Below are 60,948 nucleotides of genomic sequence, written 5' to 3' on the forward strand. Positions count from 1 at the left end.
TCACCAATCCATTCATGCTACATTTCCTAAAAGATTTTAGTTCCTAAACAAAGTTACAAATTAACGTTCAATGGAAAGAGCATAGCCTGGTGACTTAACCACTAGATCAAACTCATTCTCAAAGCTTCATATCCTTCCAATATTCTCATCACTTAATCTTCATCACTATAGCTCAAGATTTACAGGGGGAGTCGCAGGAATGTTGGTAGACCTCCCCAGAGGCTTTGTTTTAATTAAGCAGAGCTTCGAAGGGTCGATGGGTCCCATAAATATTTCTGCCATCTCCGACTTCAGTGCGTGTCTGCAAAAGCAGGAAAAGAAGAAGGTGTCCATCTCTGCTAATTGTCTTATCTTTATGGATCTCTTTAAGCAGACGGAATGAGTGCAAGCGGACGATTATTGGATTGCAAGTATTTTTGATTTCCTGACTTCTACTTTCTAAAAAAGAGAATTTTTTTTTCCTTTGTTCTAATTGACTCTAAAATGGCGCCTGAACGGGAGTGAAAATGACGAATGGAATTTTAAACAGTCTGTGCAACTAAGAAGATAAGAAATGTTATGTGTGGATTTTAATGAAGTGAACTGAGCTCTCCTATACTTAAAGGGAAAGAGAAGTTTCTAGACTTATATTTTGTGAATTTTAAAACTGAAATGGCTACTAAACCACCTAAGACTGGGGCAGAAGGGTTCTGAACCAGCTTTAGAAGATCTGATTAAAGAGCAAGGAAAGTGTCTGAAGAAAGGTTTAAGGAGATTATGGATAATAATGAGAAAATAAGAGAAGAAATAAAGAGAATAATAAAAAATAAGAGAAGATATCTTAATGGCTTTTCAAGGTTTGGCAAAAGACTGGAGGTGGTGGAGGAGGAGGTGCAAGAAATTGTTCAGTCAAATCAACAAATAGAAAATAGAATGGGGAATGCAAATCAAATTGGATAAAATGAAGATCAAGTGGTGGTGATGCAGTATAGAATGATGGAAGGAGCTCTGAGAATTAGAGGTTTGAATGAAGACAAAGGGAAGATTTAAAAATTTTATCAGAAGCTCTGGCTGAATTTATTGAACTTGATCCACAAGAGGTTGCTTATCAAATTGACAAAATTTATAGAGTTAATTCTTGGATTGCTAGGCAAAAGAAACTTCCTAGAGACATGTGGTTTATTTTTGAAAAGAACAGTGAGGAATCAAATTTTGCAAGTTGCTTTTCAGAAAAACTTGAAAATAGGGAACAGGAGTTGAAGGTTTTGAAAGAGATCCTCCCAAGATGTTAAGGGATAGAAAAGACTTTACATTTTTACACAAGAACTTAAGAAATACCAGATTCAATTTAGATGGGAGGTTCCAGTTGGCTTGACAGTGTATTATCAGGAAGAAGATATCGTATTGACACAGTGCTTAAGGCCAAAGATTTTCTTTCTACAGTGCTGAAATTTGAAATAGAAATAATAGAAAAAGAATTCAAGAGACTCAAATGGGTGTGGAAGCTGAGGTGATTCCAGTGATGTTACCATCAGAGGAACAACCACAAGAACAAAGACTGACGAGGGAGCCCTTAAGCGTAAAGAAAAGGAGCAACAAACTCAAAGTAAAGTTCAGGACTCTGCTACAGAAGCGGTGGAGGAGCACGGCCGAAGATACGGGAGGACGATCTTCAGTTGATTGCCCAAAGGCTTCAGCAGCCCAGTAATGGCAAATAAAATCTTGACTTGGAATGTCAATGGTTTGAACTCAGCTCAGAAGAGAAGAAAATATTTCATTATTTGAAACAATTTAAAATGATGTTATTTGCTTACAAGAAACGCATATTAAATTATCAGATCAAAAGTACCTAATAAACTCAAAGTTAGGTAAACATTTTGTTGCTTCAGCTTTGGAGAAAAACATGGCATAGTGGTTTATTTGAGAAAAGATATACCAGCCAAGTTAATAGAGGCAGATATTTATGGAAGATATATTGCTATTGAACTTACAATAGAAACAAAAGGACTCTCTTGCTTGGTATATATGCACCCAACCAGCAACAAGAAAAATTTTATAGAATGTTATATGATAAGTTGATCTATGGGATTATAAATCGTATTATATTGGGAGATTGGAATGGAGTAATAGATACACGAAAGGACAAGAGAATTTCTTCCAAGAAGATACCTGCACATGCAAAGCTGCCTAAATCCTTTTTGATATGATAGAAGATTTTGAGTTAAGAGATGTATGGAGACTGGAATTTGGAGGAAAGAGACTATACTTTTTTCTCTGATAGGCATCAATCCTTCTCACGTATTGATTTTATTTTAATTTCTAATGATTTGCTTTTTAGGGTGAAGAAAACTAAGATATTTCCAAGATGTTTGTCTGATCATAGTCCTGTTTGGATGGAATTGCAATATGGAAAAGAGGGTAGAAGAACTTGGAGATTAAATGAAAATTTGTTTAGATATCAGGATAATGTAAATCAATGTAAAAAGCAGATGAAAGAATTTTTTGATTATAATTTGAATAATGAAACATCGATAGAAATGGTTTGGGACTGCAGTAAAGCTTTTATGAGAGGTGTATTAATATATCTTAATAATAGACAGAGAAATAAGCAACAAAGACAGCGTAGGTATTTAGAAGAGGAAATCTATAAGAAACAACAATTATTAATACATAACCCACATGATCAAAAACTTAAAGATGCAATAAAGTTACTACAGAATCAATTTAATATGATAATGGCTGATCAGGTGGCAACAAATATACAATATGCCAAACATAATACTTTTGTAACGCAAATAGACCTGGTAGGTGGTTAGCATACACTTTAAGGAAAAGACAAAAACAACGTACTATAGAAAAAATAGAATACAAAGGTAAAGAGAGATATCAACAGGATAAAATTAAAAAAGCTTTTTTAGAATATTATACAAATTTATATCTTAAAGATAATATATTGAATAGGGATATTGATAAGTATTTGAAGGAATATAAGGTTAAAAATTTAACTTTAGAACAAACGGATGAATTGAATCGGCCTATAACCTCGGAAGAAATTATTTTGGTAATTAAACAATTAAAAATGGGGAAAACTCCTGGTACGGATGGGCTTACAGTTAGTTATTATAGGAATTTACAGGATGAGATGTTAGGTCCACTTAAGGAATTATTTAATCAGATACAACTAGGAGGGGAATTCTCATGGAGAACCTCTTTATTTCATTGATACCAAAAGAGGAACAGGATTGTTCTAAACCTGGGAATTATAGGCCAATCTCACTTTTAAATAATGATTATAAGATTTTGTTAAAATAATAGCTAATAGATTAATGTTGATTCTGCAGCGAAGAATTCATAATGATCAATCTGGATTTATAAAAGGGAGACAGATGAGGAATAATGTTAGGCAGATTGTTAATTTACTGGAGTACTTAGAAAAGAAAAATTTTATTCCAGCAGCATTTATTTTTCTCGATGCAGAGAAAGCTTTTGATCGATTGCATTGGGATTTTTTATTTAAATTAATAGAAAAGATGCAATTTGGAGATGGTTTTTTAAGAATAATTAGGGCAATTTATGGAGAGCAAACAGCACAGATTATAATCAATGGTAGCTTAACAGAACCTTTTAAGATTGCGAAAGGAACAAGACAGGGATGTCCTTTATCACCATTATTGTTTATTTTAACTCTAGAACCATTATTGGATAAAATACGAAGTAAAGGAGATAGAGGAATTAGAGTTAGACAGTATGAATATAAGTTAAGAGCTTTTGCAGATGATTTGGTGATTACTTTAACAAACCCTATAAATTCTAGTAAATCTTTGTTGGAAATAATTGATCAATATGGGAATGTCTCAGGGTTTAAGGTAAATCAGAAAAAGACAAAAGTGATAATAAAAAATATGGCCAGACAACAGAAAGAAAAACTGGAGGAAGTAACAGGATTTGAAATTGTAAAGAAGGTTAAGTATTTAGGGGTTTATATTACGTCATCAAATGTGAAATTGTATAAGAATAACTATGAGGTTTTATGGCAAAAAGTTCAGAAGGAGTTGATTGTTTGGAAAAAATTGCAATTATCTTTGCTGGGGAGAATTGCTGCTATTAAAATGAATGTTTTACCTAGATTTTTATTCCTCTTTCAGATGATACCAATAATTAAGAAAGATAAGAATCTTGAGGAATGGCAGAAGGGAATTAACAAATTTATATGGGAAGGTAAAAAAGCTAGGGTTAAAATGAAAATAATTCAAGATTCTCGGAAAGGGAGGTTTAAAATGCCTAATTTTAAATTATATTATGAAGCAGCTGCTCTCTCTGCAATAAGTGATTGGTTTAATTTAACAGAGGACAGAATTTTGAATATAGAAGGTTATGATTTGTTATATGGATGGCATGCATATTTAATTTATGACAAAAAGGTGGACAAGGCCTTTAAAAATCATGTGCTAAGAAATGCCCTTCTGCGTGTTTGGAAAAAATACTCTTATAAACTAAATTATAAGGTTCCTATATGGGCATGTCCTAGACATACAGTAGAAAATATAAACATAGAACAGAAGCAGGAAATGATTACATATAAAGATCTTTTGTATACTGAAAGAGGTAATTTGCAGTTAAAATCTCTGCAAGTATTAAGAGAGGAAGGGAAAAATTATACTTGGTTTCAATATGAGCAATTACATGCTAGATGGAAGGGAGATCAAAAAATTGGTATAGAACAGAACGAGGGAAATTTGGTAAAGCAAATTAGAAATCAGACTCAGGAGCATATAAAGAGATTGTATAATGTGTTACTTGAAATAGATTCTGAAAGGGACTTGGTAAAGGACTGTATGATAAAGTGGGCACAAAATTTTCAGGAGCCAATATTATTGGAAACGTGGGAAAAAATTTGGGTTAGAAATGTTAAATTCACGCAGGCACAGAATCTGAGGAAAATTTTTATAAAATGTTTTATAGATGGCATCTAGATCCTAAAAAATTATCGTGTATGTATCCAGAAATGCAAGCAAAATGTTGGAGATGTAATTGTGATGACGCTACATATTTTCACATTTGGTGGACTTGTAAGGACATAAAGGCCTTTTGGATAAAAATTTGGTGGATTTTACAAAATGTTCTGAAAAGAAGATAAAGTTCCTGCCGCAATTTTTCTTGTTGGGAATTATTACGGATTGTACAGTAATTGAGACTAAATTGATTTTAAATCTAATAACTGCAGCAAGATTACTAATAGGACAATATTGGAAGAAAAAGAAGTACCAACAATACAAGAATGGATATTGAAAGTTGCCAATTTGGCTGAGATGGCGAAGATATCAGCCTTTTGAAAGACAATACGCAAGAAAGATACTTAAAGGAATGGAAAAATGGATTGACTATATTCAACGTAGATATCAGACTAAGAGTTATCAGACTGTTTTGAATGATTATGATGTATTATTTTGATTGCTTTTGGGGGAAGTTAGGAATTGATGATTGTAGGGGTATAATTAAGTTGGGACGTAAACTTTTTAGCATATTTTTGTTTTACTTTTAACTATACCTTGTGCTCGTTCCGGGAAGTCGGGGGGGGGAGGGGGGTTGCGAAGGAGGGGAGGGGGGGAAAGGGGGGGAAAAAATTTTGTAAAACTTTTTGAATAAAAAAAAAAAAAAAAAAAGATTTACAGGGGGAGTATGTTAAACTAAATACTTTTTGATTGTTCACACATTTACACAAACCCACAGTTCCAATCTCTGTTTATTTTGTGATCCTAGAAAGCCATTTTAGCCTAGTGGTTAAAACATCAGGCTAGAAATCTAGAGACTATAAATTCTAGTTCTGCTTTAGCCACAAAGCCAACTTGGGGCAGTCATTTTCCTTAAACCCTAGGATGGAGGCAATGGCAAACCCCTTCTGAAAAACCTTGCCAAGAAAACCACAGGGGCCTGTCCAGGCAATCCCTGAAAAAACACACACGATTGAACAGAAGGGGGAGAAAGCTAATTGCAGTTCATTCATAAATCATGCTTAAGCAAGGACCCAGAATCTTCCTTATCTAAGTTGAGTCACTAAGATCAAATAGGTTACTGAAGGAACCAAGTGGAATACTTCTCTGCCACCTCCTGCTTCTTAACGAAACTACAGTCAGGTTAGAAAGATCAGGTATGTTAATCCATGCTTTTGTCTCACCAAAAAAGAATGAGACTTAAATACCAAGGTAAGCATATGAATTCCACGATCATCAACAACAATCAAGACATTAGTGTGCATTCTCACTTATTTAGGAATTTAAGAACCATTGCACAAAACAATGCATTCTTAATTTGCTAATTAGCTCTTTTGGTTGGCATGGAAGAGAATGGGCTGCAAATTATGCCTCCAGCCTCTGTCCAATACTGGAAAGGTTGCCCTAGTAGCCAAGCCATTAACTTTCAACTGAAGACTTTGTAGAGAGTTAGTTTAAGGCTAAGGCTAAGGCATCAGGCATCAGGCATCAGGCAAAAAATCAGGAGGCTGTGAGTTCTAGTTTCACCTTAGACATAAAACCAGCTGGGTGACCTTGAGCCAGTCACCCTTTTTCAACCCTAGGAAGGAGACAATGGCAAACCATTTTTGAAAAGCCTTGCTAAGAAAATTGCAAGGACTTGTCCAGGAAGTTACCAGGAGTCACTCTGATCCAAAGACACACACACACAGAGCAGCCTCTGCTCCTCCAAACTGGCAATTTGGGGAGAACAGCAATAGCCTATTTATGAAGTTGTAAACTTTTATGAAATAGATAAAAGGCAAAAAATGTGTTTAAACTGCTTTGTGAATTATTCTCCTTGTGTTTCACAACTAAAGATATTGGCAGTCTGTACTTAAGACAGTCTGTACTTAAGATTTATAAGAAGGAAAAGCTTCTGGGGAAAAAAACTTTTATAAGCAACTGATATTAACCTGAGCTTGCCAGTAGTGCTCCATATATCTCTGCAAACTACCGCTCACACCTCAGTGTCTTCCAGCTAATTCTTAATATCTAGTATTGGTTAACTAATTAATTAATTGGTTGTGGATGTTCAAAGACCAGATCTTATTAAATGCCAATGAAATCTGGATTCCACATCCTGGGTTGCTTTGATCATCCCTTCCCACTCCTTGTAACATTGAAAGGCTGTAATCATTTATTAGGATTTGTTTTAAAAATTTTAAAGTGGAAAAGGGATGGAGGGAAAATTCAATGTTTTATAGCATCATAATGGACTTTGCAGAGCTGAACAGAACAAATAAGAAACACTGGGAGAAAGTTGGTAGTTCACACATCTGAGAGTTAGAGGCCTGGGTCTGTGTGTGTGTTAAGAAATCCCAGGATTAACTGAGTTAGATCAGATCAAAAGGATCAGGTATCTAGGGATGGCATGGAGCTGGTCATTACATCTTGAGACTCCCCAACTGGAGAACATTACTAAAATAATAATCAACCAGCATCAGTTCTCTGCTGTTCATTGAGATAGATGAAGTGGCAGTTATTGCAATGAATAGATAGATAAAATAACCTTTATTGTCATTTTTTACTGTTAACATACTAGCACACATTAAAAACAAAATTCTGTTGCCTGCTCTCAAAAGAAAGTATGTATACACATACACATATACATATGTTTTATACATACATATGTGCATGTTTGTATATGCGTTGATATATACTTTCTTTGGAATATATAAGGACTCTGCTCAGGCATCACTTACATGCTATATCCTGAATAGAAGGAAGTGAACTACCAACAATCTTTCCTGCCATCCTCACCACTCTCTGCACTGCCTTCTTGTTCTCAAGCAGTCATGCCTCCAAACCAGACGACTAATGCCATATGACAGGATGCTCATGCCTCTCACTCTCAGATTTGTGAACTACCACACATTCTTATTTGCTCTGTTCACCTCTCCAAAGTCCATTATGATGCTATAAAATATGGAATTTCCCCTGCATCCCTTTTCCATTTTAAAGTTTTTTAAATAACTCCTAATACATTATTACAGCTTTTCAAGGATGTTACAAAGAGTGGGAAGGGATAATCAAAGCAACCCATGGCTGTTCCATTAATTACCATGAAACCCAAAAAGATTGATTTATATTTTGTATTTCTAGACCACCCTTCTTTCATCAAGATGCAAGCTTTGATCTTGAAAGCAATGAATTCCACCAGCTCATACCACCACATTCTGAGTGGTTCAGGGCTGTGAATATATATGTGTGTGAATTTCCATATGAGAATGATGCACATGGAACCTGTTCATGCTATTCCTCTGGGCTTCTGTAATATATATAGAAGCCCATGGGTTCAGTTATCAGTGGTCTAGAAACACCCAACTATTGTAGCGTGAACCAACTTATCAGGGGAAGGAGTTACTTCAAGACAGCCATTCTGCTTTCTGCACCCAAGGTTAGGTTTGAGCATATATGTTTTGAAGAATGAGTGTAGGACCCTATGAAAAACGTGACAAGGACACTCTCTGTAAAAAGTGGAAACCCAGTCATGTTTCTAAAGTGGATTTGCACATGCTGTCTAAGGAATGGGTGCTTTTGCAAGCCATTGTGTTCCCTTCCTTTTAAAGCAGTGAAGGAACCTGCTGATCTGCTCCTTTCACTTTTACCTGCCAGCAGGTTAGTATCTCCCACTTCATGCCCGCCTTGGCTCTGGGGAACTTTTACCTGCAACCTTCCAGGGAATCCTTCATGAATCACCTGCATCTTTTGGCCCTCCCCAATACATAAAGGTGCAGAGTTTGTCACTTTGGTACCTCATTCCCACCCAGGAATATCTGCAGGATGTCAAAAGAGTGAAGGATGTGGATTGGTCCTCCTCTGCAGACGGCTGCGGGGAGGGGGGGGGAAAGTTGAGGTGGGGCCCGCAATCCACAACGAGGAATAGGGGACGGGGGGGGGGGTCTGGAACCTCACAGTCACCGCTATCACCCCTTTCTAAATACAAGCCCAGTTCTGTTATCCCTCTTAGATTATTATTATTATTTATCTTTATTCATTACACATACTATTCAATCAAATGAACGTTATTGAATTATTATTATTATTATTATTATTATTATTATTATTATTATTATTATTATTATTATTATTATTATTATTATTATTATTATTATTATTATTATTATTTAGATCAAGAGAACCGCGGAACTTACCTCGAGCCACGAGGCTGAGGATGGAGTCGGATTCTTTCAAAGCCGAGGCTTCGGCAGTGGACTGACCCAGGTGGTTGCCGGCAAGCAGGGAACGGTAGAGGTGCAGCATATACACCGGGTACGCGGCTCTGGGGTGCTGGAGGCGGACAGGGGCTGCGGCGGAGGGCTCTTCGGCTCGCTGCGGGGAGAAGCCGGTAACGGCAGGTTGGAAGCTGACCAACAGGTTGAGGAACGCCAGAGTCCAATAAGCCCGCTTCAGGATGGACGTGAATCTGGAAGACATCTCCGGAGCGGGCTTCGCAGGAGCAGAAGAATTTCGCTTTCTTTTCCCTTTCCCTTTCCTATCTTCTCTTCTGCAAAGCTTCTCTCTCTTTTTCCGTCCTTTTCCGGAGCAACTCCGAGCAACTTCTTCTCCTTCTCTCTCCAGCCTTCGTTCTCTTAATAGCCCGCCGAGAAACTGGGCAGTTTTTATACCTGGACTGCCTAATCTTGCCAGCCTTTGATGTCAACAAACTGTCCGAATTTCGACGTCCTCCACACGTTCCCTATTCTCATGCAATTCTCCACCCTGAGCTGCGCCCCCCCCCCCACCGCGCCCCGCACCACCACGGGGAAGGGGTGACGAAAACCAGCAATTAATTATCCTCCGCCTTCCCATACATCACCCCAAGCGGGATGCGAGCGATGTGATTCTTTCACAGATGCTTGAAAAGAGCCAGATCTCTGATGGGTGCTCTTCAGCCGCCCCGCCTCCTCCGCTTCTTTCTGATTATCAGGGTGGGTCCTCTCGGTTTTTTGATCTTTTGTTGCCAGAATCGGAAAACCCAGATATCAATGGGAACTGAGCCGCTTGTGCGGCCTTTTAATCTTAGGAAAGATGAAAGTTGATACGATCGAAATCCTGCCCAGGGGGGAGAGTTCATTTCATTTTATCAATTTTGTATTCCAAATGTATGTAGTTATCTAGTTCTGTATGGACTCTTGGTATGCACATTTGTGCGTGTCTATATTCATTCACTTCGGGAGGGTGCCAAACTTAAAAGCCTAACCTTCACATATTTATTTCTAAGGAAGCCTTTGTGTTGCACTTTTGTAGTAAAAACAACAAAGAGTTTTCTGATAGTTTAGGGATTAAACGATTTATTATCTCAGATGTCTCCCTTTCATCTGACAAAAGTGATGATTAGCCTTTAAGATTAATCAAGACTTTTCTTTTTCTCACCTTCAGAGAAGGTGGCTGCACACTTCTGCTTCCAAAGGCTCCTTCTAATTTATTGCAACATCGAAGAGTTTTTTTAAAGCACAAAAATTATATTTGCTTATCTTGCCATTTATGCCTATGCTTCTGAGGAGCTGCAGACAGCAGACTGTTATGCAGTTGAATATTGCTAATTAAATTGCAGGTCTTTGAAGTACTGGAAGAATCATTTTGCTCTATTGAATCTGGAAAATGCTACCTTTAAAACACACACAGACACATTTTCTAAATGCCAATATTGTGGAATATTGTGACACAATATTGTGTCAGACCAAATTGAGGGCTCAGACCAAACTGAATGAACCCATAACATCCGAGTTCTTTCTCTGAATGCATGTCTGAGACTGTGTATTTGTTGATTTATTTACCTGTATTTATTTCATTACTTAATAATAATAATAATAATAATAATAATAATAATAATAATAATAATAATAATAATAATAATAATAATAATAATAATAATAATAATAATAATATTTTTATTTATAGACCGCCCTTCTCCCGAAGGACTCAGGGCGGTGTACAGCCACAAGTAAAATACAGAAAGAAAACAACAGTACAAAACTAAAAACAACCCTTAAAAAACCTATTTAATTTGGCTATTTATAGATAAAAATATTCCCACTAAAATTTACTAAAAAATTTAAAAACCCATAAATCAATTTAATAATATAAAATTTAATTTATATGTTGCTTTCAGTCGGGAGGTTCCCATATTTTTCCCTGCAAAAGTATCTGGATCTGTGTGAATGGCTAAAATGATCCTGTGAGTTTCTATGGCTCTAAGTGGACTTGAACTTGGGTTTTCCTTCCTTCCTTCCTTCCTCCTTCCTTCCTTCCTTCCTTCCTTCCTTCCTTCCTTCCTTCCTTCCTTCCTTCCTTCCTTCCTTCCTTCTTCTCACACACCTTTTTCCTAGTATAAATCACATCAGCTCTTTTTTTCTTAACTGAATGGACTTCACTGAATAAAACAATGTAAACTGATTTTAAAGATCATTTCATGATAAAAAGAGTTGCTAACCTGATGCCTTATAACTGAGTGTCTGTGCTTTGTGCACATATTAATCTATTTTATTTTTCCTAAAAGTGTAACAGCCTGCATTTTCCAAAAATCTGGCTTTTCAGTTTTGCTTTAAACTAGGTTCATTCTAAGATTTCCTATTTTCTTAGATTTTCTTTTTTAAATTATTCATCCAGGTGATTTGGATAGATTCCATTCATTTCTTACTCTCTTGAAAACTTGTTAAAGGGGAAAGTTTATAGATATCCTAATAAAATCAACAAACTGTGACTGCATGGTGAGGAAAAGTTGATTTTTTAAAAGCTGTAGATAGAGGTAGGCTGTTTTGCTTTTTTCTTTCTTGGTTGCTTCAATTAACTCAAATATTATCAACTTCACATTTCCATTATTTTATTTACTCATTTATTTAAAAGTGATATTATTTTATTAGTCATTGCTATGAAAAAGACTCTGCAAATAGCCTGATGTATGCCCATGAAATGTGGACACTGTGACTTCCTTCCTTCTCATTCTTTCTTTCTTCCTTCCTTCTTTCCTCCCTCCCTCTATCCCTTTCCCTTCCCTCCTTCCTTCTTTTCTCCTTAACCCACCCACCCTTCCTTCCTTCCTTCCTTCCTTCCTTCCTTCCTTCCTTCCTTCCTTCCTTCCTTCCTTCCTCTCACTCTTTTTTCTTCTCTCACTCAATACAACTATTATTTGTGTATGTGCCCTTTTATTTCACCAAATAGAATAAAAATGGGGATTGGGGAATCTCAACCATATTTGTCCTGACCTTCCTCCCCAGATTTTTTTATTTCAACTTTTCTATAATATATTTTTACTGCCATCAAGTGGTTTTATAATTTTAGCACATATTTCTTTATAAATGCTTTGGATTCTATTCTTCCTTAAATTACCATGATCATAAAACTTCAAGGTACTGATTTTGTTACATGGCGTTAGACCACAATTGTTACCAACCACACATTGAAGCACTGTTTTATATATAGGGTTGTGGCCAAGTAGATTATGAACATCTAATGCTAACTGACAGAAATATTTATTTATAATTATTTTTATTTATTTATTTATTTAAGATTTGTTTATACATTTATTCAATTTATAAAGGTACCTATAATCCTGTATAATCCCATACAGGTACCTATAATCCTGAGCAGCTAATGAAAAATAAAATTGGATTTTAATATGTTCAGTTGAAGAAACAGACAAAAGGTAAACTGGTACCTAATGGCAAAACCATACACTATTTTTAGTAAATTGCCCATAGTTTTGAACACCCAGACATTTCACCCACACATATACACACATATTTTTAAACAAAAAGATAAAAACTAACACAAACTAATATAAAGAAGAAAAAAGGAGAAAGGGATAAAGAAAAAGTGAATAATTGAAACTATTTTTTCAATGATCTGAGTCTATAAACATTTGCACTATTGTTACTATTTTTATGAAGCTCCAATTTTTATTTGCTCCATGATAGGTTTTCCAATAACAGACCAAGGAGAGTCTGGTTAGCCCAGTACTGATACCCCCTGTTACTGTAAGGCAGAAGTTTTTTTTTTCTCCAAAATACAAAAGAAGCAATTGGGGTTCAAAATACAGAGTTGCTTTGCAAGAAAGAAGAGGCTGCTGTCCTAAGTGCTGAAAAAGAGTTGGAAAGTTTGATTATTTAACCAAGTTTGGAGAAAATTGGGAAATCTGATGAACTAAAAATCATTTTAATCCACATGGAAGCAGGCTAAAATTTTAGTTTTTCCAGATGTCATCCAACAGCATTCTTTACCAAGATCTATGAACCTACGATAGCAGATACTCTGAAGTGCTAAATCCTAGCTACTTCATTTGAGCTGTATATATTTCTAAACTATTAAAAAATATATGGGCAAAAGTTCTTAATTTCTTTGTTTTAGAACTAGGTGTTATATTTTCATGTTTGCTATTATTCAAGTTTTCTTTTGAAGTCTTCCCAAAAGGATTAATTGCCTTGAATACAATGTATATGCAACTTCAAAGTGAAAATGTCAAATTAAATTAATCCGTACAGATAAAATATGTCAGTCCCTTCAAATTACATAATCTGTTTGAAGGTTTTGTTTCAGAAGCATTTCATGTTTCATTCTGAGCACTTCAAGCCTAAAAAACATGTTTTACAATCAATTAACATATCTTGATCATTTAGTTTTTAAAGCAAGCTTGTACTTCAAAAAGTCTTACTATCAAGATTCAAAAGCTGCTGAAAATAATGGGAATTATTTATCAGTAACTTCAAAGAGAAACTTAACACATGAATAATTGGCTTAGTTTTCTTTAAAAAGAAATACCCAGAAGATAGGGAGACATTTTTAGAAGCCAGTTTTGAGGTTGAATAACTAAGGGGAAAATTAATTTAATGAAATGATGCTCAAAGAAAATGTATTTGTAAAATGTATTTTTTAGACAGAGAATTTACCACTATGTTATATCCTGATAGAGTGCACCAGTGGATAATATATAGTTCTAAAAATCTAGAATTGACATAGTTTTTGTAAAAAAAGCACATGTTCTTAGTAATGTAATAATATAATATTTTTAAGAATATGAGCAAGTATATAATCTATTATATTCTTATGGTACATTGTACCATAAGTTCTGGTACAATGTTTGGACTATCTTAAGGGGCAAGATTTTTAGGAAGGCTGCGTTGCAAAATAATTCCACAACATATGTTCCTGTAGCTTGAAATAACACATCTCCCTTTTTCTTTTCCTCATATAGTTATATTCTGATTTATAGACATTTATTTAGACCCCAGCTCCTCTCTATGCATACTTCCCCCCTTCTTTTCTATCATGATTAATCAAATTTTATCTAAATTTTTAAATGTAAGGTTCTTATTTATTGTTTTTAATGTTTTAACATATTGTTTTATATGGTATTTTAATCGCACTACTGTAAGCCACCTAGAGTCATCTTGGCAAGATGGGCAGCATGGAGGTCTAATAATAAAATAAACAAATAAAATGTATACCTTTGCATTTCTTAACTGTATGTGAGAGTGAGAGTGGTGGATTTTTTTGCCAAATACAAATAGAATTGATCTGTAATTTTAATAAATATGCTAAATGGTGCATTGTATATGCAAAGGGTTATAAATAAGTTTTTGTGTTCTTAACCTAAGGTAAAAATGCATATTTGATAAGAAAAACAACTATGGTTTATATCAGGAGTAGTCAACCTTTTTATACCTACCACCCACTTTTGTATCTCTGTTAGTAGTAAAAATTTCTAACCACCCACTGGTTCCACACTAATGCACCATGTATTGTTGTCTGCGCATGCCTCTCGTGCATCGTAGATTGGGTTTGTGGGGTGGATACCAGCTACCAGCTCTGCTTGTCTGTTATAGCTGGGTGGTGTGGGGGGAAATGCGTGAGCTATTCTGGGACGAGGCTTTTTCGTTTGCGGTTGCACTATAGCGCCATTTAGTTTCACTTACGTACCGTGAACTAAACTTATGCGCAGGCAATACAAATAGTATATTTTCAGAAATTTAAATTGTCAATGAAAACCTAATGAAAATATTTTTAAATAATGCTATGAATTTTTTTTAAAAAGTCAATTAAATTAAAAAAAAGGAAAGTGCTTCAGTATCGGACAAAACTCCTACCGCCCACCATGAAAGCTGGAATGCCCACTAGTGGGCGGTAGGGACCAGGTTGACTACCACTGGTTTATATGTAAAGTTTTCTTTTTAAAAAAGTAGAGCAGGAGATATTTAAAATTGCTAAATATTTTATATTATAACATATAAGATATGTATAATAAATAGAATGTATTTTTGCAAAGATTTTAAGGTGATGTATTCCTTCTGATGGCCAAATGTTGCTTTGAAAGCTGCAATAGGGGGAAGTATAGTTCTGACCCGCAATGTGTTTTAAGCTGCTCCAAAGCACAAAGAGTGAATTAGAAATGCAGCACAGGCCTAATAAATTTCAGCATTAAGATACTATGGAAATAAACTTTTCCTCAAAATGAATACATTTTTTTATTTATAGTGTTGTTCTCTCCACCATATCATTTCACACATCAGTGCAGCATATAACTCATAAACAATCCCACCACAAACAGAGAATGACAAATAAAAACATTGAGAGACTGAAATGCAGTGAATGGATTCAGCAGTAATACATTATTATTGCTACTTGACGGCATTGAGAGGCAGCAGCAAACTTACCATGAGGGTGCTTTTGTCGTGGCTGGGAATTTTAATCAAGCCTGTTTAAAGTCTGTTCTCCCTAAGTTTGGGCAGTATGTGCAGAGTACCACCAGGGATAAGAGATCTCTAGACCAGGGGTCTCCAACTTTGGTTCCTTTAAGACTTGTGGACTTCAACTTCAGCAAAGCTGGCTGAGGGACTCTGGGAGTTGAAGTCCACAAGTCTTAAAGGGTCCAAGGTTGGAGAACCCTACTCTAGACCATATGTACTCAAACTTAAGACAGGCATATAGAGCAATCCCCCTCTCCCATCTGGATAAGTCTGACCAGCTCTTGCTACTATTGTGCCCAAATTATATCCCCTTTAGGAAAAGAATATGGCCAGTCAGGAAAACTGTTAAAATCTGGCCTGAGGGAGCACTCTGCCAGCTGCAGGACTGTTTTGAGACTACCGAATGGAGTATATTTGAACATTTGGAGCTCCAAGAATTCCCTGACGCTGTATTCTCATACATTAAAACATGCACAGACAATGTAACAGTGAATGAGTGCATTAGAGTTTACAATAATCATAAACCCTGGATGTCAGCAGAGGTACAATCACTTCTGAGAGCCCGAATCTCCACCTTCAAGGCAGGAAACAAAGATGAATACAATGAGGCCAGGGCAAACTTGAGGAGAAGCATTAAACAGAAATACAAACAAAAAATAGAGAAGCATCTGGCAGATAATAACCCAAGACAGGTGTGGCCAATTAACAGGTGTCCTGACAAGGATCTTTAACAACTCCCTGCAATTGGCTAGAATCCCAACATGCTTGAAAGCAGCCACAATTATCCCAGTTCCGAAGAAAGCAGCCATAAAGCAGCCATAAACAGCCTGAATGACTATAGACCAGTAGCGGGTTTCAATTTTGGTCGCTCCCGATTCACTCGTGGGTGCGTGGGTGCTCACGTGATGCTTCTGCGTATGCGCAGCGATATCCAAGTGGGTGGGCAGAATCTCCTGCCGCCACTGCTACCGGTTCTCCCAATCCAGGGCGAACTGGTAGCAACCCACCACTGTTATAGACCCATTGCACTGACGTCTATAGTGATGAAGTGCTTTGAGAGAGAGACTGGTCCTACAACACCTCAGGTCCTGTCTTCCACCAAATTTCGATCAACATCAGTTTGCTTATAGAAGCAACAGGTCGACAGAAGACACCCTCACCACTGTTCTACCTAGTGCACTGAGACACTTTGAGATATCTGGGAATTATGTCAGAATGCTTTTTATAGACTATAGCTTGGCCTTTAATACAATCTTACCAGGCATTCTCATTGAAAGGTCAACATTTTCCACCCTGAAGCTCAGGGCAGGCTCCTCTCAGGGCTGGATACTCAGTCCCTACCTCTACACATATCTACGCCTATCCTCGAATCCACCCAACATCATAATAATGTTTGCAGACAACACAATGGTGCTGGGACTTATAACTGGAGGGGATGAATCAGCATACAGGGAAGACTACTACTTCGCTTTAAAGACTACTTCAGCTTCAATTGCAATAATACAAGAGCAACCAATAGATTTAAACTTAATGTTAATTGCTTCAATCTAGATTGCAGAAAATATGACTTCTGTAACAGAATCATCAGTGCTTGGAACACATTACCTGACTCTGTGGTCTCTTCTCATAATCCCAAAAGCTTTAACCAAAAACTATCTACTATTGACCTCACCCCATTCCTAAGAGGACTATAAGGGGCGTGCATAAGAGCACAAATGTGCCTACCGTTCCTGTCCTATTGTTTTTTTTTCTTATATATATATGCTGATACTTCCTTATATTTCCTCATATATATGTTTATATACTATATAATCATTTTGTGTGATGCTTGTGTATATTGTTGTGACAAAAATAAATAAAATAAAAAAATAAAAATAAAATAAAAAAGAAGTCCAGAAGGTATCCACATGGTGTTCAAAAAACAACCTACATCTAAATACTAGCAAGACAAAGGAGATTATGTTGGACTTCTGGAAGCAGAGAAGAACCTGCCCCACTGTATATCAAGAGGGGGGGCTGTGTGAAGAGGGTTTCCTCTTTTAAATTCTTGGGACTATTCATTAGCCAACATCTCACCTAGAAAAACAACATGTCCCTGGCTCAACAGTAAGGCTCAACAGAGACTTCATTTCCTTAGAGTCCTGTGGAAAAATCAGGTGGAACAACGGCTGATGACTTCTTTCTATCGGTCCACAATAGAAAGTGTCCTCACATACTGTATAACAGTATGGTACACTGGTTTAAAAGCCACGGACAGGAAGGCACTACAGAGAGTGATTGATTCTGCACAAGAAACCATTGGTTGTCCTCTAGCACTACTGGATGACATCGCAAGGTCTCGCTGTTTCAGCAGAGTAAGGAAGATATTTAGGGATGATTCACACCCTGGCCAGTGTCTCTTTTCACTTTTACCAATGGGCAGAAGACATCGAAGCATAGCCAGCTGGACAAACAGGTTTAAAAACAGCTTCTATTCATGGGATAGACGTGGAATCACTCCACCTACATATGGAAACGTATGACTGGTTTTGTTTTACCCAATTACTTGTATAAGGATTATTCTTTATACTATTCATGTTGTCTTGTATTTTCTGTTATAGATTGCACTAGTAGAGGCTAAACCAGTTTCATTATATACATGATGTACAATGACAATAAAGGCTATTAGTACGGTTATATCCTTTATTCATTAAACATGAAACTCAGTCAACTGAACATTCAAAAATGCATCACAGATACCATTGACTGGTGCTAATGGTTGATACGGGTTGCTGCCAACATCCTAGAAATCAACCAAGTACCTTCTTAAGATGTACGATGTTCCAAGTAGCACAGTTTTTTGCAGATCCACTGGTATTATTGCAGGAAGCTGCAATTTCTTGATGTATTTTATAAAATACTTGGACATGGTACCAAGTGCCCCAATGGCAATGGGTATCACTGTTATATGTTTCATCCATAATCGCGTAGGTTCTATGGCCAGGTTGCGATATTTCGTGATTTTTTTCCTCTTTCTCTTCTTCTTATATTATTATTATTATTATTATTATTATTATTATTATTATTATTATTATTATTATTATTATTATTATTACATAATAGTAAAGCAACAGATCGAAACTATTTTGGCTCAAGTCAGAAATAAAACGATGAAATAAAAATAAAGCCCTGTTATATGTGATACCAATAAAGGAGAATATTTGTAGCTCAGGGTTGACATGAGGGGTCCTTGGTGCTTTCTGAGCTTGCTTGTTTTCTTGCAGACATTTCATTACCCAAACTAGGTAACACCATTAATGCTAGTCATATTTAGTGTTTTAATTTTTGTATATGTCTTTTTAACTTGGCTGTAAACCGCCCTGAGTCTTCGGAGAAGGGCGGTATAGAAATGTAAATAATAAATAAATAAATAATTAAATATATGCTAGTATATCATATGAAACATAGATAATATATTACAATACAATGTAATACAATAGAATATAATACAATAGAATATATTTAACAACATAATAATGCTACAATGCAGTAATATACTATAGCAATGTTATGAATATGCTGCTATATCAGGATAGGATAGTTAAGGAAATTAAAAGCTATCCATTTTATTACTGCATAAGCTGAACCCAAGTCCTCCCATTAGGTTTAAACTAAGAATAGAAGATATTAAGGGAGCTAAAAGTTTCTGAAACTATATAACATTTCCAATGCTACTTTTCCAGGTGCTACTTTCAAGTCATCAAAAAAGTGGCATTGCCCCTTTAAGGGAAAAAAGGGAAAAGTGACGCTGCCCCTTTTAAAAAAGGAGTAGGAGAATCGGCGCGAATAGCTCTCGCGAGATTACGCACGAATAATCCCACGAGAGGTGTTTTCTAATGCAAGATGGCGTCCGCTGGAGTCGGGGCCTCAGTGCCTGAGGATGGAGGCGAAGGGGAGGCCACCCCACCGCCTGTCCCGGAGCCGATGGCTGGGGAAGCTGCGGGGCCAACTGAGCAGGGAACAGGGGACTCGGAGACCGGGTGAGACCTGGCGATATGGCGGTCCAAGAGATCGAAATTGGAACCTTCATTTCTATCGGCTAGGAGTCTAAAATCCAGCGGGGCGCTCCTATTGGCTGGAGGTCTCGGATCCGCTTCCCATTGGTCAGAGTTTTGACTTTCCGCCCAATGAACTCCCTCCGGGTTCTTTCTCCCCGCCCGTCGAATCCCGGCTTTGCAGGAAAGCTTTCAATGGAGGGATGTAACGAGCCTGCCTCCCTTCCAGATGTTGAGACTACAGTTACCAGAATTCCCAGCCAGTTGCAATTAGTCAGGCCGCTGTCTCGTTTAATTTAGTCCTGACAATCTCCATTTGCCCTGTTCCTTTTCGGTTTTTAGGTGGTGGAGACTTAAGAAGATTCCTTTGGGAACATAGAGACCCAAGTTCTCTGTAGAGCAGGGGTTGGCTATAGTCATCCAGCTGCAGTCGCCTTTTGCTGCCGCCTGAACTCTCATCACTATTGATTCCAATAACCAATAATAGAATAGAATAGAATTTTTATTGGCCAAGTGTGATTGGACACACAAGGAATTTGTCTTGGTGCATATGCTCTCAGTGTACATAAAAGAAAAGATACCTTCATCGAGGTACAACATTTACAACACAATTGATGGTCATAGGGTCCAAAATTAACACTTAATGATACAACACTTAATGATAATCATAGGGTACAAATAAGCAATCAGGAACAATCAATATCAATATAAATCATAAGGATTACCAGCAACAAAGTTACAGGCATACAGTCATAAGTGGAAAGAGATTGGTGATTGGAACAATGAGAAGATTAATAGTAGTGCAGATTTAGTAAATAGTTTGACAGTGTTGAGGGAATTATTTGTTTAGCAGAGTAATGTTGGTTTGCTTACCTCTTGGGTTTGTTGAGCTGCAGACCACAATTTCTGCCTGAATATGTTACATGAGCAGGCATGCGGCGTGTGAAATAGTTAAAAGCATGGATCCACAGATTATGGTATAGGTTGTTAAATGTCACCAGCTTTGCTGTTTCCTTCTCTGGAATCAGGCTAGATATTTCTCCAGCATTATTTATTCTCTGCTGGTTCTGTTTCTTTTAAGATGTGGCTGGTGTTGATTAGACCAAGGGTCACCAACCTTGGTCCCTTTAAGACTTGTGGACTTCAACTCCCAGAGTTCCTCAGCCAGCTTTGCTGGCTGAGGGACTCTGGGAGTTGAAGTCCACAAGTCTTAAAGGGACCAAGGTTGGAGACCCCTGGATTAGACCGTAACTTGGTTCCCATCCCATGCTGTGCCTCCCCTTCTTATTTAGTGGCTACTTTGGTTAGTGACCATTCACAAATTCAATGGAAATAGAAATTTAATTTCCAACCAATGTGCAAATGTATAGTTATAGTTACCTGACTGAGAGAGAAATAATTTAGTCTTTTTACTGTGGTTTTTGATAGCTGTTTTGGGTTATAGCTTTTCACTTGAGTTTAGACATAATCTGGTGCTTGGGGAATAGTTGAGAATAGATCAACTGGAGTATATAATATTTATCCATGTTCTGTGAACCAAACTTAAAACAATCCCTCCAAAGCTAATCTGTATGACAAAATTATGATGGGGATAAAAGTATAGGAATGGTTACTATATGTGCTGTAGTGAGAAAAAATGTGGGTTACACATTTAATGTGACTAAAAATAGGCATATTTGCCAACAAATAGTGTTACAAATTGAAGGGTCTGTCACAGTGAGCGCACCTTAACTGCTCAGCATAAAGGGAAATCTAGTGAATAGAAATGCTTGAGATGACTCAAGCCTTCCCTTTTAAGAACCGTTGAAAAAAAAATTCTTGCAATGAAGCTATGGTTTGTACACCTAGATCTACATTTTCCCCGAATCAGTGAAATGTTTGTCAAAGCAGATTCAATCCTGGTGCTTCTGATTAAAAGGATAAGATGATGGATAAATATGTAAAAAAATAGCATCCTATAGTTTTGATTTGTTTTCAGTAAAAAGAAAAGATAGCTTGCTTTGAACCAGCTTTTCTCTATCTCTCTTAGCTTTTTAACAATAGCATTTTATTAAACTATGTGATTCCTGCCTGTTAGTAATGGGGGAGTGGGGAGTTGTTTGCTGTAAATATAAAAGTAAACAGCTTTTTGAGATATTGGGAGTAAAACAAAAGCATATAAATCTCCAAGTTCAGTTTAAATTTAAAAATGCTAAATGTTAGAATCAATAGACTCATTTGGTTAAATGTTTAAACTTAATAAAACAAGTTATAAACCTATAATAATGACTTTTAATGTCTTTCAGAGGTGATGCATCTCTAGCTGATGTCACCGCTACCCTGGAAACAGAGTCATCAAGTGGAAAAGATGCCTTGGTGTGTAAAAAAAACCCTGCACTCTAGATATAAACCATGTTTCATTATTGATGTGCGTATGTTAAAATCCTTTTACTAGATGTATGCAGATTGGAAGTGATTGCATTTTTGTTTCCAGTTTGAAAAGTAAATGGCAGTGTTAACTTGCAGTTGAAGCTGATTGGACTTAAAAATTCTGTTGGGAAAAAGTATATAGACATTTATGCAATTCCTTCAACCCTTTAAATTAATTTGAAGGTACTTCATTTGATAAATCATCTTAGGAATTCAGTTTGAAGAGATATTTCAACCATACTAAATAAGACTGGTTTGACAAAAAGGTAAAAATCCAAGATACTGAAATTAGAATCAAGTGTTGGTTTTGCAGTTGTATTTAGTCCCACAATATATGTCCTGGATTGTAATAAAAATGTGAAACGAGATAGTGCAAAGAAATTCATCTATGAAGTTGAGCAGGTGGGGATACAATGGTTACATAGGGAGATACATCACTCATGCTTACTGGAAGGAAAATATTTTAACTGATCTTGGTGGGTTTTTTGTTATTTTTATTCAAATGTTGTTACAGGAAGGTGTGGGCGATGGTTCAGAAGTCATGGATAATCAAGCTAGTTCTGTGGATGAGGATAATGGAAGACAACTTGGAGAGATTGAACTGCAGTGTGGAATTTGCACCAAGTGGTTCACTGCAGAAACATTTGGCATTGATACCACGTATGTAGTACCAGCATATTAATAAAATCTCTCTTGATGTTCAGTAGAAGTAATCAAAACATTTTCTCCAATCTTGCCAAAAGAGGGCAGCATATGCTTATATCTCAGGTTGGGTTCAAATAATTGGTTATCAGTTGAATTTGAAACTTCCCTTGTTACCTAAACATGGTTCAGTTTCATTAACACTTTATTTACATAATTATTTACAAACAAACAAAAACGGTTCACTTTATTTTGTTGTTTAGCAATAGACTATTGGCAATTACTGAATATTAACATCCTGTATAGGAATAAAAATGGCTTCTATTACATTGCAGGAGACATTTAATAGAAGAAAAACGATAATACCAGAGTTTTTGGGGCAGCATACTTTAATTGTATGAACCAGCATCAAATGGCTATGTACCAGGCTTTCAACACTTTTTCCAGTTCTTAACATCTCCCACAAGATGTTAGAAGGCCATTTTAAAACATTAGTTCTTTGATTCAGTTGAATATCTCTAGACTTCATTGTAGCTGCTTTGTGATTCCCGTGTGCCTGAATTTAGATATCGCCCTAAAACATAATCCAATTTATGAGGCTTTGGTTTATTGTATTGTGTGAACTCAGACAGTGGTGGATTATTTAATAAATTGTGATTATGTAGAGCATGATGTAACACAATATTATAGATGTTTTTAAATACACATACACACATCTTCCTACTAAGCTGAGGACCTTCCTTTCCTGTCTCTGCTGTGTATATTAATTAAGGCAGTTGTGCTGTGTAAATCGTAATGCTTAATTCAGTGGTCCCCAAACCCTAGGCTGCGGCTCACTACTGGGCCTTAATTTGTTCGGAACCGGGCCGAGGAAGTGGTAGGGTTGTTGCCGCTCACATGGAACCATGCTCTCTCTCTTCCCTCCCTCCCTTCCTCCCCTCCCCTCACCAGTCCGTAAAGCTGGAAAGATTGGGGAACTCTGGCTTAATTCATTTGGTTTTGAGTATGTCCAGCCATTTTAATAGGACATCCAAGTCTGTGGGGGCACCAACCCTCTGGAATGAGCTACCACCGGGTATTCGCCAACTCCCTGATCTTTGGATCTTTTGACGCGAGCTGAAAAAAATTCTGTTTCATCGCACAGGACTGGTGTAATGGTTTTAAATGGGTTTTTTTATTGGTTTTAAATGGTCTAGCCAACTTTGAATTTTTGCTTTTAAATTGGTTTTAACTTTTATATTGATTGTTTTATTTTGGCTGTAAACCGCCCTGAGTCCTTTGGGAGAAGGGCAGTATAGAAATTTAAATAATAAATAAATAAATAAATAAGTATTTGCGGGGTGAGGATTTACATATTTTCCCTTACATTTCCATGAAAATTTGAGGCTGCTTGTTTGCAGCTGTTTCTCTGAAATGTTTGACAGCCTTGGCTAACGCTGAGTAGGGAAATGCTGTTTTGCTGGCTCATTGTGAACAAATAATCCTAAAGCTGTAAACATCTATGCAGTTAATCAGCAGAGTGATAGGACATTTATCTTAAAAAAAACAACAACCAAGGGGTTTTATGAGCTATCATCTACAGGCCAATTCTTAGTCCAGTGCACATAAAATAAACAGACTGATACCATAGTTTATTTTCTACCTACTTCATGATTTAAAACCATTCTAATCCATCTGTATAGAGCACCTCATACAAAACCAGAGTTAAGCAAGCATTGACTTCAGATGTCTCAAGAAAACGCAGGCTCTGCTGAAAATCTGACAATAGTTTGTGTCACTTGGTAATCGGATTTATGAGAGTGTTTCTCACTGGCTCCAAATTTGGTAGTTGGTCTGAAGACTTAATGTTCAGAAATCTTGACTTTGATGTTCAGATTTCAAAAAGAACCAAACAAACTTACCTGTTCATGTGTTTATTTTCTCTATCTATGTCTATTGATGAGGGAGAAGAGCAGCAAAGTGCTAAATTGCTAAAGTTGGAAAGAGTCAGGTTGTGTGTCTACAGTATTCCTCTATTATTTGAGAAGAGCTTGGGATGTCTTTAAGCATTTAGTAGGCGAGCTAGCTTTTTTGCAAGAGTCTTGCAAAAATTATTTTTGGTAAATGGCCTGCCCAAGTGTTACTTTATTGAGTTTATAAAGTTACTGTACATTTTTCTTCCATCTAACTTATTGAGAACAATCACTGAATTATTGTTTCAGATCCTGCCTTCCTTTTATGACAAACTACAGTTTCCATTGCAACATTTGCCATCACAGTGGGAACACATATTTCTTAAGAAAACAAGCAAGTAAGCTGGTAGAAAAAAGTTTCTATTCTTGACTTTTCCTCATTCTCTTTCATATTTAAGTTATAAACTACCGAAGATGGGATTATCTCCAGTACTCTTAATCCTTTATCTCAGGAGTTATTAAGCCATGTACACTGTCTGAGATACCTATGGAATGGGCTGAAAACTGACTGGCAATATTACAACTGTTTTCAGAGGCTTTATAGATGAAGAGGAAGCTGGGTTTTTTAAACCAAAGTTCAGCTTTGTTGGGCTGCAGTGATTATAACATTAGCCCATTTAGATTAGATGGTCTACATGCAAACATACGGGCTCTTCCCTTCCCTGGCTATTCCCTTCCCTGGCTTTATTGGTTGTTCATTTTTGAAAATATGGCCTTACAGGCAGTCCTTGCTTAACAACAGTAATTGGGACTGGAATTTCCATCACTAAGTGATGCGATGGTGAAGTGCAATGTCACATGACTGCACAGTTTAGCAACAGCAGTTCTGCAGTTCCCAGTTACCATCATTAAATGAATCACCATGGGTCATTAAGCGAGGACCGCACATGACAATATCTTTTGATTTCCTTCCAGCATCCACTTTGACTTTGCTTGTTGGAAGCTGGTGGGGAAGGTCACAAATTCTGATCTTGTTTCTGCAGGATACTGCAATGGTCAGAAATCTAGTCTGGTTGCAGAACATGCTGGTTGCCAAGCACATGGATGGTGATCATTTGACTGTAGGGGCACTGTGAGGGCTAGAACATTGAGGACCAGTCTAAGTAGCCCTTGTTCAGTTGTTACCTGGGGACTACCTGTATCGCCAAAACCAAAAGGAACATAAAATTATTGAATTTATCTAATTTAACAGTGTAGCTCTCATGTTAGCTTTCTACACAGTCAAGACTCCCAAGATGTACAGTATCATCTTTCTCTCTTCTGTGCCCATTATTAAACCAATGTTGAAATTTCTTCTATAACATTTTTTTCACTCACACCTCTCTTAACTCCTGATGTTTATTTCAGACTATAGAATGTTATTGAAGAAGCTGGTCTCCTTTCTGTGTCTCTTTTCTTAAAGATTTGAAAGAAATGTGTCTTAGTGCCTTGGCGAATCTGACTTGGCAATCAAGGACTCAAGATGAACACCCCAAAACCATGTTCTCAAAAGACAAGGTATGGATAAGTGGTTCCTACTCTGGTTTTGGACCTCTAGAATGGCTAAATCATGTAGTACAGTTTTGCTAGTGGGTGGTGAAAGAAATCTCTTACCAGAAGAGTAAGATTAAATATTACCATGCACTTACCATGGCTAGGCAGCATTCAAAGCCATTTAGTAGAATAAATAATGTAATTTAAAAATTTCCATAGAGCCAATGCAGTAAGCAGTAGGCCATTTCTGAGATGAATAAAAGTATTTTCCAAAAGTTTGCAAGAGCTAAAATTCTCAGAACCAGCTTCAAGAGCAGTTTCCTGGTATCAAGTACGAAGGGAAGCCTGATTTGTTAGCAAGGATTTTTGCCCCCTGAGAAGTGAGTGCTTTGTGGTTTCAGACTAATGAGAATAAGCTTTGTACATTTTGTTGAACATTGAAAATCATTTCATACTCCTGATAAGAGGCCATTAGATCAGCCATGCTCTCTCATGCTACACATCTCCTCATATAGAAAACTTACATTTTCTTGGCAGGAATGTATGTTAGAATTCATATGTCATACGTCATGCTGTTGAATCAAAATGTGTATGTATGAAAGAATGTGTGATGTAGTGGTTAGGGATAAGGAATTATACTTCTCAAAATAACTTTATTCAAAGGGTTCTTATGAAGAAAAAGATAGAGTCACCTTACAGGAGAAATGGGTGGCATAAAAATGTAATATATTAGTTGAATTGTGCTCTGTGAGGAAAGGCAGAGTATACATCTATTAAAACTTGGTGAAATTTGTTCCTTCTATGTATTTGTCACCCACTCAGAATTCCAGATTATCTCCATGAATTACGGAAGCTGCCTTTAGCTCAATTTTAATCTGTACCTTGCCTTTTCTATGGGAAAGCAAAATGATCTTTTAGAGCTAATATTAATTTATCAGAATAACAGAGTTGGAAGGGACCTTAGAGGTGTTGTAGTCCAACCTCCTCCTCAACCAGGAAGCCCTACACAGTTTCAGACAAATTGTTGTCCAATCTCTTCTTAAAAACCTTCAGTGTTGTATCACCCACAACTTCTGGAAATGTATCCTTTGTTCTAGGTTGGCTCTCTCAAGAGGTTTCCATCCGTTGCTTCTTGTCCTATCTGCAGGTGCTTTGGAGAATAGGTTGACTCCCTCTTCTTTGTGTCAGCCCCTTAGATATTGGAACACTGCTATCATGTCTACTTCTTTTTATTAAACTAGACATATCCAATTCCTGGAACAGTTCTTTGTATGTTTTAGCTTTCAGCTTGTTTCTGTGCATTTAGCTTAACCCTGTTTATATTATAAATCTTTCTTATAATGAAAAGACATATAATAGGTGGTTAGTTAAACTTGGTAAATTTCCTGGGCTGTTAACTTCCCTGTCATCATTATATTTGATTTTTTCCCCTCCCCAAACAGGATATTATACCCTTTATTGATAAGTACTGGGAATGTATGACAACACGGCAAAGACCAGGAAAAATGACTTGGCCAAACAATATAGTAAAAACAATGGTAAGTCAAGATGAACAAAACTGCCATTTTTCTTATTGATCAGGTTTGATTACGAATTGGGAGAAAACACATTAGTGAGTAGAGTTAACATATTTTGTTTTGTAGTTCAATTTCTCACTCACTGGTGCAGAAGTTTATATTATTCAATTTTGGACTATATGAATTGCATCTGATCTCTGCCGGAGGTGTTTGAATCGATCTTGTTTGAATGCTTTATTCTAGTGCAAAGAAAGAGATGTGTTTTTGGTAAAAGAGCATCCAGATCCAGGTAGCAAAGATCCAGAAGAAGATTACCCCAAATTTGGACTCTTAGACCAGGTAATGTCAGTGATATAGAACATCTTCCAGTATGCTGGCAAAATTTCACCACAGGGTAAATATAGATAATACTGAGTAAGACTTTGAATTTGGACTTTTTCTGAGCAATGGAAGGTTCTAGGTAGGTAGAGAAGTTCCAGTTGGGCAAATATAACCCAGAAGATTACAGTTTTGGGGAGAAAGAGAAAACAAACCATTTGAGCAGAAACAACATCTTTCACTATTAGGTAGTAGGACACAAGTCTGGCTTCTACCCAAATGTCCTTCCTTGAAACCTGGGATGGACAGCCTCACATAGGCTATTTCTTTCCCGCAGGCCAAAGATAAACATCTCAAAATGTTGCTGGAAAATTATTTTTAAAAGTTTTACATTTGGTGGTTGTTGACTCGCTAGTAGGATGCTAGTTTTTTGGAATGACTGAAATTGCTCACACCTAGGAACAGCAGGTGTCTGCTGTAGAATTTACCTGGGGGAAAAAATCCACCACATAGTGGGATTCGTTTCTGAGAGAACAGGAATTGTAAGATATAGGGTGTGTTGACAGCTTTCAAATCTTAACTAATTGAAACAGTTGCAAATTGTGTCTGAAAGTTTTGTTTGCTTGTTTAAAGAAATACACTTCACTTTCTTTTTAGGACCTTGCTAATATTGGTCCTGCATATGATAACCAAAAACAGAGTAATACTGTATCTACTAGTGGAAATCTAAATGGTAAGTTTGTTTATTTTATTTTTCTGAAATGAGGAAACATGAATTTCAAATTTTCAATCCTCAGACTCTGTAGTTGAACATATTTTCTTTACAAATCCAAATATAATTAAGTTTACATCCATTGTTTATTTTTGTTTCTTGTTTGGGTTTTTAATTTTTTTGTTCTTTTTTTGTATGTTACAGCAATAAACAATTAAATAAATACAGTAGTGGCCAAAATTGTGGAAACCTTTTGGGAAAAGTGTATTTTTGAGGTTTGATGGCTAAGAACACCACTTTTTTTTTGGAGTAGTACCATAAAATTATATATTAATGGAAAGATAATTTAATCAACAATGTAATGCTTTTCAACCTTTGTTTGAGAGTTAAAAGTGGCTTTTTTCATGGAATTATAGATTTTAGGTCAAGTTCCTGCAGTCTGCACTGAACAATCCTTGCACTCAACTTTACATTGCATTGAACCATTCATCTTATATACACCCAGATGATTTTCTTCTGTCATGTAGTCTCTTAATTCTTCTATCATCAGTTGCTGTTGTGCACCTTTTCCGGCCTTTACCAGTGTGGTTTTGTAATGACTGAGTCTTATTATACCTCTTCAAAAACTTAGAAATGCCACCTTTGGTTAAGTTTCCACCAATTTTTCTTCTAATTTCTTTATAACTGTACCCTTGTTCCCTTAATAATACTATTTTACATCGCTTTCTGGGTGACCAGTAAACTCTTTGCACCATTATTTTAATTTTATTACGTTTTACAAGCTCACTAAATGAAAGAACACAAAAAACCTCAACCAACTTGATAGCCATCACATAACACACTGACAAATGTCCTCCTCTCAGCTTCAATACATGACATCAATAACTGAATCCTACTGTGATCTGATTGGCTCATTGCCAAAACAAGATGACACCTGATTGGCTCTCTAAACACTCATGCTCATTGGCTACAATCAGATGAAGGAAAGCTACCTGATATCAACCTAAGCAAGTTGTGCTTCCTTTTTCTGGTTATTTGGCTATAACTTTTCATAGAATACAGATAATTGAACAAACTTTGTTGCATTACATTCTTGATTAAATTATCTTTCCATTGATATATAATTTTATGGTACTACTCCCAAAAAAGTGGTGTTATTAGCCATCAAACCTCAAAAATACACTTTTCCCAAAAGGTTTCCTCAATTTTGGCCACTACTGTAGTTAAATTAGATTGCAGTCCTATGCCTGATAGCTTGAAACTTCCACTGTATTAAATGGGAGAAACTCCTAGTTAAGTGTTCATAGGAATACACCTTTATTGAATTGATTTTGAATTATGTAAGATTAGAAGCTATGTTGAAAAATTCTTTCTGGATTATGTTTACATGAAAAGGCATACCATATGTGTATGTGCTTGAATCTGTGTTATTTATTGTAAGAAACTACGTGGATTCTTTTTCAGAATTGGAGAGTATAATTTGGCTAACAATCCCCCCTCCCCATCCCATTTAATAATTGAACATCAACTAGAAAAGCAGTCTGGCAACTTTAAAAATATAATCTTAAATTGAAAAAAATATTCCTATAGTTTATTCAAGCTTGTTACTTTTTACAGCATGAATCGGTGGTTGTGCATCTTACTTACTCTCTAACTTACTCTATGGAGGTTCTCATTCATCCAGATCATGGTTTTCCCAAAGGTGCTTTTATTTTAAAGGCAACTGGACTTTCTGGGGGGAGTTTTAAGACATTTCCTTTCGCATCCAAGAACTGAAGAGGCTTCTTCAATGAGAAGCAATATGTCTTAAAGAAAAATCAGAAAATCCTGTTGCTATTAAAACAAAAGCACTTTTGCGAACAGCTTTCTTTCCCAAACTCATCTGGAAATATATTTGTACTTCTAAAGATCCCCTTATTTAGTTCAGCGAGACTTACACAAGAACCTTCTCCAAGGATTAAATCTCACCTAGTCCTATTCTAAAGGTAATGCAAATTAAGGAGGTTCAATAAAAATTAATTTCCCTTTAATTATTGGATTCAGTTGTCATTGCAGATAAGTCCCATGCAAGGAATGAAAAGGTTGGCTGAGAAGTAAAGTCCTTTCTTGCCAATCCATTCGGATTTCATAGTAACCCTGGAGGTTTCATGCTTCTTCAGAGTAAGAATAAAGAACCCTGGTTGTTCTGTCCCTCCTCTACTTAGCCTGTTTTCACGCTGGCAGTAAAAGAAAGTTAGCCGCTTCCTCCATTTCTGAGAGGGAATCCAATGAGAAAAGGAACAGAGGAATTTTCAGCCTTTTAAGAAGTTATTAAATGAATTTCCAATGACTTTGATTTCTGAACAGACACACAAGGGTGGGTATTATTGTTTAATTTCCATTTCATGTTATGGTGTTTTGTTTTTATGTTATAACTCGACAACAACATGGTGCAACTTCTGTTCTTACAGGTGGAGCCTCTTTGGGAGGTGAATATTTGCTTTTCAGCTTCCTAAAACTTAAGTATTATGTGAAAAGCCTCCCCCACCCCCTTTGTTTTGTTTGGCCAAATTGTCGTAGAAACTCAGTATAATTAATTAATCCCAAGCCTACCACATAAATTTGTAAGTGTAATGTTTAAACATTTAATATGAAGTATTTACAATGGTTAAAAGCCATATTCTCTATTTCATTGATTATATAAAAACTTGAATTTTAATACAATTTAATTGATTGATTTGGTTTCTGTGGAAGAGGTTTGGATGCAAGTATGTAGATATGTAACCTCGGTTCTTCCTGTGTAAAATAGGAAGAATTTTTGTCTAGGTTTTTGTGTAGTCTAAGGTTGTATAGGGTAAATGTTGCTCCTTATCCTGAGCTTTACTGTATACAGGTAATCCTCCACTTATGACTAGTCAGTTAGCAACTATTTGAAATTACAACAGCCCTTCCCCCAAAAACGTACAACCACAGGTTGAAGTTCCAGTGGCTTCCTTCATGGTCACATGATCATATTTTGAACACACAGCAAACGGCCCTCAGTTACAGGCAGTTTCAGTGTTCTGCACTCCTGTGTCTGGAACTTGCAACATTTTTGTTGGAAACCAGCATTTATTCCGGTTTCTGGAAAAAAACAATCCCATAGCAAACAATGGGTTTGCTTAACAACCATGGTATTTGCTTTACGATCACCATATTTGCTTAACAACTACCACAAAAAAGATCATAAAATTGGATGAAATCCTGTGATGATCTGTTTATCAACCACTTGCAGACCCAGTTATGGCCGTAAGTTGAGGACTACCTATAAACTTAAAGTATTGGAAAATGTATTTTAGAAAACACACGTTTTGGCTCTGTCTCAATAGGCTGCTAAAAACTGAAATAAAATCATTCATACAACACTGCCTTCTGAATTCAGACAAATCAGTTTTTACCTCACTTAGTATGCTCCTCTATAATAGCTCTTACTACACAGTCCTAAGAGAAGGCTGGTTCATGGATTTTGATCTTGGACAAGAGAAAAACTATTCAGACACAAAGTTTACTGGTTAGTAAAACATGGCAAGGTTCGGATATGCTGTGACAAAATGTGACTTATTTCACTTGAACCTAGTGTATTACCGGAATCTAACCACTGTATTTTATAAGTGGATGGGAGCAAGTGACAAAAAGTTTGTCACAACCTTGAAATGTCAGAATGCCAAGTCCTTCTGTGTCCATGTTATAACTTTGCAGACAAATCAGGGGCAGAGCTTGCAATGTAATGTCACAAAATGCATATTTGATTATTTTGGCGACACTGCCTGAGTTGTCCTTAGTAAAATAAACCATGTCTGGACAAAGTTTGCTTATCTGCCTCAGCCACAGCTTAGTCTAAGACTGTCTCAGTCATCAATACTGTTTGGATGAAGTATTTATAGTCTGCTGAAGCCCCAAATTAGTTCTTCCTGGTTTTGAAAAAGTTGCTTAAGCCAGCCTGGAAATAGTCCAAATCCATGTGATAAAGAGTCTCTTGCCTGAATTCAGGTAGGAAGTCCAAAGATGCAGAGAGAGAAGCTGTTGTTTTTTTATAAGAGAACCTACCTTGCAATAATGAAAATAAAAATCTGTACATCTTCCACTTAAAACAGCTCATTTAGTGACCATTCAAGGTTACAACGGCACTGAGAAAAGTGACTTATGACCGGTTTTTGCTCTCAGTGATGGTCACGTGATTCAGAGACTTACGAGGGTTGCAATGTCCCTGGGTCACGTGATCCCCTTTTGCGGCCTCTGACAAGCAAAGTCAATGGGAGAACCAGTCACTTAACAACTGGGTTACTAGCTTAGCAACTGCAGCGATTCATTTAACAACGATGACAAGAAAGGTCGTAAAATAGGGCAGAATTCACTTAACAACTGTCTCGCTTAGCCACAGAAATTTTGGGGTCAGGTTGCCCAAAATTTGGGTTGTGGTTGTAAGTCGAGGACTACCTGTGTTTCAAATTAATTGGTGGTGGTACCGAAGATAATATTCCCTTTAAGGGCTGTGTTTCCTTAAACTGGATCTCTGATTTCATACTTTTTTTTTTTTTTTTTTGGCATTTATATCCCGCCCTGCTCTGAAGACTCAGGGCGGCTTACACTATGTTAGCAATAGTCTTCATCCTATTTGTATATTTATTTACAAAGTCAACTTATTGCCCCCAACAATCTGGGTCCTCATTTTACCTACCTTATAAAGGATGGAAGGCTGAGTCAACCTTGGTGGGACTAGAACCTGCAGTAATTGCAAGCAGCTGCTGTTAATAACAGACTGCATTAGCAGTCTGAGCCACAGAGGCCCCTTAAGAGTACTTATTACTTTGGATTTCATATAGGTAGTACTTTAATATTTCATACTGACAATCACAATTGAGCCCCAAATTTCTGTTGTTAAGTGAGATTTTGCCCCATTTTACAACCTTTCTTGCCACAGTTGTTAAGTGAATCACTGCAGTTGATAATTAGTAACCCAGTTGTTAAGTGAATCTTCCCCATTGACTTTGCTTGTCAAAAGGTTGCAAAAGGAGATAATATGACCCTGGGACACAACAACCGTCAAAAATATGAACCAGTTGCCAAACACCTGAATTTTGATCATGTGATCTTAGGGTTAGGGTTGTTGGAAAGATCGTAACTGAAAAACGGTCATAAGTCGTATTTTTCAGTGCCGTTGTAACATTGAATGGTCACAAAATGCATATTTGATTATTTTGGCGACACTGCCTGAGTTGTCCTTAGTAAAATAAACCATGTCTGAACAAAGTTTGCTTATCTGCCTCAGCCACAGCTTAGTCTAAGACTGTCTCAGTCATAAATACTGTTTGGATGAAGTATTTATAGTCTGCTGAAGCCCCAAATTAGTTCTTCCTGGTTTTGAAAAAGTTGCTTAAGCCAGCCTGGAAATAGTCCAAATCCATGTGATAAAGAGTCTCTTGCCTGAATTCAGGTAGGAAGTCCAGAGATGCAGAGAGAGAAGCTGTTGTTTTTTTATAAGAGAACCTACCTTGCAATAATGAAAATAAAAATCTGTACATCTTCCACTTAAAACAGCTCATTTAGTGACCATTCAAGGTTACAACGGCACTGAGAAAAGTGACTTATGACCGGTTTTTGCTCTCAGTGATGGTCACGTGATTCAGAGACTTACAACGGTTACAATGTCCCTGGGTCATGTGATCCCCTTTTGCGGCCTCTGACAAGCAAAGTCAATGGGAGAACCAGTCACTTAACAACTGGGTTACTAGCTTAGCAACTGCAGCGATTCATTTAACAACGATGACAGGAAAGGTCGTAAAATAGGGCAGAATTCACTTAACAACTGTCTCGCTTAGCCACAGAAATTTTGGGGTCAGGTTGCCCAAAATTTGGGTTGTGGTTGTAAGTCGAGGACTACCTGTGTTTCAAATTAATTGGTGGTGGTACCGAAGATAATATTCCCTTTAAGGGCTGTGTTTCCTTAAACTGGATCTCTGATTTCATACTTTTTTTTTTTTTTTTTGGCATTTATATCCCGCCCTGCTCTGAAGACTCAGGGCGGCTTACACTATGTTAGCAATAGTCTTCATCCTATTTGTATATTTATATACAAAGTCAACTTATTGCCCCCAACAATCTGGGTCCTCATTTTACCTACCTTATAAAGGATGGAAGGCTGAGTCAACCTTCGGCCTGGTGGGACTAGAACCTGCAGTAATTGCAAGCAGCTGCTGTTAATAACAGACTGCATTAGCAGTCTGAGCCACAGAGGCCCCTTAAGAGTACTTATTACTTTGGATTTCATATAGGTAGTACTTTAATATTTCATACTGACAATCACAATTGAGCCCCAAATTTCTGTTGTTAAGTGAGATTTTGCCCCATTTTACAACCTTTCTTGCCACAGTTGTTAAGTGAATCACTGCAGTTGATAATTAGTAACCCAGTTGTTAAGTGAATCTTCCCCATTGACTTTGCTTGTCAAAAGGTTGCAAAAGGAGATAATATGACCCTGGGACACAACAAGCGTCAAAAATATGAACCAGTTGCCAAACACCTGAATTTTGATCATGTGATCTTAGGGTTAGGGTTGTTGGAAAGATCGTAACTGAAAAACGGTCATAAGTCATATTTTTCAGTGCCGTTGTAACATTGAATGGTCACTAAATGAACTGTTGTAAGTCAAGGACTACCTATACTTAGCGCTTACTTTATACTCTGCCCTATACTAATGTTCGAAGTAGTAGTCCACCAACACACTTGTCTCTGAGTTGATCGGAAGCAAGGAATCCAGAGCCTGAACAGATCTACTTCTATTACTCACTAACTGCACACATCTTTTTACATTCCAATCAGTTCATTCTGAATTACTGTTCTACTCACATTTGAGTTGTAAGTTCACAATGAACCCTGCTGTTTATAATATTTTTCAGATCCAATTGGTCCGAAGTTTTGATTCCCAGTATTTTCCCACATTCATTTATTGATGATACAGTATATAGATAGATACATGGGTTCACGTACTTAGGAAGCAAATGGCTAAACTGAAGAGAGAGAGAAAGAGTTAAATGGGCAACACAGTAATGTTAATGAATTATGATAATCAGTTGCCTATTTGGCAGAAAAATCTTGTGCTTTGATTTTCCTATCTTTTAGTCTTTGAATGATAGATGATTGAGCTGGGCTAGCAACTGTGTGACCAAATTTCTTCTAATTCTTAATTAAGCCTCAGTTCCCCCTTTGTTATTGAATACAATCTTATTTTTGTCTTTGTATCATTTGAATCTCTGAAAAAAATTATGGTGGTGATTTTATTTACTGTCAGCCCAGTGACATACATGATAGAGTTGCTTGTGTCTCACTTAAAATACCATTTTTGATTCCCAAGTTAGAATAGGCCAGGAAGTGAACAAAACATACACTGATTTTTTTAGAGCAGTGAAATTCTGCTTCCCACCTGCTTCCTATTTGGCCTTGTTGAAGTTCAAAGATACCCAAGGGGATTAGGGCTGATTCCCCAATCATATCAATAGATGACATACGATTGTGGTGTTTCTCTTTCCAAGGGAGCCTTGTGCCAGGAACTAGTGGGAAAGGAAGAGGGGCCAAACGCAAGCAGCAAGAAGGAGGAACTACAGGAACAGCCAAGAAAACCAGGAGGTAAGTCCCGAGAATTTGGCTTCATACAGAAAACATGGGAAAAGGAGATTAATTAATATCATTCTGTGGGCAGGTAGTCCTGACTTATAACCATTTGTTTAATGATGGTTAAACGCCACTGAAAAAAAGTGACTTAAGACCATTATTCACACGACCATTGCAGCATTCCCATGGTCCTGTGGTCAGAATTTGGATGCCTGGCAATTGGTTCATATTTCTGATGGCTGCAGTGTCCTGGGGTCATGTGATCACCCTTTATGACCTTCTGACAAGCAAGGTCAATGAGGAAACCACTTAACACTGTGTTACTAACTATTGCAGTGATTCATGTAACAATTATGGCAAGAAAGGTAAAATGGGGCAAAACACACTTAACAACTGTCCCCCTTAACAACAGAAATTTTGGGCTCAATTCTGGCTGTAAATCGAGGATTACTTATATTGTTATTTATTCTTTTATTGCCTTTCTGCATAGTATTCCTACCAAGAGGGAATCACTAAGCTCAGGTTTTTCAAATTGGGCAACTTTCAGATGTGTGGACTTCAACTTCCCCAGGTAGTATCTTAAAATTGCCCAGTTTGAAAAGCACCAAGTTAGCTCATAGTCTAGAATATCAGTGTAGAAAATCTTGGATCATTTGTACACTATGTTGATTTAGGAAAAACATGACAGCAAAAACATGAGAGAGCAGACATCTGAGGGACTTCCCAGCATGCATATATCTGTCGGAACCTTTTTATAGCTGCTATCAGAGACTGTTGTTAGAATAGAACAGAACAGAACAGAACAGAACAGAACAGAACAGAATAGAATAGAATAGAATAGAATAGAATAGAATAGAATAGAATAGAATAGAATAGAATAGAATAGAATAGAACAGAATTTTTTATTCTATTCTAAGAAGTGGCCAAGTGTGATTGGACACACAAGGGATTTGTCTTGGTGCATAGGCTCTCAGTGTACATAAAAGAAAAGATACCTTCATCAAGGTACAACACTTAATGATAGTCATAGGGTACAAATTTAACACTTAATGATACAACACTTAATAATAGTCATAGGCTACAAATAAGCAATCAGGAAACTATCAGTATAAATCATAATGGTGAAAGCAACAAAGTTACAGTCATATAGTCCTAAGTGGAAGGAGATGGGTGATAGGAACGATGAGAAGATTAATAGTAGTGCAGACTTAGTAACTAGTTTGACAGTGTTGAGGGAATTATTTGTTTAGCAGAGTGATGGCATTCGGGAAAAAACTGTTCTTGTGTCTCGTTGTTCTGGTGTGCAGAGCTCTATAGCATCGTTTTGAGGGTAGGAGTTGAAACAGTTTATGTCCAGGATGTGAGGGGTCTGTAAATATTTTCACGGCCCTCTTTTTGACTCGTGCAGTATACAGGCCCTTAATGGAAGGCAGGTTGGTAGCCATTGTTTTTTCTGCAGTTCTAATTATCCTCTGAAGTCTGTGTCTGTCTTGTTGGGTTGCAGAATCAAACCAAGTTTAAGTTGTCTTTGTGTAGCTTCTCATATGGGTTGGCAGCAAACTATGGAAAGTAATGATTTTTGAGTTGCAACCAGCCCTTCTGTTCCTCCTCTTGATCTGTACTACTTTGTTGCTGTTGTATCACATTTATATTATTTATATTTTTCTTTAGATAATTGGCCATTTTGTTGTATGCCTAGAAGAGAAGGAATAAATTAAAATTATGATGGTGATCAACACTATGAATCAAAAGGATCTGTTCCTCCCTCTTTCCTTGCTTGGAAGGCTGAGAGAGATTTGCTTTTTACTGATTCATTTTGTTTCCACAGTGATCCTTTGTTCTCTGCTCAGCGTCTTCCACCTCATGGCTATCCGTTGGAGCACCCTTTTAATAAGGATGGGTATCGTTACATTTTGGCAGAGCCAGACCCCCATGCTCCTGACCCTGAGAAGTTGGAGCTAGATTGCTGGGCGGGAAAGCCTATCCCTGGAGATCTCTACAGAGCCTGCCTCTATGAACGGGTCCTTCTAGCTCTGCATGACCGAGGTACCAAGCTGCTCGATCTCATTGGATGTTTCCCCCATTTGGTGATCAGGGATGGTTAAAAAGCAGTGATTGTACAAAACTGAATTCTTGTCTGTGTTGCTTAAGATAGAGGCTGTTTTGTAAAAAGAAAACCAGCCTTGATAGTTGTGTCACAGATCTCGGCAATGTGATCTTGGGATTTTGTAGAGCTATCTCAAGATAGCTATCTCATAAGATAAGATGATCTTATTTGTGGAATTGTATGGAAGAGTCATGGGGGAAGAAAGGAAAAACAGTAAATGGATCATCATAGGAATTCAGAAAGGCAAATACAGGAAAGACTCTGTGTTTGGAGATTGTTTCTGTCATTGGCTTTTTTTTTTAACTGCAAAGCAGTGCATAATTAAAAACATCTTTGAGCGATGGTTGCAATTAATGGGCTAGTTTGTACTTTAAAAAATCCATAGTTCAATTCCCATCATTTTCAGAGAAAGGCCTTTTAATATCTTCAATATCTTGAAGAGCAGCAGAATTCTAGAGAGCCGTTGCAAAGGCAGGAAGATTGGTCTGGAAATTTCCTCCAAATAAAATATCCAGTACATTTTATTTGCATTGCATAGGATAGTTTGCAAAAATACATGTTTGTTCCTTATATCAGAACATTTTCTGACTGACACCGTACACTTTCTAAGAATAATTCCTCGGAAAAAATGAAGTTTGGAACTGTCAGACTAGTCTAATGCATTGTATTTGGAGTTAGATAAAAATAAGAACTAGAAATTCACATCGTATGTTGTTGGCTGGCAATCAAAATACACTGTAGCGCAGGGGTCTCCAACCTTGGCAACTTTAAGACTTATGGACTTCAACTCCCAGAGTTCATCAGCCAGCAAAGCTGGCTGAGGAATTCTGGGAGTTGAAGTCCACAAGTCTTAAAAGTTGCCAAGGTTGGAGACCCCTGCTGTAGTGTATTAAACAAACTGTACCAGGAATGTGTGATACAGCAGAGAGGAGAGTAGTGATACTTCAGAGACTTTCTGTTCCCAGAGGTTGTTTAATTTCTTCATGATCAGCACTCACGCAGATGTTTATCGTTCTTTGCCTTTATCCCACCTGTTGCTGCAGCGCCTCAGTTGAAGATCTCAGATGACAGGCTGACAGTCATTGGAGAAAAAGGGTACTCGATGGTACGAGCCTCACATGGGGTGCGAAAGGGGGCCTGGTATTTTGAAATATCCGTGGATGAGATGCCACCTGAAACGGCTGCCAGACTTGGGTGGTCTCAGCCTTTAGGTAAGCTGCTGCTCCTTCTTTCATTAGTTTGTGACCTGTCACTTTCTTCCACTGAGGACCTTGGTGTATGTTGCAGGCATTGGGCAAAGGGGCTTTGTCACAGACCCTATCTCCTTTTCATCTTCCTTATACATAGAACATAGAATCACAGCATGATGGTCTAGAGGCAGAGCTTTCGCCTCACAATCAGGAGGCTGTGAGTTCTATCCTAGGTAGCGGCAGATATTTCTCTTTCTGAGCACAGTGAGTAATTGTCTGCTATGAACACTGCATAGGTGTCAGGAAGGGCATCTGGCCAGCAAATGCTCAGCTCCATTCAGTGGCCCCAACTCCACCCTGATGCAAAGGATTACAGGGTCATTAAAAGAAAAAAAAATCCTTAGAACATAGAATCATAGGGCTAAAGGGACTTCAGAAGTCTTCTAGTCCAATGCCCTGCTTAAGGCAGGAGACCTTATACAATCCCAGTCAAATGGTTTTCCAGTCTATTTTTGAAAACATCCAGTGATGGAGCACCCACAGCTGTGGGAGGCAATCTATTACATTGAATAATTGTTCCCACTGTCAGAAAATTTCCCCTACTTCTAGATTGGATGTCTCTTTAGCAGGCTACCCTCCATTGCTTCTTGTCCTGCCCTCTGGTGCTTTGGAAAACAAATCAGCCCCTCAAGTACTGGAAGACAGTTAACATGTTCCCTGTAATCCTTCTCTTCGATGGGCTCGGCTAAATGATTGGTCCACAAATGGGAGTAGATGGCAAGAAGGTAATAGGCAGTAGGAAGAAGGCAGAATTGCTTAATTCCTTCTTTATATCTGTTTCAGGATACACTCTTCAGTTTCATTTAACATGGCCTATTTCCTTGGACTAAGGGGTCCCCAGCTTTCCAAATCAGTGGAAATACAATATTTATGACTTGACTCCTTCCCTAATTATTTTCCTAGACAAGGCTTGTAATCCATACATTCTTGTTGCATAGGCAAAGATACACATAGAAGCAGCTGTACCATTCAAGCTTCCAGGATCGGCTAGCAAGGAACCAAATTCATGTTCTACTAAAATAACCACCCCCGTAACATTTTGAAGCATTCTGTAGACAAATGCAATCAAGTACTTGACAAACGTAACATTTTGTTTTCTACAGGAAACCTTCAAGCTCCTCTAGGTTATGACAAGTTCAGTTACTCCTGGCGTAGCAAGAAAGGGACAAAGTTCCACCAGTCCATCGGTAAACATTATTCATCAGGTTACGGCCAGGGGGACGTGCTTGGTTTTTATATCAGCCTTCCTGAAGACACAGAAACAGCTAAATCCTTGCCGGATACCTACAAAGACAAGGTGGGTCTTCTATTTAAGCCTCATTTTAATAGAGTTGGCTGGGCATTTCCATAGGATGCCATAAGAGCTCTGGGATTTGTCACTGAAATTCTGGAATAAACTGGGAAACTAATGGGGCAGCATGTCTTAGGATCATAAGTGTTCTTTATATAAAAAACTGGCATAGGTACTTTAAATATGTGAAACTTATTTTGTGTATACATAGACAGCCAAGTGTTTATTTGTATATTTAATTCATATCCCACCTTTATTATTTTGATAAATAACTGAAGGCGGTGAACATATCTAAACTCCTTCCTCCTAGTGTCTCCACAACAACTCTGTGAGGTGAGTTGGGCTGAGAGTGACTGGCCCAAAGTTACCTAGCTGACTTTCATGGATAAGGCTGGTCTTGAACTCATAGTCTCTCGATTTCTAGCCTGGTGTCTAGATCAAACTGGCTCTCAAGTAGATAGGTTCCTAACAAATGTCTAACCCTAACCCAGTGGTAGTCAACCTGGTCCCTACCGCCCACTGGTGTGCGGTAGGGGTTTTGTCCAATACTGAAGCACTTTCCTTTTTTTTAATTTAATTGACTTTTAAAAAAAAAATTCATAGCATTATTTAAAAACATTTTCATTAGGTTTTCATAAAATTCCCTGTGACAATTGAAATTTCTGAAAATATACTATTTATATCGCCCGTGCATAAGTTTAGTTCACGTTACCTAAGTGAAACTAAATGGCGCTATAGTGCAACCGCAAACAAAAGAGCCTCGTCCCAGAATAGCTCGCGCATCTCCCCCCACACCACCCAGCTGTAACAGACAAGCAGAGCTGGTAGCTGGCGCCCCCACTCAACCCAATCCACGATGCTCGAGAGGCATGTGCAAACGATGATACACAGTGCATTACTGTGGAACTGGTGGGCGGTTAGAAAATTTTACTACTAACAGAGATACAAAAGTGGGCTGTAGGTATAAAAAGGTTGACTATCCCTGCCCTAACCCATCCCTAACAAATGTCTTCTTAAATACTGAGCGCTCTATTCAGTCTGCAACTGAAATAATTGAGGGTGCTTTGTACTTTTTATTAAGCTAGGAAGGAACTGATCTGTCTTGATTAGAATAAGACATTGGAAGAAATAACAAGCAGGAACAAGGGCTGCTATAATTTTCTTGTTTAATTGAAATATATTTCTATGTTGATTTTTCAAGATGCAGATCTTTGCAACGTACCTTAAAGTTCGGTTCATATTCCCAGTCCTTGATATTTGATAGTTGCCCATGTGCTTTTCTCTTGCCCACCACAATCCATGAATTTCTACTCTTGCTGAAGGTGGCAACTTCTGTTGCAGACCCCAAGGAAAAACTCCTTGTTGAATTAATCAGTTGAAGTCACATTTGGGTCAATAACCAGCAGTTGCATTTCTGTCTCATCATTGTTTTACAAATGAATTTCTGGCTTTGATGTCTTCTCCTGTGTGTTCTCCTTAGGCTTTGATCAAGTTCAAAAGCTATTTGTACTTTGAAGAGAAGGACTTTGTGGACAAAGCTGAGAAAAGTTTAAAGCAAGCTCTGGGAAGCCAAGTAAGTTGGTCTTTAGAAGAAGACATTGGGCTGCTGAAAAGAATTGCATGTCATAGAGTTGGAAGAGGCCTTTTACATCTTTGAGTCTAATACAATGCCTCAGTGCAGAAATTCGAAGTAACCACACACACACACCAAAAAGAAAAGAGCAAAGGTGCTAGCTAGCCTCTGCTCTGGGTCATTGAGATCTGGTTTGGAAAAGGCAATGCTAAAATAGGAGAGAGACCTGCTCAGAAATGACTAAGCTCCAAATCTTGAGTTTCAGCTAATGTGGAGGAATGTGAGAAGGATGGTGGTATCAGGAGGGCTACAAATTCCTCCTCTCTGCCTTAAATCACAGTATAAATTTGTGATAGGCATCTGTAACTAACTCTGAATTGGAATCAAATTGTTTGTTGTAGTCGCCCCATAAGATTTTTGCTTTGTCCCTGTGTTCAATACCATTGTGAAGAGTTTGTATATTTTCAGTCAGCTATCCTCAGCAAGGGCTGTTATTAGAGTAGACATTTGTGATTGCTGTGGACTGCCTGTCAAAAGCTTTTCCCCTTAGAAATACTATTTAAAAATATACTATTCAAAACTTCGCTTGGGTGTTTTATATGATATATAATTAAGTTTTGGAAAGCTTGTGGCCTTTTTTTTCCTCTAGCCCCCCCCCTCCCATTTTTTCCCCTTGTTGCTGTCGTAAGTCTTTAAATGATTCTCTGATTATTTTAAATGAACTTTGTGAGAGCGGAGGCTCATGAATAATATCTCAACCGCAGAAAGCAGAAAGAGTTTCATCAGCTGCATTTCGAAGATTGCATAAAACTGTACATCTCTAATCTCAGCAAATTCTTAAGAATGTTTTCTTAAGAATTCTGTAACACCAAAAATAGTTTTCTGTTTTTATAAAATGGAAGAGTCAGATCTTGTGATTCATTTATTTCTTGGATGCTCTACAGAAGCCCTTTCTGCATTTTTTAGGAGAACACAGGGTGCAACCTGAAGGCCTATATGTCATGTGCTATTAAAACACAAGTGCAAAAAAGAGCATGTTGCAGGTCAGAGTGAAATAGTTGCGCTCTGCTACTTGTGGTGACAAATGTTTGTCTCTTTTAGATAATCTTCTATAAGAATGGTACCAGTCAAGGAGTTGCATACCGAGATATTTTTGAAGGTGTTTATTTCCCTGCAGTATCTCTGTACAAAGGGTGCACGGTATGTAGAAGCTGAGGGGCTCAGTTCTTTCAGATCTGGTTTCTTTGGGGTTCAATAGGATGTGGGAAGGCCTGACCCCTGAAAGCAGGCTCATCCTAGTACAAGGATTGTGGATCAGTGACACATCTGTTGATGCGAGATTGTGCCTGCCCCCACTTTCCCCAGTAACGGCTCCACAGCATCCATCCTTATCTGTTTGCAAAAGGTTAATGGACGGCAGGGTCATTACCTCTGCCTTCCCGTGGCTGCTCATCATGGGACTGAAAATACCACAATAGCTGATTTGAACTAAGCAGAGGAGTCAACAGTTGAGTGTATTGGGAGAAATATTTGCCTAAGTCAGACTTGCATTTATCAACATCGGTCTAGGAGCTGTCTGAGGTCGAGAGAGCTTACAATGGCATAGAGAGTAATGCAGAGGTCTCCAAGATCTCCGTGGACCTATAGCGGACTGTGGCATGCCAGAAACTGGGCCACACAAACAAGCCAAGCCCCACCCAGGGGTTGCAGGCAGCACCCGAAAGCACGTCCCTTCCGGTCTGCGGAAAAGCCTCCCTCCACAGAACCAGTTCCTGATGCCCAAAAGATTGGGGGGGCCACTGGACTAGTGAGAGAAAAATAGATAACAGTTTCTCCTCTGCAAATTTACCTGGCTAGTAGGAGAAAGAAAGGAAAAAAAAAAATTTGGGGGCATGTGCAGAAATGCAGATTTCTGGTGGAAGGCTGTTATCCGGTTTCTCAGCAGAAGCCTTTTTACAGGTAGTCCTCCACTTACAACAGTTCATTTAGTGACCATTTGAAGTTACCATGCCACTGAAAAAAGTGACTTATGACCATTTTTCACACTTGTGATCATTGCAGCATTCCCATGCTTATGTGATTTACATTAGGATGCTCGACAACTGGTTCATATTTATGCTGTGTCCTGGGGTCACGTGATCCCCTTTTGTGACCTTCTGATGAGCAAAGTCAATGGGGAAGCCAGATTCACTTAACAACCATGTTACTAAGTTAACAACTGCATGATTCACTTAACAAACATGACCAAAAAAGACGTAAAATGGAGCAAAACTCACTTAACAAATTTCTCAGCAACATACATTTTGGGGTCAATTGTCGTAGGTCAAGGACTACCTATACTAGTTAAGAAAAAAAGCATATATTTTATAGGCTGATGACTGAAAAAGGAGTTTGCTGTGCCACAATTATAGAAATAGGAATGTCTTTTTTATAGTAGTAGAAAAATTTGCAGTGTAGTAACTTCTTTCCTGTAATTATTTATCAAAAAAATCCTGTAAAGCTGTATGAGAATGTAGGTCTCCCCCCCCCCCTTTTTTTTTTTTTTTAACTTAATGCTTTTTAAAATAAATTGCTTTATTTGGGTAAAATTGTCCTTCAGCCTTTTCCATTAGAATTCTCCAGACCAAATTACTTTTTCCGAATAATACCTGTTGAAATACTGCAGGCGCAGGAGGCAGTACTGAGCAATGCAATAAATGAAAATAAACAAAAATAAACTTTCTCTTTTATAGGTTTCTATCAACTTTGGGCCCTATTTCAAATACCCACCAAGAGATATTAGTTATCGCCCGGTAAGTCGATGATCAGAATGATATGTGTCTTTTTTAAGTGATGTGATCCAAGGCTTTTTGTGCAAGCAATCTGTAACATTTTCCATGTAGATGAAAACCTCAGATTCATTGGCCAAATTAATTTTGTTTCTAGTAGGAATAACACTTGCACATTGGCCCCTGTATAAAATTATACAGATAAATAACTTTGCCAGTCTAGTTATGCACTGACCATGTGTAACTCCTGAAGGTTGTATTTAGTTGTCTGTGCATTTATCCTGACAGCAAGATTTTCTTCTTAAAAAAATAAAAACACCTACAAATTCACTCCAATTGCTAGGCTATTTGGCTATGGTCTCATTCACAGTACACAGACATGTTGTTTCATCCTTTGACAAAAATATACCAGTATGTGGATATGGTTTGATTTCCAATTTAAAGGAAGAGGAAGCCCTATTCCACTCTATGACTATTTTTTTCCCAGAGCTGTAAGTGAAGGTAGAAAGACATTCTTCCTCTTCAAGTACTTTGTAAGCTAATGCATAAGCTTAAAATTTAATCAAACATCCTTCAGTATTCCTTTTGTTATTTCAAGAACACGCCAAATAAGACTTCTGGGTTGAAATTCTCTGTACAGGTAATCCCTGAGTTATGAACGTTCCCTTAGCCCCTGTTCGAAGTTACATGATAAGCACCCCCTAGTGTTTATGAACAAGTTCCGAAATTACGAAAGTTGCAGCACCACAGCAGTCGTTCACCCTTACAAACAACCGCAGAGGAACTGCAACATTCACCCTGCCTATTTCTCCCACCCACCCACCCCCTGGCTGGTCTCCATAAGCACTAGGCCTATGGATACTCAACCTTGCGAAGATCCAGAGAGCCTTCTGTTTCTTGGCTTGTTTTGGTGGTCCAGGCCTTTGGTATGTTTGCAGAGAATGAAAGCCTAAAGTTCTGCAAGATCACGCAAGATCAATTGCATGAGATCTCACGCTATTAATCTCGCATGATCTCATGGAACTTTAGGCCTCTGTTCTCTGAAAATGGAGGCCTGGACGAGTTCTGTGGCAAAAGGCTTTGCAAATGGTGGAAAGATCTGAAGCATTTGCAAAGCCTTTTGCCATTTTTCCCTCCGGGCCTCTGTTTACAGTGGCAGAGACCTTTCCTCAAAGCCTTTGCTGTCGAGAATGGAGGCCGGGAGGGGAGCATGCATCCCTCCAGGGGCTCCGTTTTCATCAGCAAAGTGCTTGAGGACGAGAATGGGTGTCTGAAGCCCCGTGAGATCAGGCACCCAGAAGCTTCCAGTCTGTGCATGAAAAGTGTTTGCACGCCAACTGGAGGCTTGAAGCAATGCGATTTCACTGACACAAACCTCCCTTCAGCGTGCACACACTTTTCCGCAGTGAGCCTGGAAGCTTTGAAGGAGACCCACTGAGGCTGCCCGCCGCTCCAGAAGTGGCAGGCAACCTCAGTGAATCAGAGAAGTCACTCATCCTGTTCTCCCTCTGTTCTCACCGCTCACTGGGATCAGGTAAAGAAACAGAGAGGTTGGAGAGGAGACAGATCTTCACCACGGCAGGATGGGGGAGGGAGCATTTGTGAGGACCCCAAGGGAGGGAGGTATTCTCAGTGGGTTGGGGGAGGCTTGGGTGGTCTGAAGCAGGCGGCCTGTTCTGTTACTAGGCCCCCCATGGCCTTCCTCACCCTGAGATGCCTCGTGCACATAGCGACCCGTGCATTCAATTAGTGAATGCACAGGCAAAAGGTGGGTGTGATCATGTTCAAGGTACGCCATTCACTCCTACAAATCCTTGGGTTACGAATGTAATGGAAGTTGCAACATTTGTAACTCGAGGACTACCTGTATTTTGCAACCAGAAATTGTTAAGTTAAAACATTTCTGCTGGTAATATTCTATCAACGTAAAGGGCACAATGTGCTTGCATTCTAATAGGCACAATCAATGTACTTCTAGCTCTTTTTCCACAGATATGAAAGATCACTTTGTTTTTTAAAGGAAAGTTAAGAAATGTAGAGGTATGTAGGAGCTATCAGACTAGAATCAACTGCAGGCAGAAGTTTATTTTTATTTTTTATTTTTATTTGCATTTATATCCCGCCCTTCTCCGAAGACTCAGGGCGGCTTACACTATGTCAGGCAATAGTCTTCATCCATTTGTATACTATATACAAAGTCAACTTATTGCCCCCCAACAATCTGGGTCCTCATTTTACCTACCTTATAAAGGATGGAAGGCTGAGTCAACCTTGGGCCTGGTGGGACTTGAACCTGCAATATTGCAGGCAGTTGCTGTTAATAACAGGCTGCATTAGCCTGTTGAGCCACCAGAGGCCCTAAGTTCTGCCATAAATGATATGGTCTAAGCCACTTAAATTTTTCCCCTTTTGTGATAGTCTTTAGGCGACAGTTCTCACTGGAAGAAATAAGCCATTCATTGACTCTTAGAAACCAGGAACAAAAAAAGGAAGGATTTGGCTATTTTGGGGTTTAGCTGTACTTTTCTTTCAACTGTCTCCTTGTCCATCAATGAATATGAAGTGGCCTTTGGTGCCTGAAATAAGCAGATTCCATGTGACATTCATAAACTATCAAAGAAAGGAAAAGCTTAAGAGTAGTGTGGATGAAAGGTGAATGTATCTTATCCAGTGGTGAGTTGCTACCGGTTCGCCCCAGATTGGGTGAACCGGTAGTGGCGGCAGCAGGAAGCTCCGCCCATATGTTGAACCGGTTGAACCGGCAGAGGCGGGAGGCTCTGCCCACCAGCCTGGATGCTTCTGTGCATGCCTTTGTCCCTCACCAGGAAATGAGTAATAAAGGAACTGTAGTGGCGCAGTGGTTAGAATGCAGTGTTGCAAGCTAGTTCTGCTGACTGCCAACAGTTCAGTCCTCACTGGCTCAAGATTGATTCAGCCTTCCATCCTTCTGAGGTCAGTCAAATGAGAACCCAGATTGTTGGGGTTAATATGTTGACTCTGTAAACCACTTAAAGAGGGCTGTAAAGCACTATGAAGTGGTATATAAGTCTAAATGCTATTGCTAATAACAGAATCCCACTCTCTCATCCCCTTGAAATCATGTCAAGAATTGTGCTGTTTGATTGACTAATATTCTGTTGCAGACTCTTATTATTCTGTTTTTCAAAGTGTGCAGATGCAGACTCAGTCTTAGTTGCTTTGTATGTGGACACTAAACCAAAGCAACTTGCCCTTTTCTCTCCCTTCTTGTAGGTCAGTGACATGGGCTGGGTCGCTGTAGTAGAGCACACGCTGGCAGACGTCCTGTATCACGTAGAAACAGAAGTTGATGGGAGACGCAGTCCACCTTGGGAGCCTTAAAAAATGCGATGTATTTATTTTTTATTTTTTACAAAAAGAAAAAAATTGTGGCGGTAGAGGGGGAAAAGTAATAAATGTCTCTTTTTTAAGTTTCTAGATTTGTGCAGCTCTTCAGTCTTCCTTTTCCTTTTTTTTTTTTTAAATTCTTCCTCCTACAAGCAAAGCAAGCAGTAATCCAGAGGGTGGCCTCTTTGGGAAGATAGGAAAGAAAGAGATTTTTTATAGGTCTACTATAGGTAAGCAGAGATATTCTTCTTTCCAAAATGACTTCTAAAAAATGGAGCTTTCTATTAAAAAAAAAAAAAGGTAAAATTGACCTTTTCCAGGTCAAGATCTAGGGATATCACTGAGGTTGAGAACTGAAAGATGCAAACACTGCTGTTTTCTTTTCCCACCTCTGTCTTTGAAATGCATTAAGGGAGAAAAGTAGACAAGAACACTAAATAACAGAGAAGTTAAGGAACGATCAATTTAGCTTCTTTTCCATCAAGAGAAAAGAAGGTCTAGAGGCGACTTTATAGCAGTGTTCCAATATTTGAGGGGCTGGACCAGAAAAGAGGGGGTCAGCTTATTTTCCAAAGCACCTGAAGGCAAGATAAAGAAACAATAGATGGCAACTAATCAAGGAGAGAAGCAACCTAGAACTAAGGAGTAATTTACTAACAATGAGAAGAATTAGCAGTGGAACAGCTTGCCTTCAAAAGTTGTGGGTGCTCCATCACTGGAGGCTTTTAAGAAGAGACTGGATAGCCACTTGTCTGGAATGGTCTAGAGTTTCCTCCTTGAGCAGAAGGTTCGACTAGAAGACCTCCAAGAGTCTTCTGTTCTTTACATATGTATGTAAGACACCAATGTTTTGATGGGACAAACTCTGATGTATTTATTACTGCACACTTTTTTATCATAGTACATTTGGTATGTGCCAGTTTGTATTTTTTTAGTTTCAATTTTAGTAAAAAAAACCAAAATAACCCTCCCACCATTGTACTAAGTTAAAAGCAAATAGATTTTTTAAAAAAGAATAAAAGTACCGTGTTTCCCCGAAAGTAAGACCCTGTTTTATATTTAAATAAGCGCTTGGCCTTATTGCCATGCGCTCAAAAGCCCAATTGAGCTTATTATCAGGGGACATCTTATTTTGGGGGAAACAGGGTATGGGATTGTACATTCACCCATAGATAAAGATAATTTGGGGAAGGGGGAAATATTGCTAATTTAGCTAATAAATTGTGTGCAGTTTTGATTATTTTTCTTTGTAGGGTTTTTAAAAATTTTTAATTGGGCTAATTTTTCAAAGCAATTTCTTACACTTGAAATATGGGGTATCTTTAAAAAACGTTATGCTTTGCAGGAACAAACCTAGCAGCTAACAACAGGAGTTGAATTAATCTTTTAATTGCCACTATTTATGGTTTGGAAATGACAATATTTCCCATTCAATATTGCTCATTCAAAAGGTTCATTGTGATGGATTGTGAACTGATTTTTTTCTAATTTCAAAAACATTATAGAGATAATTAATTGAACACACCAAAAATTTGTTTCCCTACAGACACTAGAAAATTTGTGAAATATACTATACATTGCAGTTTTGAGAGAATGTGCTATCCCCTATGGATTGGGTATGGAAATAAGTTTAAAGGGCAACAAGCTTTATAGCCATTTTATACCATAAAACATTTAAGTGAGATTCAAGTTTAAATCACAAACAATTATCCCACAGATATTCCTTTAGGAATGACATTCAGATACTGTAGTATACAAGAATGTTTGAATTAACTTATTGAACCAAGCCGGAATGTGGGGGCAATTTTTTTCTCATGGCATTCCACTTCACAGTTGGAGAAAAGTAGATATAGTATAGTATATAAATTTTATGAAAAAGGAACAGAATAAAAACAGAGGATATTGATCTTGAAGATCATATTGAAATGATGGTAGAAGAAGCATTTGCTGGGTGGGTGGGAGTGATGAGTGGATGGATGGATGGATGGATGGATGGATGGATGGATGGATGGATGGATGGATGGATGGATAAGCAGGTAGGCAGGCAGACATAATTTTATTAAACTTTAAATATAAAATACAAATGAAAACAATGAGCAAAGAAATGGGTAAAGGGAAAAAGGAAAAAAAGATGTACAGGAAAAGAAAAATGTGATTTCCAACTTTTTTTGATGCAATAAATTATATAGTAGAGTTATAATCACTACTTTTACATCTGTATAGTTAGTATTAGCTATTTCTATGACAGCAACCTATTTGAATCATCAAAATCCAAAATCAAAGTTTCATTTTCTTCTCTTTTGAACAGGAAGTCTAAAAGCAGTTTCCAAGTGAAAACAAAGCTAGATATATTCTTTTCCTTAATTAAAATAGTTAACTTTACCATCTCTGCCAGTTCTATCACTTTTTTCCATTTCATTTGGTTTTTATAGTGAAATTTAATTAGATACAGAGCATGAGATGCTCCTTTGAACAAAGCACACACAGCATACTTTATTTTATTCATTTTTCTTTTTATTCATACAGTGTAGATTCACGAAATTATAACCACAGAGCTGCTGCTTTGTTAGAGCTAAAGCACTAATTTTAATTTGTAGTTACACCTTTGCATTGCTCAGATCATAGAAATTACTTTTTCATGTATGTTAAAAGGCATACAGGTAGTCCTTGACTTTAACACAGTCCTTTTAGTGACCATTTGAAGTTACAACGGTGCTGAAAAAAGTGACTTATGACCATTTCCTACACTTACGACCGCTGCAGCATCCCTATGGTCACTGATCAAAATTTGGATGCTTGGCAACTGGTTCATATTTATGACAATTGCATGTCCCGAGTCATGTGATCCCCTTTTGCAACCTTCTCACAAGTGAAGTCAATGAGGAAGCCAGATTCACTTAACAACTGTGTTACTAACTTAACAATTGCAGTGATCCAGTCAACAACTGTGGCAAGAAAGGTCGTAAAACGAGGCAAAACTCCTGTAACAAATGTCTCTCTTAGAACATAAATTTTGGCGTCAATTGTGGTTGTAAGTTGAGGATTATCTGTACTATGGTGTTAGTATACCAGATTCTCCATGCATCTCAAGATAGGTTGATTGGTTGAAGTCATGAAAACTATGAATCAGAAACACTTAATATAAAACTTAATTAGAATAAATAATTAAATAAAATTTAATTGCAAACAAGGGGGAAGGAAAATAAATACTGACAGACTGGATTCTATAGATGGCTATGGGAAAGTCTTCCTGGCTTGATTTAACCTTGCTAGTGACTCCTGGAGTTAAAGGCCAAATGATGTGACATTAGATCAAGAGTGTCAAACTGGTGTCACCCACCCTTGCTCTGCGAATGGGAAAAACATTGCAAAACGTCATGTGACAGCAATGTGATGCGGCCAGTTTTGACACCCATGCATTAGATGCTGCTTAACACTTAAAACACCGATTTTTAACATTTTAACTAGCATTCATTCTTTTCTTCCCTCCAACAATCTGAGTAAAGACCAATTTCTGATGTACATATTTGTTGTGGGTTCAGATTCCCCACTGGTGATAATTTAGTGGGGAGAAGGGCAACATATGGAGGGAATTAGAATAAAGTTATTGTTTTGTCTGTTACAGTCACTCAATTAGATATTTGAATTGTTGATAATAAACAGTAGGATAATTATGGTTTTCTAGTAACACCTCATCCCCCCAAAATCCTCTTTGCTATTAAAATAGTTCAGAACAGACTTTTTCAGATTTGTTGCAAGCAAAGACAAAGCTTCTGCAATATATAATAAGGACAGAATAAGCAGAGTTACTTAGCAAATAAACAGCAGTGTGTTGCAATCCTTGAAACTTTTCACAACTTTTTATTGTGAACTTTTGGAGGGCATAATTGTTATGTGGCTTTTAAAACTTAAGCTACCATCAGCTCTGGTGTTTAGTGACGTTATCAGACAAGGACTATCTACCAGTTTTGGTTGATCTGGGGATCACCCTTCCTTTTAGACTAAAGTTCAGACAGAATCGGGTAGCATGTTTGAAAAACCTAGGCTGACGTCAAGAGTTAGCAACAATGTGTATCTATCCCAGTGTTTTTCAAACTCCATCCGAGCTGACAGATTCTAAGAGTTGAAGTCCACATAGCTTAAAGTTGCCAAGTTTAAAAAATACTGATCTATCGTACTTGCCAAGGCTGGGTGGATTGTCTTCATTGCTAATCTTTGGAACTTCCGATTTTATCCATCTTCAAAGAAGAAAATAGGAACAGGTGGAAAATAAAAATTGATTGGTTTCTTGGGCCTTCAAAGGACAGCAAACAAATCAGGCAGAAGATGGATGTGATGGGACAGATCTACTTTCCAACAATAATTAGGGATTGACCATAATTTAATACTATGCATAGTGTCCGTTCCCATTTCACACTTAAATTGAATCCATGAAGACTTAGTGTTCCGTGAAAACATCAGAACATTAGTTGACCAGATCAACTAATAGAGTTAGATTTAAACTTAATTAAGCCGATATTGCAGAGTTCAATTAACTCAAGTGTATCATGGCAACTAGTGACCCTTGAATTAATCCTTAACCTTTCCCAAGATTTACATCACGGTAGTCAAAAACAGAAGGGGGAAAAAGGCAGGTGGGGCATCCGTCTGAATTTTCCATTGGTAGTGGCATCCTGGCTTGGAAAAGGGAGTTTGTAAATGATGGGGAAGGACACCACAGCTATCTTTGTAACACCTAGGGGGGGTTATAAAAATGGCTGCTGTGATACAATCACAGCTGATCATCTGCTGCCAAACTGGGATGAGTCAAGTGACTAAGAGAAGATGATGGCCAGCATCTTTTAACTAAGATATCACTCTGGACATGACACTTCTTTCTGTAAAAGTATTTTGGAGCAGCCTTACTGCAGATCAGACTAACTGTCCACCTCGCACCACTTATTGGCATAATTCTCCAAATCCTTTTGCAAAGCTCCTTCTCATCTCTTGGTTCCTGTCAGTTGCTTTGAAATGGTTACAGATCAAACCTGGCACATCAGTAAATTGCCAAGATAGGTTAACCTACTATACTAAACCAGGTATAGAGAGCCTGTGCAGTATTGTCCAGGGGAAACAGTAATCTGTTCATCAAAGATGCTGGTTCTTTCTTCTCTTAGTCTTGAATTCTAGTTGTGTCCTACTGTAGCCTATCATGTAGGCTCAGGCAGCCTTCTCAATACAGTTTATCTTGCCTTATGCATTTCAGAATTTAGAAGTTGATAAGAAATAAGATGCAACATGTTGCCCATCAAGTTAGCCTTTTGAATCCAGCAAACTGCATGGTTGATGCCACCATTGATATCACTTGGCATCACCTTCAGTCAGTGCCTGCTATACCTAAGCCAGCTATCTTATTCTGCCAGAGTCCTGAACACAAGCTTTGTGCACCTCTTTCTAAGGGGAGGCTCTTAAACATAAGGATGCAACATAAAGGAAAGAAGTCTGCCTCTTACAGGAAAGAGTGGTAAGCATCAATTCTTTGGGATAGGTTCTTCATCAGTGATTCGTGAGCAGCTGGAGTCAGCATCATCCAGGAAAAATTGCCAGGAGGGAAAATTTCTAGCATCTGAGGGCTTGTGCAGATGTAGATTTGGACAATCGATTCCTGAGGTGGTTAGCAAAATCCATTTGGGTTTGAGAAAGAACTTGGTTGATCAACGTCTTTGGAAGCCAACCCTGGAATTTTTTAAAAAACAGTGGGGATGTTAAACCAGGTTGCTATGCAGTTAGAAGTAGACTTAAACTCCATGTCAAGAAAAAGAAACTTAGTAGTTCAGCAGCTTCTGAAGAGCTACAATTTGAGGACTATAAATTTTGTAAATTTATTAAGCCTGCATTAAGGAGTTTTATGTATCTGGCCTGAAATTTGCTACTGATAAGTTTCAACTATGAAAACAGAAAGGGAGTTGATTTCTTCTCCAATTCTCCATGTACACATTTTAACATGAAAGTGTTTTTATAAAAGTAACATTCACCCTAATTTAACCTGGTTTGCCCTATATCTTTACCTTTAAATCAATGCTGAGAAGCCAGGTTAACTTGGTTTGTGAGGGATTTCCTAGAACTGGACGAAGAACCATGCAGGTGGGACCATTTTCCGCTCTGCAGAAAAGAAAGAAAACAGTTAAGCAAAGTCCCAAGAACGACACGGAACAACCCAGCCAAAGTTCAGTTCTTTATATGCTTAAACTCAACAGACAGAATCTTGCCAGACTAAACGCTTACTACTTACAGCCTAATGGAAATATCCTGGGAGAGTCTAGGGATGGCTATTCTTTCTCCCTCTGTCTTTGATCCAGCTCTGGACTGCGTTGGCTCTTGTCTCTCCCCATCCCTCCTTGAATGTGTGCCTTCCTTCCTGGGAAACTATCATATTATTGAAGTCCATCACACCACCTCTCCATTGACACCATCCCTCACATCAACATGTTTTAGCTTATTTCAACCCATAGGCTAAGAGATGTCATCCATCTCCTCATTAGTAACTATATTGGGTCTTAGGGTAACTCTCCACATGTGTTGGGTTACAACTCCTGTAATTTTCCAGGATTGCTGAGGAGAATTCTGATACAATTTAGCTGAAAGGACCTAAATTTGGCATCTGTGCCATAACTGAACTATGTAATTTAAGTAAAGGCAAGGAATACCTGATAACTCCTTTTTGTTCTGGCATGGCGGCATAAGTGGTTGACATGCCAGCTAAGAGGCATGTAGAGCCACGCCGTTTGGAACACCGGATGCTGACAAAGTCTCGTGGACCAATTACGTTGCCAGGAGTTGCTGCTGATGTTTCATGAGTGATCACGGTGTCTTTGCCAATCTTCTGGAGAATCTATGAAAAGATGGGCATTTTAATGATGATGATGATGATGGTAATAATAATAGTGATCTCTGGCATGTTGTGTTCCAAATGACAATCTTCTGGATTTTGTGGGACTTTCAAATATATACCATTTGTCATTTGGAATCCAACACGCCAGATATCGCAGTTTTCGAAAACCGAAACATACAATTTATTGATATTGCTGTACCAGGAGACACCAGAGTCAAAGAAAAAAATCACAGAATATTGTGACCTGACCATAGAAACTACGCAATTATGGATGAAACATGTAACAGTGATACCCATGTCATCGGGGCACTTGGTACCATGTCCAAGAATTTTATAAAATTTATAAAATAAATTTTATAAAACATCAATAAATTGCACTTCCTGCAATAACACCAGCGGAACTGCAAAAAACTGTGCTACTTGGAACATCATACATCTTAAGAAGGTACTTGGTCAATACCTAGGATGCTGGCAGCAACCCATATCAATCATCAGCACCAGTCAATATTTGTGATACATTTTTAAATGTTCAGTTGATCAAGTTTCGTGTTTAATTAATTAATAATAATAATACATTTGCCTATCCCAGGTTGTTGGGAAGGACTTAATAGATTGATAAAAATACCAAATCCAATCCGAACATCTGGCTGATTGTGCAACAGATCATTAAAAAGACAAAGCAATTTTTTTATGGAGCAAGTTAAGAGCATTTCAAAAATGTAGAATGAATTCAACTTTGGATCACAGGTTAATGAGTCAATGCCATGGAAGAGGCAATAAATGTATTCCCTCACCTGTAGGGAAGGAGACACTGGAAGTGAGTTTCTTGTCTTGCCTACATTTGGGAGCTGTTAGCTTGTAATTGCCCCAACACTAACTCAGAAGCTGGGGACATCTCTGACTACACAGCCAATATATTGGAGGAACCATGCCCCAGAAACGGAACATATTGAAAGAGTGAGTAGCTGATGGAGAAACTAAGGCTCAGCTCAATCCCTAGCTGTTGCAGATTTTATTTTTGCACTTTCACTTGCTCATGTTACAAGTAAAGCTTATTGTACATCAGAGTTTTGTACTTGAGATTCTCCAAATGTTGCTGAACTACAGCCTCCTACAATCCAAACCACTGTGGTCAAGAATAAACGATGCCCAGAATTATGATTCAACATCTAGAGAACAGGATCTCCCAAACTCCATTGAATATTCTCCAGCAATGTAACTTTAGGTATCATTTTACTTTATTACTATTCTTACTGAACAATAGTTTTGCTTCTAAAAGTTTCGAAAGGCTCACTAAAGCAAAGCATGTGCAACCTTGCAACCTTTTCTCAATTCCAAAAAGGGCCTCTACCTGCAAGAGCCTTACCTTGATTTCTTTAATATTTGGATTCCAGTCTCCCATCTGCTCCATCTTTTCCACTAACTCCTCATAGACACAATCCAGGGGTTGATCAACCACTACCTCAAGCTGGAAAACCTTCCCCACATCAGGCAACACTTTGCTCATGACTTTGTCACCATTGCCCTGTAGAAATAAACAAGAGACATCGATTTAACTGGTAGGTATTAATGGGATAATAGGGATGTGGTGGCTCAGTGGCTAAGATGCTAAGCTTGTCGATCGAAAGGTCAGCAGTTCAGTGGTTCGAATCCTTAGTGCCGTGTAACGGAGTGAGCTCCCGTTACTTGTCCCAGCTTCTGCTAACCTATCAGTTCGAAAGCACGTAAAAAATGCGAGTAGAAAAATAGGCACCACCTTTGATGGGAAGGTAACAGTGTTCCGTGTGCCTTTGGCGTTGCGTCATGCTGGCCACATGACCACAGAGACATCTTCAGACAGCACTGGGCTCTTCGGCTTTGAAATGAAGATGAGCACCGCCCCCTAGAGTTGGGAACGACTAGCACATATGTGCAAGGGGAACCTTTACCTTATTAATGGGATACATAGGCATTTTGAGGCAGCCCCAGCTGTACAACTGTCATGTACACAGGGCCATCCTTGAAGCCCCAGGTTCTTCTGCCTGAGCTAAGAGACCTGTTTAAATTCTACTTATATGAGTGGATTTCTGCTGTGGCTCATAATGCTAAAAACCAACCATTTCATACTGCTTTTCAACCATTTCTACTTTATAGCAACCTGAATTTTGTCACTATGTTGTAATAATAGATAGACTCCTCTCAGAAAACTGTTAAGCATACCATCACTGCCTCCGTTTTCCAGCCACTTTTTTCTCCAAGAATATTCAGAGACTTCTGAATAGCCTCCTCTCCTTGCTTGATGTAGGACATCTCCACGTCACTAAAAGGGTTCTCTTCCAGCCTCGAACCTGCACAATTAAATTAGATTTAAGAAATAGAAATCAAAGAAACTACAATATTCTGTCATTACCACCAGCACACTCAAATAGGGAGGTCCTTTCTGGGAAGAAAAGGAAAATCACATCCTACTTGCCTAGAAGAGAACTCCTTCTGCGTACGTTGTTGATCCATTGGGCAGGGCCAGGCCTGGAAAATGCCACTTTCTTCAGTTCCTGGACAATGGCTACAGCTGCTTGTCTCTTCAAACCTAAGAGGAAGACGTCCCAACATTATTGGGGAGGAAAGAAAAGGAATTCTGCACTGATTGTATCCTCACCCTCTTCCAGAGGCTACAAAAGAACAATGTCTTAGTGTCCTGTAAATGTGTTGAGACTACAACACCTACCATCCCCAGCCAGCACAGCTTCTGGGGTGGGCAGTATGTGTTGTTGGTTGTACATCTGTAGAGGGCAGCCATGAAAAACTCTTGATTCTGAATTTTCCAAAATTTTGGAGAAATGAATCCTGCACTGAAGAGCAGAAGATACTATGCTAGAGTCTTAGAAAGAGAGAGAGTTGGTTTATCACTGTCTGCAATGGTCCTACAATATTTTCCCTTCCAAGCTGCTGATAACCTCAGAAGGAGAGACTACTTCTGGCACTACAATCAACATAAGAACTGGTACCCCTCAATACATGACTTTGGAAAAGCCTTACGATGCTAACCACTAAAACCACTGATATTGAAAGCAGAGCTGGTCTAATGGTAGTTATTGTAAGGGTGGAGGAAAAAGAAAGAGAACTAAAACCCTTAACTGAAAATGCACAAATCTTAGGCTATCAATAGGCAGGAAGAGTTTGCCCTCAACAACATCATACAAAGTAGAAAATAACAGCTGACACTTTTCTCCACTAGAAAACCTGTTTCTGAATAATGCAGAACTCTCATGTGCATCTGAGGGGCTATTGTAGGTAAAGGTGCTGACTTAGTGGCACGTGGTCTGAATTTGCAAAACATTTTTCTATTGCTCAATTTGCATGTAGCCTTGTTGCATTTCATCCGGGTGTCCAAAACATAACACTTGGGCCATGATAAATCAGCAGCCAGAAGAACACAAGCAGTACCTTCAAAGGAAGGATGTATTCCCTATCCCCTTCATTCTCTCTTATTCTCTCTCCTTGCACTCCAGTTCTCCTCCACTCCAACTGGATCCTAACAATCTCCCAAACTAATTTAAAAAAGGAAATAGCATACTTATTACAGCATGCTTCTGCCTTCATTGTATCTATCCTGCTTGATAAAACAATGCACAAAGTTAATCCCAAGAACTAACAGATTAGCATTTCAACTCCATCAGGAAATCTTTGCAGGCTGCAGGGACCCTTCCTGCCAATCTGGAAAAAAATTAACCTTCCATTGATCTTCCACCTTCGAATTTTATCTGTTAACTGCTCATAAACACCGATTGATTTGGTTTGATCCATATTGATTTCCAAAGCAAAAAAAACCCACCATAGGTGCTTCATTATGGCTCAGGAAGAAAGCATTAGTTTTGGTTGCAGAATGGATCAGGATCAATCTTCTCAGCCTAACCCATCTTTCAAAGAGCTAAACACGAATGGCCATCCTGAACCATTCAAAAGATTTGTCCTGAATTCAGCCACTCTGACTCAACCAACCCTGAAATATTGTCTCCAGTTTTCTCTTGCTGTTCAAGAGTTACGTTATTCATCCTTACCTGTCATGTTGGGCAAGTGTCTGTAGGAAATTCCGGCACAAAGCTTGAATGTTGCTGGCAGCATCGCAAGAGTCTTTAAGTTTCAAAGGATTCCCAATTTGCGCTGATACTCCTCTTGTCTTTGAGCTCCGGGAGCTATTGCTGTTACTGGAGGCTGTGCTGGTCTCTGCTCTTAAATACAGCTGATGAAGGATGCTGTTTTGTCAGCTGGGAGATAAGGAAAGACATCACTTACAGCAAGCTGGCTGACATCAAGGCCAATCTCGTCCTCTCTGGAGTTGGGGGGGACGGGGGGGGTAGGGACAAGTGGGAGGCATTGAAATTGCACGGGAAGCTCCACCCAAGGGCAGGCTGCACAATCCCTGAAGGGTTTCAGTCCGTTTATCTCCTTTGGAAGTTGCCAGATGTTCTCCAGGCAGAGTCACTGTGCTTCAAATCAGTCCTACCAACCAAAGCTTTTCTTTCTTTCTTTTTCAGCAAAAACCCACTTTGGATGCTCCTGTTAAGGCGTAACTGGTTGAGAAAGGGAGTAGAGTAATTGGTAACTAATTCAGGATCAGCGTAAACAGAGGAAATGAATTGAATACCTGTGCTACACGCAGTTCACCATTTAGAAATGTCAGTCCAGTTATAATTCAGATTAGGTAAATTGCAAAGTTCCATACATAGGAATATTATCATTCTTTTATTCCATGCATCGATATGCTTCCATTATTTAAAAACAGTGTACCCCAAGTTTATGAAGTGATCCAGGAAAAATAAAGAATAGTCAGAAAAACAAGTATAACCGTGATGAAAAAAAATGTAATAATGATGGAGAGACACATCAAAGAGTTGGCTGGACCTTGAAGATCATTACGTTCCAATTCTTGCTTGATGCAAGATTTGCAGAAAAAAATTAAAAGGAGATCATTAATGATTACAAAGCAGGAATGAAAACTCTGAGAACATGCTGAAATTTACGGCAATTAGCCGTAAATATTTAGAGGCCTTCATCTGAGACCAATGTATAAACGCCTCAAATCCTTATCATTATTTACAAAACAGAAACACATCCAGAATACAATCCTGATGCAACAGAGAACGATTCTGTGCAATCCCTTAAATATTTGGAATGTTTTTAATTAGTTTCCCTTAGTCATTAAATGTGGCTTTCAGGAGAAAATCATTGTCGTCCAAAGACCTTTCCATGATATAATTTGAAACGGCAGCCTTCTTAAAAAATAATATAACATCCTTAGTGGGACAAAACTTTTCTTGTGTTTATAATGCACTTCCTGATTTACTCTGTATCATGTGTTATAAAGATCATATGCTCATTTAACA

At 38.1% G+C, this 60,948-nt stretch overlaps 3 protein-coding genes across 3 annotated transcripts in view; 1 reads left to right on the forward strand and 2 right to left on the reverse strand.

Annotated features, from left to right (window-relative positions):
- Nucleotides 1-9,428, reverse strand: part of NODAL (nodal growth differentiation factor) — an 11,426-nt gene extending 1,998 nt beyond the window's left edge. The window contains exon 1 of the mRNA XM_058193986.1: nucleotides 9,146-9,428. Within this exon, the coding sequence (XP_058049969.1) occupies nucleotides 9,146-9,428 (283 nt within the window). The remainder of the gene's footprint in view (nucleotides 1-9,145) is intronic.
- A 10,120-nt stretch (nucleotides 9,429-19,548) lies between these two features.
- Nucleotides 19,549-48,806, forward strand: ASH2L (ASH2 like, histone lysine methyltransferase complex subunit). Its single transcript, XM_058194133.1, has 17 exons — nucleotides 19,549-19,695; nucleotides 21,996-22,065; nucleotides 22,634-22,779; nucleotides 24,963-25,051; nucleotides 26,116-26,210; nucleotides 27,629-27,724; nucleotides 27,947-28,042; nucleotides 28,679-28,754; nucleotides 31,184-31,201; nucleotides 36,281-36,374; nucleotides 38,188-38,405; nucleotides 39,510-39,677; nucleotides 40,820-41,013; nucleotides 42,488-42,580; nucleotides 43,682-43,780; nucleotides 45,313-45,372; nucleotides 48,601-48,806. Exons 1-17 carry the CDS (start codon nucleotides 19,559-19,561, stop codon nucleotides 48,706-48,708), a joined length of 1,857 nt encoding a protein of 618 aa, XP_058050116.1. The 5' UTR covers nucleotides 19,549-19,558; the 3' UTR covers nucleotides 48,709-48,806.
- A 5,317-nt stretch (nucleotides 48,807-54,123) lies between these two features.
- Nucleotides 54,124-59,692, reverse strand: STAR (steroidogenic acute regulatory protein). Its single transcript, XM_058194136.1, has 7 exons — nucleotides 59,623-59,692; nucleotides 58,038-58,151; nucleotides 57,785-57,912; nucleotides 56,952-57,110; nucleotides 55,401-55,585; nucleotides 54,762-54,855; nucleotides 54,124-54,429 (listed from the first exon to the last, which is right to left on the reverse strand). The coding sequence occupies exons 1-7, from the start codon at nucleotides 59,684-59,686 to the stop codon at nucleotides 54,313-54,315; spliced, it is 861 nt and encodes a 286-aa protein (XP_058050119.1). The 5' UTR covers nucleotides 59,687-59,692; the 3' UTR covers nucleotides 54,124-54,312.
- Nucleotides 59,693-60,948: the final 1,256 nt, after the last annotated feature.

The sequence above is a fragment of the Ahaetulla prasina genome, chromosome 9 (assembly GCF_028640845.1).
Source record: "Ahaetulla prasina isolate Xishuangbanna chromosome 9, ASM2864084v1, whole genome shotgun sequence".
In the NCBI taxonomy this organism is placed as follows: domain Eukaryota; kingdom Metazoa; phylum Chordata; class Lepidosauria; order Squamata; family Colubridae; genus Ahaetulla; species Ahaetulla prasina.

Coding starts and splice junctions, on each gene's coding strand:
- ASH2L (XM_058194133.1), top strand. CDS start 19,559: ATGGCGTCCGCTGGAGTCGGGGCCTCAGTGCCTGAGGATGGAGGCGAA. Junction 19,696..21,995: donor ACAGGGGACTCGGAGACCGG/GTGAGACCTGGC, acceptor AATGTCTTTCAG/AGGTGATGCATCTCTAGCTG. Junction 27,725..27,946: donor ACAATATAGTAAAAACAATG/GTAAGTCAAGAT, acceptor GCTTTATTCTAG/TGCAAAGAAAGAGATGTGTT.
- STAR (XM_058194136.1), bottom strand. CDS start 59,686: ATGCTGCCAGCAACATTCAAGCTTTGTGCCGGAATTTCCTACAGACAC. Junction 55,586..56,951: donor CAAATATTAAAGAAATCAAG/GTAAGGCTCTTG, acceptor ATCTTTTCATAG/ATTCTCCAGAAGATTGGCAA. Junction 54,856..55,400: donor GAACAAAAAGGAGTTATCAG/GTATTCCTTGCC, acceptor TCTTTTCTGCAG/AGCGGAAAATGGTCCCACCT.